The sequence below is a fragment of the Scleropages formosus genome, chromosome 10 (assembly GCF_900964775.1).
Source record: "Scleropages formosus chromosome 10, fSclFor1.1, whole genome shotgun sequence".
NCBI lineage: Eukaryota > Metazoa > Chordata > Actinopteri > Osteoglossiformes > Osteoglossidae > Scleropages > Scleropages formosus.
The window spans coordinates 3,189,398-3,242,560 of record NC_041815.1 but is presented as its reverse complement, the minus strand read 5'-3'; the positions used below and the strand labels follow the sequence as shown (position 1 = coordinate 3,242,560).

The 53,163-nt window shown below is 44.6% G+C and overlaps 2 protein-coding genes across 6 annotated transcripts; one reads left to right on the top strand and one right to left on the bottom strand.

The window, feature by feature from the left end:
- Positions 1–2,743: 2,743 nt before the first annotated feature.
- wrnip1 (WRN helicase interacting protein 1) lies at positions 2,744–16,350 on the bottom strand. Of its 3 annotated transcripts, none has more exons than XM_018765184.2 (7): positions 15,749–16,350; positions 12,185–12,379; positions 10,606–10,859; positions 5,534–5,757; positions 4,873–5,028; positions 4,203–4,282; positions 2,744–3,334 (listed from the first exon to the last, which is right to left on the bottom strand). In XM_018765184.2, exons 1-7 carry the CDS (start codon positions 16,322–16,324, stop codon positions 3,041–3,043), a joined length of 1,779 nt encoding a protein of 592 aa, XP_018620700.2. In that variant the 5' UTR covers positions 16,325–16,350; the 3' UTR covers positions 2,744–3,040. The 3 variants fall into 3 exon arrangements, with proteins under 3 accessions (XP_018620700.2, XP_018620703.2, XP_018620704.2); XM_018765188.2 differs by having other exon boundaries at positions 3,258–3,334; positions 4,898–5,028; XM_018765187.2 differs by lacking the exon at positions 4,203–4,282.
- Positions 16,351–27,501: 11,151 nt separating this feature from the next.
- Positions 27,502–37,459, top strand: mylk4a (myosin light chain kinase family, member 4a). Of its 3 annotated transcripts, none has more exons than XM_018765146.2 (14): positions 27,502–28,227; positions 30,941–31,031; positions 31,482–31,959; positions 32,383–32,654; positions 33,048–33,153; positions 33,945–34,038; positions 34,205–34,314; positions 34,416–34,557; positions 34,795–34,865; positions 35,241–35,369; positions 35,974–36,126; positions 36,401–36,479; positions 36,826–36,883; positions 37,122–37,459. In XM_018765146.2, exons 1-13 carry the CDS (start codon positions 27,706–27,708, stop codon positions 36,877–36,879), a joined length of 2,301 nt encoding a protein of 766 aa, XP_018620662.2. In that variant the 5' UTR covers positions 27,502–27,705; the 3' UTR covers positions 36,880–36,883; positions 37,122–37,459. The 3 variants fall into 3 exon arrangements, 2 of the variants coding, with proteins under 2 accessions (XP_018620662.2, XP_018620661.2); XM_018765145.2 differs by having other exon boundaries at positions 37,108–37,459; XR_001966680.2 differs by lacking the exons at positions 34,795–34,865; positions 36,401–36,479; positions 36,826–36,883; positions 37,122–37,459 and having other exon boundaries at positions 35,974–36,051.
- The last annotated feature ends 15,704 nt before the right edge of the window (positions 37,460–53,163 follow it).

Sequence of the window (53,163 nt, the reverse complement as noted above, 5' to 3'; positions counted from 1 at the left end):
GGGACGTGTGTGTGTGTGTGTGTGTGTGTTTCATTAACAGTGCTAGTGTAGTGGAAGGCAATAATGAATGATTCACTTAATCATACATGGTTACATCAGGGGAGAAAAACATGACTTTGAAATTGAACAAACTGGTCTAAGAGAGAACAGTGTGATTATTATGGGATATATACATTGTATGCCAGTGCAGTTATTCCTGTCCTGCATGTATGTACAGTAGTACTGCTACTTTCACACTCTTACCCTTCTGCAATTGTTCCAGCAGCAGGTCACTCCTCCTGAAATTCTGGCAATATGCCCCAGTGTTTGTGAATATGGGGAAATGTGTCCAGGTTGGCCTATCCCTGCCCTTGTCTATGGACACACTGTGCTCACTGACTCTGGACTCTGCATATGTATGGGGCGCAAGAGCACTGCACTTCACTTTTGCCTTTTGTTCTCTTTCCCCGGTGGGTCAGATTAATGTCTCTGTGCTTATTCACCATGTCTGATGTGGCCTCTCACTGTCCCAAGACAGGCTGTTGTTGGGTCAGTCTACCCAGCCCCAGGACCGTATGTCCCTTGGTCTTCCAGGGCTTTGCAGCGAGAAGCATTGGCCTCATTGCTCTTCGTGCGACCCCACAAGTTCACGACCTTCTTTTCATTTTCATCAGTGAGGGACACTTTGGCCCAATTCACCGCTGTATGCCTTGTTAGGCGCTTTTCTATGCACTCTGAAGACATTTGTTCGGGATTTGACTTGTGTCTTTGTGCTATTTTTCAATCTTCCGATCGACGAGCAGACCCCACACTTGGCTGCTGTACACGGCCCTTGGTTCCGTGACTCACGGGATTATTTCAGATTCCATTGGCTTTTTCATCACATAATAGGCACTGGTCACTTTCTCTTTCAGTTCATATTGGGTTAATATAAGGGACAGCACATATTCATATTTCTGTTGGGGTTCAATATGGACTGTATTCTCACTTGAACTAGAAGAAAAAAAAAATCTTTTGATAGGACAATTTAAAGGATTTTTCAAAAACATTAACATTTAATCTGGTCTGAATCATGACTAAAAATAGGATGGCAAAGGGCAGCAATGTTTCCAAAAATTATGGGGAATTTTAAAAATGTTCACTTTTTGTAGCTTATTTGAAAGTACAGCCTGACTTAATACCCTGGCGACCTGAGCCTTGCATACTGACTTTTCCGAAGTCCTTACAGCGGAAGGGGAGGTCCGTTTCTTCAATCACTTGTACGCATGACAAGTAAATGCCCCCAGCTCATGCAAACTTTCTAACCCCCTTTTAAGATATCACGTGTCAGAAATTAATACTCAACTTTAATAATACTTTTCAATTTTGCATATCCTCTCCTTCAGAACTATCACCCCGCTGCCTGTAAGAAATTCTGAATGATACCATAACAACATTTTAACTATTAATTTCCCTCAGAGATCTTGACTCTGTTGACAGTTATTGTTCGAGACAGTGGCAACTTGTAAGGAGATAGAGCTTTCAAATGTCCTTGTTCCTGCGTAGTCCGCAAAGAGGCCAACTGCTGTTATCTAACAGGCAAATTTTCCATCTAAAATCATTTCAATAATCCAGCTGTATCATCATACAAAATGCCTGTTGAGGACAGAATTGATGAAGAATGTAGTTCTAGCACTGTGATACCATCTAACTTTTGTACCAAAGTACTTCATATCATGCCTTGCTTGCCGTCACATGTGTTCAAACATCTGACATTTATCTAACAAGAGTAGAACTTTTTAGACATCTCCAAAAATTGACAAAATTTTCTAAAAATTTCCTTGGAGATTTTCCACATTCAAAATTCCTGGGAGTTCTGCAACCCCAATTAAAAGTAAAAACAAACAAATTAAATGTAGACTGGTGAGTTTTAAATTAAGTGGCATTATACCAGTAGCCATTGCATTATTTTTCTGTCTTTACAATTGGTACCTTCATTTATTCAGATAATATTCAGCAGGAACATAAACATCATACAGTTGTAAAAGAGGTTAATCAGTGCCAGAATAACTAGCCAGTTCAAGGATTTAAGTAGGGATCACAGGGATTCAAATTCTGTCCAAGACCAGCCTGCACTGGGGTATTCACAGTAAACAGTCATGACGGTACCCAGGGTCAGGACTGCCCACCTACCACAAGAGCACACAGGCCCATATTCACAGTCCTACAGCTGTGACAAATGAGGACTCCTTGTTTTGCACGCGCACACACACACACACACTTTCTGAACCGCTTGTCCCAAACGGGGTCAGGGGGAGCCGGAGCCTACCCGGCAACACAGGGCATAAGGCTGGAGGGGGAGGGGACACACCCAGGATGGGACGCCAGTCTGCCGCAAGGCACCCCAAGCGGGACTCGAACCCCAGACCCACTGGAGAGCAGGACCCGGTCCAACCCACTGCGCCACCGCGCCCCCCAACTATTTAAAATAAAAAAAAAAACCGTAAATGTCATACTCATAGGTGGCTGTAAGAATTGCCAGTGACTGTATGATGTTTACACGCAGTACAATTCCTGTAGTAAGCTGTGAGCAGTAACAAAACAAAACAAAAAAAAAAAAAAAAAAAAGAAAAAACAATCTGGTAGGATTTTGGAACTTGACAGTTTTTGTTTTGTGTCACTTCCTGTATGTTTTTGCATTCAGTAAGTAACTCCTTGTGCATTTTACAATGAAATGTTTAACCTTTTTCATCTTTAATGTAAATAATTGAGCACAGCTATAGAAACAAATTAAAATGTGCATAAATGAAAGGAAAAGAACACATTTATTATTAATACTATTAAAGTGCACAGGTATTTCTTTTTACAGAGCTTTTCTGGTCCTTCTTTCCATTATTATCCATGATTCCGTTCAGTCAGAACCACACAGAAAAAGAAACTCCATTCTCCTACACACCGAAAAACATATGGACTCAATTTACAGGCAGTTAGAGGCAGCAAGAGCCCCATCTGACTGGAACTGCATTCGTGACGAGTTCAGGTTTACTCATGTTCTCTTTAGAAGTGCTCAACAAGATAAACATCAGGGCCCTGATTTGGAGGCAGAGGGTTTCCAGGTAAAAAAGTTCATCCCCTTCAGCTCCTCTGGCAGGTAGTCCTGTTGCACGGGCTCACGGAATGCTGGATTGTACTTATAGCCCTTGGCGTATCCCAACTCCTTCATCAGCCTAGTGGGGGCGTTGCGGAGGTGCAGGGGCACTGGCGGCAGGGGTCCCTGATGGTTCCTCAGGCAGCTCTTCACATTGTTATAGGCCATGTACACCTCCACTGACTTGGGTGCTCGGGCCAGGTACACCACACACTGCGCCAGGATCACCTAGAAACACCGAGAAGGACACGTGACTTCAGTCGACTGATTCAGCAGATCTGCTACATTAGGAACACATTCTAAATGCTTTCCTTCCCAAGCATTATTCCAGCAATGATCATAGCGTGTATGCTCACAAACACTGACAAATAAAGTAAAGAAATGGTACACTACAGTGACAGGTTCATACAAAATGTAGTGTTAATAAATTGTTATTACTGATTTAGTTTCAGGGGGGCGTGGTGGCGCAACGGGTTGGACCGGGTCCTGCTCTCTGGTGGGTCTGGGGTTCAAGTCCCGCTTGGGGGGGCCTTGCGACGGACTGGCGTCCCGTCCTGGGTGTGTCCCCTCCCCCTCACGCCCCGTGTTGCCGGGTTAGGCTCCGGCTCCCCGCGACCCCATACGGGAGAAGCGGTTCAGATAATGTGTGATTTAGTTTCATTACTTCAACATGTTAAAGAAAATCACATAGCTAATTATGACAGAGATGATACACTATTTTAAAGAAATTCAGAAAATGTGTGTGTGTGTGTGTGTGTGTGTGTGTGTGTATTTTGAGAGGTGTGTGTGTGAAACTTGGACAAAATCTATTTGTACATATAAGAATAAGGCCTACAATGAGAAAATAAGAATTCACTCATTTGTGAGAGTAACAAACATGTCCTTTAGAATTTATATTTAAGAAGAAAAACAATAAAAATATGGTAAGCGTGTTAACATGTCCAATTTGCAGCATCATAGGGGAAAGTCAGCAGCAGGTAGGTAATGCTTCACTGGTTATATTGGGAGGTACAGCAGCCGCTCCTTGTGTGTGTGTGTGTGTGTGTGTGTGTGTGCGCGTGCGTGCGTGCACGGAGGGGGGATCAGCACCCCTTACCTCACACTCTGGCATGCCAATAAAGTGGCATGCCTGGAATGCCGAAACCGCCTGGGGGAGGGCACTTGGGTCAGCCAGGCCTGCCGAGACACACACACACACACACACACACACACACACACACACACACACACACACACACATTTGGTGCTTCTGCCTGGTATTACAGGTGCAAACTGGGCACTTATTACAAGTGTTCTGACAACTGAGGGTCTTTGGCTCATGGCATCCCAGGTCTGACACATGACTAAGTCTTGTGCAGAAATATATTTGTCTGAAATAAATCAAATTTAAATAAAGTTCAAAATCAGACATTTCTGCTCAAAGTGCTCTGCATTAACTATTCATGACAATTTGTACGTATCAGTAATGACTGACAGTTTACAGTGAACAACAGGCAGCTTCAGTCCTCCAGAAATAAAGAAGCTTGAAAGTCTCCAGTATCAGAGAACCCCGGGACTGATGCACCGGGGGATCCACAGGCCAGTGCCCTTATGGGCAAATTCTACACACTACAATGATAATAATGACAATGATAACGGCAAAAAATGTGTACAACAGACAGGGGGAAAACCAGGACAGTTCCTTGTGAAAACACTCTAGACTTCACTGGCAATGAGAGCACTGCTCCTATGACAAGGAGCAGTGGCCCCTGCAGGATGTCACTCACCCACGTCCTCGCTGGCGAACCTCACCAGCCTCCTGGCCACATACAAGGGGTCCTCCCCTCCCTCCAGCATGCGGCCCAGCCAGTACAGGGCAGCGTTTTCGTGGGAGCCCCTCATAGACTTGTGCAGAGCCGAAATGCAGTTGTAGTGTTCTTCACCTAGTTGAGGAGCACACAGTGGAGTGAAGGTGGACCTATGTGCATGGACACATGGACTCTTCCGAAGGTGAGCAGTGCAAAATCCTGTCACTCTTGCAGGGAGGCTACATCACTATGTTACATTTATTTATCTACATAAAACTTCTATGCAAAGTGACTTACAGTGTCAGGTTTGTATAGAGTCACAACGATTTCCCCATTAATAGCGCACAGTAAATTTTTCTTGAGGAAAACGCAGTACATTCCTTGATCATGGGTACTACAGCATGAACTGAGATTCAAACCCAAGTCTTTCAACTGCAACAAGATGGCTCTAACCACTAGGCCAGCTGCTGCCGCTTCCCTTTATATTTGTTACCAAAGGTAACATAGAACTTGTTAGGCTGTTATTTAATAAGGTGTGGGAGCTTCTACCATTTACTGCTTAATTCCAACGTTGTGTTTGCTGCCATCTGACAGCTCTCTGACTGTGGCTCAGCCTTCCCGTCGTAGGGGAATAACATACCTGCTTTGTCATAGAGTATGTGGGACCTTTGCAGCCCCTCTTTGACGTGCTCCTCCTGCACCAGGATATCCTTGGTCTTGCCATCCGCTCCTGGCCTTGCCAGCTTGGTAGCGCTGATCCTGGCCTGAATGGCCAGCTGGAGCCCATTGAGGCCTGCACGGGCGTCTCCATCACACAGGTGGGCGATGGTATCCAAGGCCTTCTGTTCAATGTACACCTTAGGTCTAAAGCACACCAGAGATCTCACGTTGAAACAATAAACCAGAAACTGCTTAGGAGACCATGCATTTCACAAGAGACCAGAAGCTTGGAAAGCACTAAGCAGCACAAAAACTGGGGCATTAACTATTTAAAAAACATGCTAAGAAAATCCCAAGTGAAAAACTCAAACTTACTGTAGATTGACTGTGTCCCATCCCAGGTAGCTCATAACATTAACTGTGTGCTACATCATAAGTACAGTCAGGTTCATCATTTTGGCTCTGTACACCACCACAATGGATTTAAAATGAAACAATCAAAATCTGCTTACAGTGTAGACTTTTAGCTTACGGTACTGACATCCAAATTGGGAAAACGATGTAGGAATTACAACACTTGTTATTAGTGGTTTCACTTTTTTAGAGACCCAAAGTAATTGGACAATTGGCTACTCAGCTGTTCCATGGCCACACGCATGCTATTCCCTCATTATTTTATGTACAGGCAAGCAGAAAGAAGGTCTAGAATTGATTTCGAGTGTGCAATCTGCATTTGGAATTTGTCGCCGTTAACTTCCAATATGAAGTCCAAAGAGCTGCTGCCACCATAATTAGGCTAAAGAATCAAAACAAACTAAACAGAGAGATGGCAAAAACATTGTGTGTGTGTGTGTGTGTCAAATCAACTATTTGCTACATTCCTAAAAGGAAAGTGCACACTAGTGAGCTCAGGAACACCAAAAGGCCCGGAAGACCACGGGTAACAACTGTGGTGGATGACAGAAGGAATCTTTCCCTGGTGGAGGAAAAACCCCCTTGCAACAGCAGGCCAGATCAAGAAAACCCTCGAGCAGGCAGGTGTATCTGTGTCAAAGTCAACAATCAAGAGAAGACTTCACCGGAGTAAATACATAGGGTTTACCACAAGATGAAAACCATTGGTAACCCTCAGAAACAGGAAGACAAGATTACAGCTGGCCAAAAAAACATCTTAAAAAGGCTGTACAGCTCTGGAACAACATCCTGTGGACAGATGAGACAAAGATCAACTTGTACCAGAATGATGGGAACAGAAGACTGTCCATCACCTGACCTGAATCCAATTCAGCATGCATTTTACCTCCTGAAGGCAAAGCTGAAGGCGAAAATCCCCAAGAACAAGCAGGAAGCAAAGACAGCTGCAGCGAACGCCTGGGAGAGCATCACCAGGGAAGAAACCCAGCTGTCTAGGGGTTCCAGAGTTCAGACAGTCATTGACTGCAAACAATTTGCAACCAACTATTAAAAATGACTACTTAATTTATAATTCTGTTTTTCTAATTTCTTTAGAGTCCCTAAAATTGGGGGCTATAAATAAAAATGGTTGTAAGTCCTACACGATTCATAGAATATTTGACAAAACCCTTAAATTAAAGCTGAAAGTCTACACTTAAAGCACATCTTGATTGTTCCATTTCAAATCCACTGTGGTGACGTACAGAAGGAAAATAATGAATATTGTGTCACTGTCCAAATACTTATGGACCTCATTGTATACCCCAACACTGAAGCTGCCAGAAGTGAAGTACAGTGTGGAGGTTTGTCTCCTTTAGTTTCACTACTTCCTTACCCATGACTGAATTTCGATGGGCTCATGACCAAACCAAGACATTTTTGAGCTACTTCTTTTAGAGCCATTTACACATTCTTTTCAGAACAAACAGTGACAACTTGATGTTAAAACATTAAAGGAGTTGTAAAGAGGTAGTGCTGTGAACGCCTTGAGCAGATAAATCACAGAACAGCCCTGCTCATCAGCAACATAAACATCATTTTAGTTAATCTAATTTATTTATAGAGCAATGGCAGTAAGATTTATATCAGACTGCAGGCCAGAGATGGGCTAGCTGGGCCTCTACCAGAGGTAGATTAGCAGTGCTTCTCCTGCGTATTCAATATCCAGACGTACTAGGAAGTCATGAGCAGGTGGAAGACAAAATCAGTAACAAACGAAGTGCTGTGCATTTTCAGATAAGGATACTAAAATTTTTGTACGCGTATGTTACAGTTCCTCGGGTTAATATCTCCAAGCTGAGCAAGTTTCCATCTTTTATTTATACGGTCATACCTTCACATCATTACTCTTGGTCTTACTGAAAAGGACTGGCAGCCTCATTAATGACGAACCATTTAAAAAAGATACTGGAAAAACGCTGCTTACAGTACATATCTTGTGCATAGCTAAAATGTTGGGATGGCACCGCTACAGCAACTATTTGGAAAACAAGACAAAGGACAACTGCCAACTTCAGCGAAGGCAACTGACAAAAACTCTTGACGAAACATACCCGCTACGAAATAACAGGAAAAATAACTCTAGGTGCATGAATACCATAAGTTGCTTTGGAGAAAAGCATCAGCTAAATGAATAAATGTAAAACAAACAAGAGACAATGGCTGAACCAGTGTTACAGAATTAGATGCAGTTCTTAAATCACTGCAAAAAACACTACATTATGGGTACTGGGTAACTGCAAAGTCATCAGTGCGGTATCGGGATGAACGTGGGAAATTAATATGGCCTGAAATGAATGAGTTACTGTTACTCACCAGTAAAAAGAGAGTAAGAGTAATTGTAAACAAACCATAAAAGTATAAAACAGAGCCCTGTATGAAGCCAGCAGCTATTTTCACTTAAACCCACGTGACTGTAATCCAAGGTGAGTCTAAATTATACCCCTATCATAATTTGGTTTCAGCAGCTGTAATCATCTCAAATGACTTTTTATAGGAAAAAACAGGATTAATGGATTGGATGGAGTAATGACCTGTTGCCATGTGTTCAGAATGTGTTTGTATTTCTTATTTGGAAATATACTGTCAGGCACCAATCCGTGACCACCGGGTTGTAGGTTTTGGTCGTATACAGGCACTGGTACTTAAGCTGTGATTATGAACTGAATATGGCTGGAAAATACTTGTTCTTCTAAAACCACTGACTTGTAAAGCACAGTATAGCTCAGTCCAGGCAGGTGTTCTGCTGACAATAAATCCCGCCGCACCGACACAAAGAAAAACTATTTTGTAAATCTTGTAAATGTGAAATTAACAGAGTCACATCACATCTTAAGTTACTTAAGGCCCATTTAGGCTTTGGTGACAGAGGTCAGTATGGCGGGGGGGGGGGGGGGAACAAAGTAAAAATGTGATGGAAAGCCTGCAGGGCAAACACCTAAGGCCATAAATGACGCCCTTTTCGGCACTGACAGAGCACCCACATGTGCATCAGTAAACAGCCACATGAATTCATCTGGCAGAAAGGTGGTGGGGAAACCTAAAGCAAAGCGGGACAGTGGGAAAGTGTGAAAGTGGGGAGCACGTGCACAGTGGGTTTAGCCGGGTCCCGCACTCTCATGGGGCTGGGGTTCAAGTTCTGCTTGGGGTGCCTTGCGATAGACTGGCATCCTGTCTTGAGTCTGTCCCCTCCCCCTCCAGCCTTGCGCCCAGTGTTTAGCCCACCGCGACCCCGCTTAGGACAAGCGGTTTCAGACCCTGCATGCGCATGTGTGTGTGCGCGCATATCTATCAGTCTCTATTAAGCTATTCATTGAAATAACCCCAACATTCAAAACACATACAAGTGAAACTGAATTTCCTTACAATAACACCAAAATGTAACGAATGAAAAAGTGAATATTTTCATATTTATATTGTCACAGAAGTTAAAAAAATAAATCAATATATGATAACGAATGAGCAGTTTCATCAATTTAGTAATTTACATTTTGTGAGTATTCTCACTACAATGGGTAACACCCAATACTCAGTTTATTATGAAAGGAGAGAAAAATAAATCTTGGAGAAATGTACTATTCATGTAATAAATTGGTGAATACAGACACACATTCAGTTTAAACTGAACCAGAGATAATTACTGCCAATAGTCCATAGTGATTTTACCAAAAGACCCTTAAATGTAGCTACTTTACAAATTAAGTTTTGTCACATGCATTTGAGTATTTTGCTAGATTTCCACTACGACATTCCTTGAATGGGTAAAAAATGATTTTTACGTATATCTATATTGGCAAAGGGGGGCATGGTGGATCTGGGGTTCGAGTCCCGCTTGGGGTGCCTTGCGACACACTGGCGTCCCGTCCTAGGTGTGCCCCTTCCTCCTCCAGCCTTGTGCCCTGTGTTGCCGGGTTAGGCTTCAGCTTGAACAACAGTATGTACGAACAAACATCATGTAAAAGCCTGAGCAAAAGAAAGGACTGCTGTCTTTGGGTGCGCTGTACAGTGTCCATACACCTGTACACGTATGTATAAAATTTATACAACCACCATAATCGTCATCAAACTCAATGGAAGTTTCCATGTGACTGATGTTATGTGTTTCCCATTTTCAATAGCATCTTCTGCTTGGGCCAAGTCATTCCACACTCAAGTACTATGAAACACTAAGGGAACATTTCTCTCACTGCTATTCCACATCTACATCCTACATGTTAATACTATGCTAGCCTCACCACCTCAGGATCGCTCATTCATCAGTAATTCTTTTTATACTGTCATGCACAGGCTATAAAGCTGTTAAACCCTGCCAGGACTTCCATACTCTCCTGAACAGGTAACCCCCTCTTGGTACTCATGGATCAGACAGGAAACAGCTAGAAAAAAAGACCTGTAAAGGAAGGCATGTTTACTACTGAGCTCAGGTGAATGTGTCCATCAACCGCAGGAATCCCACCATCCCATCCAATCCCATCAGAAGCTTGGATTTAACCAATCACAGGCCAGGACTTCCTGGCAGCGGGTACTTCCAGGCGACACATAGCTCTGTGAAATTCATCAGGCCCGCTTATAATAGCATGCACTCCCCGACCCACTTACTCAGACTCAACAGTTCGAGCCGTGGACCCTGCATCGTAGTTCTGCCTATCTGTCTCTTGCACTCCCAGCACGCTCAGTCCCAGGGCGGCCACGGCCCGCCTCAGCACCGCGCCCATCGCCTCCACGGAAAGTCGCTCCAACACCAGGACTCGGCAGCGGCTCAGCAGCGCCGCATTCACCTGGAACGAAGGGTTCTCTGTGGTGGCGCCGATCAAAGTGACTGTGCCGCACTCCACGTGAGGGAGGAAAGTATCCTGCAGAGCAACAGAGGATGAAAGACAAAGAGAAGAAGAAGCTCCTGAGCATCACCAGCATGCTCAAACACACAGGGTATGTCTCCTGCACATACAGTGCTTCATACAGGGAGGTGCGGTGTCTACTATCTTACAGACACAGCAGTACTGCCTGCCGGGTTTAAAATAGCCACACATTCCAGCACCTTGTGCTTAAGAGCATATCACACTAACAACAATTAGTGCCAAGAGTTAATAAGATTTTCACATTTCAAACATATTCAATCCTTTACAATAAAAACACAAGGGGGGTACTGCAAACAGCCAACTTAAATTAAACCATATAAAAAAAAAAATAGCACAAATCAATCTGCAAATGTGTATCAGTGAGGGAACAGCATTGCTCTGAATTCTGGATGCATCCCTTTTATATATATATATATATATATATATATATATATATTTCTGCAACAGACAACCCAAATACGGTCTTCTTTCATTAACCTTGGGATTATGCTTGACACAGCTGTCCATATTTGGACTTCCTGTCCAAAATTGGTTGACCCATTACCATTGTTTATGAAGCAAACATAGATTATCGCTTCATTGTTTAACTGATTTCATTCGTGTTCATTATCACAGGTTTTATACTTCTAAGAATGCACGATCTGTAGACCGTTTATCTGAAACAATACCGCTTGTGTGTGTGCGTGCGCGCGCATGTGTGTGTGTGTGTGTGTGTGTGTGTGTGTGTGTGTGTGAGAATTCTTCAATGTGGCATTTGGTATTCTTTGCTCTTTATGACAGTCTCTCCATTTCAATCCCTCTGCCTGGCCAGATTGGACCTCGCACACTGCCATTTACATTTATTCATTTAACAGACCCTTTCTCCAAAGCGACGCACATCTCATAGAAAATACAATTTGTGCATTACCGTCAACGTACAAAATGCAAATAAAACGTAAAATTCAGCGAAACTGCTGATCATTCATTGTATGTTCCGATGTCTAGTATGGAGGATGTCACTAAGCTTTATAAAGAGAATTTGTAAATGGTGACGTTTATCCAGAGCACAACCTGGGTAAAACGCCATGCTCAATACCTCCAGGATAACGTTCAGGCTGTAATTTTCAAGTCAGCCTTGACACAAACCTTTAGTTTGGTATGCTGACAGATCAGTACAATCAACATAATTAGACATGTAAGATAGAGGTCAATTAACCAAACCATCTGCAGAAATAATAAATATTATATACACACGGCCTCTGAACAACAGTCGTGATTAAAACAGGAACGACTCGGCTGTTGTAAGTTTTACTGTGCAAAAACAGTCACAGCACAGGCACCTGTTGAGACTTGTTAAAGCGATGGATCTCGTCAATGAAGAGGATGGTCTTCCTCTTGCAAAGCCGCAGCTCATTCTGGGCCTGTTTGATAACCTCTCGCACTTCGCTGGTGGAAGTACTGGTGGCAGAGAGCGTGACAAAGCGCGTGGTGCCATTCTTCTTACTGTTCCTGGCAATAATGTGGGCTAGGGTTGTCTGGAGAAAGAGGCACAAACAGAACAGCAAATCAGCCCAATGCACCAGTTCCCTGTAAAATACTGTGGTAAACGTGAGAACAACACACAAGAGACAGTTAAAGCACCCATAGCATCATTAGCTATTGCAACAAACGATGACCTGCCTGTAACACACAATAGTTTTGATCAATAACATCTGACGATACCAAACTGCTTTTGGTACACAAATGAGTACTGCAGTCACAAGCACGTGCTCTACTGATGGTTCCTTGTATTCAGACTCGGGGGGGGTTAGGACAAGCAGCGTGAGTTGTCCGGCATGCACGCTTGTTAGAAAACTGGCACAGTCACTGAGGAAGCCTGAGGAAAGGCCAGTGCATCAGCTATTTGCCATATACCGCTCAGCTACAACATTAAAACCACTGACAGGTGAAGTGAATAACATTGATTATCATTACAACAGCACCTGTCAAGAGATGGAATATATTGGACAGCAAGTGAACAGTCAGTTCTTGAATTTAATGTGTTAGAAGCAGGAAAAATGGGCAAGCATAAGGGTCTGAGCGACTTTGACAGGGCCAAATTGCGATGGCTAGACAACTGGGTCAGAGCATCTCCAAAATGGCAGGTCTTGTGGGGTGTTCCCGGTATACAGCGGTTAGTACCTACCAAAAGTGGTCCAAGGAAGGACAACTGGTGACAGGGTCATGACCACCCAAGGCTCATTAATGCGCATGGGGAACGAAGGATAGCTCGCCTGCTTCGAACACACAGAAGAGCTACTGTAGTACAAATTGTCGAAAACCTTAACCCTGTCCACGATAGAAGGGTGCCAGAACACACAGTGCACCACAGCTTGCTGCGTATGAGGCTGCATAGCGGCAGACCGGTCAGAGTGCCCATGCTAACCCCTGTTCGCTGCCAAGAATGCCTACAATGGGCACGTGAGGGTCAGAACTGGGCTATGGAGCAATGGAAGAAGGTGGCTTGGTCTAATTAATCATGTTTTCTTTTAGATCATATGGAGAGCCAGGTGCGTGTGTGTCGTTTACCTGGGGAAGAGATGGCAACAGGATGCACTATGGGAAGAAGGCAAGCAGGCGGAACCAGCGTGATGCTCTGGGCAACGTTCTACTGGGAAACCTTGGGTCTTGGCATTCATGGGGTTGTTTCTTTGACACGTACCGCCTACCTAAAGATTGTTGCAGACCACGTACACCCCTTCACAGCAATGGTGTTCCCCGATGGCAGTGGCCTTGCCACACTGCAAAAATTGTTCAGGGATGGTTTGAGGAACATGACAAAGAGTTCAAGGTGTGCCAATTCCCCAGATCTCAATCCGATCAAGCATCTGTGTGATAGGCTGGAAAAACAAGTCCGATCCATGAAGGCCCCACTTCACAACTTAGAGGACTTGAGGGATCTGCTGCTAACGTCTTGGTGCCAGATACCACAGGACACCTTCAGAGGTCTTGTGGAGTCCAAGCCTTGACAGTTCAGAGCTGTTTTGGTGGCAGCAGGGGGACCTACACAATATTAGGCAGGTGGTTTTAATGTTGTGGCTGAATGGTGTATATCTTCCAGAGAAAAAGCATAAAAAATTGAATTTGACACAGGAGAAATTAGGCCCCTGCCCCAAAAGGACAGCATACTGCATTCTGTGTGCAACCCCAGCTCCCCTGACACATAGCTAGCACATGGCAAGAGATGAGAGCATAACTATGGGTCATATTTCTCTGAGATGTTTAATCTCTTTGGCTCCTGCAGCCAATGCAGCGACCGGAGACAAGCAGAGCTTGTCCATGTATGCTTTTTACTCAGGGAGTCACCGGTGAAGGAGAAAAGGGCAACGAGTCCATGCGGCAAAGTGGACACAGAAACGGATAAACAAGAATCCCCCCTGTGATGGACTAACTAAGGTTTGTTTGTACTGTGCCCAACGACACAGTCTTTTCTTTAAAAATCACATTTTAACTTTTTACCCAAAAATAATGACCATCCCTATAGGGTTCATGTAATCACGCAGAACTATATATTTGCAGACACACAGAGAACAGGGAACGAACAGCCCGTAGCAATGAGCCCTGAACCCCATAATCCCGAAGTACCTCCCACAGAATGCCACGAGGGACACGGTCAAATGCCTTCTCCAGGTCCACAAAATACATATGGGGATAAGCAGAGGAAGATGGATGGATGGATGGACGGACGGACAGACGGACATTAGAGAATAAAATCTCATTACTGCACTATGTGTCTGAGGGGCCAAACCACGCATGAACATTGCCAACATTGAAATGCTTCTTACCATTTCTCACTTTGTTTACTTTTTATCCTCATCCCATATTCCACTATGAATAATATACAACTGCAATATTTGTTCAAACAGTACTTTGAAGGTTGCCTGTGAAAGGAAGAAGCAGGCAACAGAGATGCCAGTGAGGAAAACACTGATTCCTATTTGCCAGCCCTGAATCAGACCCTGTATCGGGGGACCGGGAGCCTTTGCTAACAGAGGGGCTGCCAGCACCTCCAACACCAGCGTAGTGGTTACAGTTACTGCCATTGGACCCAAATACCGTAAATTGCTTCAGTAAAACATTACCCAGCATGGTGGCACATCGAGTAGCACTGCTGTCTCATGATGCCTGGGTGGTGTGAGAGAATGTGGGTTCGAGCCCCACTCGGTCTGCGTGGAGTTTCCATGTTCTCTCCGTGACTGTGTGGGTCCCCTCTGGGTGCTCTGGTTTCCTCCCACAGTCCAAAGACATGCTGTACAGGTTCACCCAGATTGTGAGAGTGACACAGAGTGTGTGTGCTCCACTGGTGTATGGGTGAGAGTGACCCTTTGTAAGTAGTGTAACTAGTAGTGTAAGTTACCTTGGTGAATAAGGTGAGGGCTGGTAAAACTAGTTGGAGAAAGGTGTGTTAATTGAAGTAAAGTAAGTAGTAAATGGATCCAAAATAAAGTGCTCATGTCAAGTGTCATGCTGGTGGAGAGAGAAACTGAGGCGAAGATGCTCCCTCGGTATCACTTTCTGAAAACATGTTCATGTTCAAGTGGTATGGGGGGGAAAAAAAAAATAAGAATACATACAGATTATTGTGGGAAGGCCAGCTAGCAGCTACGCGACGGTGGATCGACACAATAAATTATGACACGGCCATGCCCCTGCTGCTGCTCAACATGGACACCCCACTCCAGTCTTAGCTCCTTTTCAGGACAACTCCTAGAGTCGCCATTAGACCACAGTGTTTCTCATGTGACATGTGTGTAATGACCAATTCCATATGTTGATTAAGAGCGATTCATACATGTAGCAGCAACAGAGAACGCCAAAAAAAAAAAAAAAGAGTAACGGTCACGCCAGTGGAGCGGCGCGCGCACCTTGCCGCAGCCAGGCGGCCCCCACAGGATGAGCGATGGTACGTCGTGCGCGTGCAGTAGCGTGCGGAGAAGGCTCTGCTCGCCCAGCACGCGGCTCTGGCCGAAGTACTCATCCAGCGAGCTCGGCCGCAGGACCTCCGCTAGCGGCTTGCCGCAGTCCAGCAGAGCGCGGAGAGACTTCGTGGGCGGCCCGGCCTGGTCGGACGCTCCGGTCACCCCGGGATCCGGCTCCTCCGGCGGGGTCCGCTTCGCGGGGAAGTGTGGTGGCGCGCGCTCCTGCTCGGACAGCTTGGTGCGGTGAAACATGGTGAACACAGGCGCCGGACAAGTCCCGCTCTCCGAGGCACGGCCACTTGAACTTTCGCCCGAAACTCGGGCTTTCTTGCAGGGCGGTTTGCTCTCAGTTCTGGTGTCGTCCTGAGGCTGAGTAGCCGGCGCTCCGCTCCTTCGGCCACCGCCGAGCAGGCACACGTCCAGGTGAGCGTTGATGTCCGAAACACCAAAATCGCCCGAGCAAACGGGACACTGAACGGTTACGGTACGAGAAGCCGAAACGCTTCCCGCCTTAAGCGCCATTGTTACAGCGCACTCTTCTCCGGACCCGATCCGAGGTCACGAGTAAAACACGTGCTGCAGTCCTCCACTAAAAACGTCACTAGTTAATTTATTTCAGGATTTCTGGAAGAAAAGCTGTTAATGAACAACAATGACGTTTAAAATAGAAATAATGTACAGCAGCCAGAGTTTCGATAAGTGCAGTGCATTCTGGGACTTGTATTTTCAACAGTGCTTCGGATCTCACAGGAAATTAGGATAAATTATGATTTTAATACAGAACGAATGTTATAAATGCATGATAAGAAATATAATGTGTTTAGAGTGTTGTTTTGTAGTTAGTGGGACAACGCTGGGACTCTTGCTAATGACTTGTCAGGGTATTCTTGCTGTATCAAATGAAGTACTTTGCTGAAGATTTCTACAACAGGAGTGGGATTCGAACCAAATACCTTCACCTTGCAAAGCAATGGTCCTTGATTAACGTCCCCTGCAAAATATCAGATATCCAATATGTGATGAATTCCCACAGTCAAATGTTTGCTCGTTTGTTTGTCAACAGGGAAGGCAAGCAGACTGCCCCTGAGAAACAAGCACATGGCACCTCTGTAAGGAGAGCTGACCGGCGGGGCAGAGATAGCCCACAGAACCCCATCTCGGCCAAGGACCCCACGCTGAAAGCTGCGCAGAACCGATCCGGCACTCAGCAGCAGGCCAGGCTCTCCTTCTGCTGCTGCTGGGAAAGAGTGGAGACCATGAGGTGCTTCTGGGAGATGAAGCACATTGAGATGGAGGGAGATTGCCAGCAGGTACCACTAGGCCCACCTTCATTCCACATCCTGCTATGTGTTGACGTGTCTGAATATAACTGGCAGGCTATTAGATTAGTGTCCTTTTTCTTTTTAGAAGCCCTTGAGCTGAATCAGACTGCTTTGCTGTGACAGCGCCTATAGCTACACACCACATATGGGTCACGTTGCCTTTTCTGTGGTTATTTGGCGACCGCTAGTGGAAACATACTAGTGCTGCTTCTTTCTTTCGTTCACAGTGAAGAGTGAATCCTTCCTGCCTCCACTAGAAGGAGATGTTGGTCGTGTGAGAAAGCGTAACTTTCAGTTTGAGTTGTGCCCACCTGTTGCTCTGCTCTTAGCTTTAATCCCCTCTACATTATGTAGTAGCCAGAACCCTTTACACAAGGACAGTTACATAAGTGTGGCCATCTCACTCATCACGTGGATTGGCGCTTCATATGAGGGTGGTCACTGACGGTTCGCGCCATGGTGGGTTTAAGTTTCAGAAAGAAATGTTAACAACGAGCACAGTCATGGAGATGGACAGCTATCTTGGCAGGCTGTGCAGTGTAACACATAATGTGCTGTAACCACAATAACTCTGAAGCTTTTGGAGAAAAAATCTCAAATGCGGTACTGTATTCATCGTACAACGTGGACACCACAAAGTTTTAAATATGGTTTATTATTTGAGAAGCTCCCAAATGTCCATGTCATTCCTGATAGGAACATGTTCAGGGATTCCGGGGAAATGTTTCTGAAATGTATTTATTTAGAAGAGGTATGCATTTATATTTGCTCATTTGCCTTGCCGGACAGGCGCTTTTATCTGTTTTATGACACAGAAAGGTTTGCCCATTGGCACCATTCTTACACTCATGGAAAAAACGCAACATGCTTCAAAGGGGAACATGGCCTTGTGCTGTAAAATAATAGTTTATGTTCCACATACTGTACTTATTTGACAACGCAAGCAGCGTTTTGTGCGCAGCATGTCCCGTCTGAGCAGCCCGGTGTCATGGTCGGCTTCCACCGCCAGGTTTTCTTTGGCAGCTTGTCCTGCTAGAGCACAGCTGTCCAGCACTGGTCCCACACATGCTTTGCGTTGCAGCCAGTGTTTTTCCAACTTTGAAGTGACGCAGCAACCCCCCCATTGGAGCGCCATGCCTCAGGAGCCTGGGGTCACACACTGCTGGGAACTTAATGCTCTGTAACGCAGCTCTCCCTCTTCATCTTCCTCCCTTTGTCTCGCACTGTTCGTCTCCTGCCGGGGTGCCTGACAAATGGAAAATCGGGTGGGGGTGGTAGTGCGCTCGTTGTGATGAAGCGTGATGGAGGGGAATAATAGCTCAGTTCTTGTAGTTTTGGTGCTAAAATATGAATTAACATTTGTCCTTCACAAATGTTTCTAGAGACCTAGGTGTCTGGCTCGTGTGTGTGGATGGGATGACAAATCAGAAGTAGCTCACAAAAGAGTTTATATCACTTTTTTAATCATTCAGGGTATCCAGACATGTGAAATTTCAGGTTAAAAGTGTTACACGACTTTATGAAGTTTAAAGGGACTGTAATTACGTCGGAGGTGAAAGAGAAGTTTGCAGTTTGCATTCACCCGAGCACCTTCTATGAGCTCTAGAAACAACTGTAGACGCGTTTGAGGACGGCGACTCGGGGACACAAGTCCAACGGGGAATGGGCGCGAACAAAGCACAAAGCAGCGGTGAGCTACTCCCATGGTGGTAGTGTGTGACAGCTCTGTTCCCAGTACTGGCACGCCTCACGCCTTGCTCATCAGCCTGCTGCTGGGAAGAGTCCCTGTGCTCCTGCTGAAAGGACAAGTGAATACCAACATTGTGGAACATCTGCACTGTCGGCGGTGGGCAAGGTGACACGTCCGCGGTCGTACTCCTTCCTTAGGTGACAAATGATGAACGTGCTCCATATGAGAGTGACCGGCAGGGCTGTCTCCTTTTTGTGGTGGCTGTCGCGTTGGTGGCGTGTGCACTCACACCTGTCCCCTTTCTGTCTCGTGCGCCGTGTGTATCTCTCCCTTCAGCACAGCTCCGGTGGACAGGGAGGTGTGCAGTGCCACTGCGCTGAGCCCCTAGTGGGACGTGCACACTTGCTGCTGCCGTCGCCTTCGACGCCCACATGGCCTTGCGTGACACACTGGACATGGTGGCCCAGCTAGATGCGAGCATGGCCAGTCTTTCCAAGGCCAGGGACACCTGGATCATAAGCTCCTTTTGCCTCATTGCCTCCTATCTGTGGAGCAGGTTCTTGGGTTTATTTGCGTCGAGATGGCAAAGTGGGCAAGCCGCGGGCCCTAGCCTACAGGTACTGCCTTTTACTCCATTTAAATGTCGTCTTCTTCATGATTTCTGCATGTCTGGGTGAGCGTCAGATACGCCTCGCCTCGTAGGGCTTGTGCAGAGAAGTAATGTGCAGAGCCACTTTACTGTATGCTGAGCAGGTTACATGGCAAACGTGAAACAGTACTTGGATCTCTGAAAGATTAGCCTCCAGAGTCAAGAACGCAAGTGTTTCTCTTCCCTTTGAATCTTTCGTGGCTTGCAGTCAGGCATTTCGCATTCGTCTATTCATTTGTTCATTTGTTCGTTCGTTCAGCTGGTGCTTCTTTCTAAAACAACAACATGTTAAGAGTGCACCACTGTTTGTTCACTTGGCGATAGCCATCGCTTTCCTTTATTAGTCCAGGAAATGGCTACAGAAATGCACTTTTCACTTGAAAGTCATTGAAAAGGCATTGCTCTCAGTTGCTCTTATTGCAATTTTACAACGCATTTCTCTGGGTGTGGAATTACACCTGTATGTATAGTTTTGGTCATTCAAGCTCACTTTTTGTTTTGTTAATAAAACCAGTAACAGTCTGTTCAGTGTTCAGGAGACAAAAAGTTGCAAGGTCATTGAAGCTCACCACGAGAAAATATCACAAACAGGTTTTTTATACACTTATTACTCAAAAAAGTAAACATTTCCATTTTTAAGATGAAAAATTAATATTAAACAGTAACACAAACACGTAGTGATTTCGATTGCTGAAGTGTGGCATTGAATCTTATTTAATATTCATAATCACAACTTATCCAAACCATATTTTTGACCAGTGCAGCTGTTTATCAAGCTGTCTTTGCCACGAAAGAAGAAGCTCGGTGTCTCCGAAAATCCTTGCGGTTTGTAAGTAGCGTAATATTAAATGCACACTATGCATTTCTGTTGAATGTTGAAAAAGTAAACGCTCCGCTGATTGAGACCAACATGAATATTTGACAGAAAGAAGGGATGACGTGCAGTTTGAGTTAAAGGCACATGAAAGGCGGGGGGTGGCCAGTGCCTTGAGCTCAGCATGTGCACAATGGGCTCTGGTGTTTGCTGTACAAGCAGGAGCTCATCCATGATGCCTTCACCCTCCACCCCACCTCCCTGCACCTTATGACTGTGGTATGAGCTTCACACCACCACGACCCTTACTTGGGCACCCGCTTATTGATGATGGATCTGTGGGTGGGTGGACAGATAGGGTGGCACAATATAATATTCAGTGTTTACATTTGTTCATTCAGCTGAAACTTTTCTCCAAAGCAACTGATGATGTTAAGGTACTTTAGTTATTTACCCATGTACACAGCTGGGTAAGTCCACTGGAGCAATTTAAGGTGAGTAACTTGCTCAAGGGCACTACAGCCGGAGGTGGTGATCGAATTGCGACCTTTGGATCCAAGGACAGAAGCTGTAAGCACTACGTTGCCAGCTGTCCCCTGTGCTGACATAATATGTTAGTCATATAGTGTAGAAATACGTGATTGTTGTGTCTGTTATTGCCGTGTACAGTCCTGTCACCTGGCTGCACAGTTTCAAACTGACTCCTAACAATGTCATTTGGAACTCTTGTGTTTTGTGTTTTTGCACACGTTCTATATAAGTCCGTTGCGTGGAAAGGCGGCGGCAGCGCTGTTGATACTGCGATACCATTTCATCACATGCAGTCGTCAATTTTTTACACAAGTGTCATGTATGAGCTGTCAGCAGCCTGCATTGTTCACCTTATTTAGGATGAAAGGGGAGAAGCAGTAGAAACCACTCAACAAGTTAATGATACATGGAGAAGTTCGAGCTCATGGAGAAAAAAGTTTCACAGTTATTTTATTGCAGAGGAAGAACAGTTGGTGTACCGACTGTATCTGCTATACCCACTGTACCTGCTGTACCTGCTATACTCACTGTACCAACTGTACCCACTGTACCTGCTATACCATCTATACTGACTGTACCTGCTGTACCCACTGTACCGCCTGTACCGACAGCCCCTGCTATACCACTGTAATGACTGTACCTGCTGTACCGACTGTACCCACTGTACTAAGTGTACCAACTATACCTGCTATACCCACTTGCTGTACCTGCCATACCACCTATACCCGCTGTACCGACTGTACCCACCGTAACCGCTGTACCGACTACCCATTGTACTCGCTGTACATACTGTACCGACTGTACCTGTTATATCCGCTGTACCGTTGGTACCTGCTATAACCACTGTGCTTGGTGTACTGACTACCTGCTATACCTACTGTACTCACTGTATTGACTGTACCCGCTGTACCGACTGTGCCAGCTGTACCTCCTATACCCGCTGTACAGATTGTACCTCCTTTATCTGCTGTACCGTTGGTACTCGCTATACCCCCTGTACTTGCTGCACTGACTATACTCGCTACACCTACTGTACCAGCTGTACTGACTGCACTGACTGTAGCTACTCTACCCACTGTACCTGTTATATCTGCTGTACTATTGGTACCTGCTATAACCACTGTGCCTGCTGTACTGACTGTATCTGCCATACCCAGTGTACTCACTGTATCGACTACCTGCTGTACTGACTATACCTGCTATACTCTACCAGGCTATAGGCCTGTTCAAAACACATCTTCCCTTCCTAATAGAGTCCTCACGTACAGTATACCATTCTACTGTAATTCCTTTTTGTTGGATTTATGTGAACTAACGTTGTGCTTTTATTAACTTGAACCTCTCTAACAAAGAGCCATTATTTGTACGTAAAACGGGCAGTTCCTGAACATACATGTGTGATGTGTGGAATGATGAAAGTATACCTAAAGCAAAAGTGTAAAACCTTCATTCGACATTGTCACTTTGGTGGCATGTGTAGTATTGCCCTAAATCTCATGAGCATGAGTGGACGGGGATACACACACACACACACACACACACACACATTTTCAGAACCGCTTGTCCCATACGGGGTCACGGGGAACCGGAGCCTACCCGGTAACACAGGGCGTAAGGCCGGAGGGGGAGGGGACACACCCAGGACGGGACGCCAGTCCGTCGCAAGGCACCCCAAGCGGGACTCGAACCCCAGACCCACCGGACAGCAGGACCGTGGTCCAACCCACTGCGCCACCGCACCTGGACGGGGATACTTCCTCCAGTATTCCCCTCGTTTTTAACATAAGAATGCCCACAAATACATTCTGCCACATGCCATAAATGTAGCAGAGTTGCTCTATTCTCACCATACATACATACTGTGAAGTGTTGGGGATCGAGAGCTCAAGGTTACTTTAGTGAGAGCACTATGTCAATTAATAGTCAGAGATGACAGTGCTCTGCACACAGCGTGTTTTTTGGTGCAGTGCCTCTAAAAGCCCGAGTGACGTGTGTCGAGTGCTGCTTTGGACGCACTGGCCTGGAGGTTGATGTGCTGCGTTTGGAGCTTATGAGCTCTTCTACAGGTGCTCTTTGGACTGAAAGAGGAAACCCCTAGACACACAACCTGCTGACAAGTGTTTATCCTCTGCTGGGGGTCCTCTCTGCCACCGTCAGCATGATCTATCTCCTCTGTGGGGGTGACGTGTATGTGTGTTTCAGTGGGGACTCAGGACTCATAGCTACTTAGGCATGCGCGCACGCACACACATTCTTTTGTCAAGCTCTCTCAGTGGTGATCTTGTATTTTTTCATCTTACTTACTTATCGCCATGTCTCTATGCTACACTGTCATGCTTTTTGTCAGGAATCTTTCTCATGAAGCGTGTAATCCGAAGAGCTTGTGGGAGTGTGAACCAAGTTTACAGCTAAGTTATGAGACCCCTCCTGCCAATGCAGTTGCACATAGTCACACATTTCTTGCTGAATCTACTAAACTCATGCATGTGGACTTTGTGTCAGTAACACCTCTGGACGCGTGTATTTCTGTAAAGTAGTTCACATTGAGAAAAGAAATGTTTTGAGCATTCATAGATATCTTAATCAACAGCAGAAGCACGTAAATAGACGCAACTAGCTGCCAGCATCCGCAGTGCAGGGCTCCTGTTTCACGATGGTATTCAGCGTCATGGAAACTGATTCTTCATGCCTGAAATCCAAAGCCAGCAATCGGCAGCCTGGGCGCTTGCCAAAAATGTTGAAAATGCAGTGTAATACGTAGAGGGACTTTGGATGGGAGAAGGGCAGAGAAAGGGTGCCTGGAGTAGTGCTACAAGTGCTCTGAATAAGCGATTCGGAAAGGCTCCTGTCACTGCTGTTAGTGGCGTGGCAGTGCTGGGGCATTCTATTCGGCACGGCTGTGTGGAGGCTGACACCGCCACCGACGCCCACTTCCTTACTCTATTAGCACACTTTCCTCAGCTGCTGTGCTTCTACAAATGTGGCCTAACATACAGGATAAAGCTAAGGTAATGTCTGTATTGTGGAGGGGGGGTAAACTGAATTACAATGCCTTTTTACATCATGTGTGCGCCCCCTTGTGGTGAATGTCGGTGTACTAACCGCGAAACCTGTCCAAGTCCCGCAACTTGTGTAACGTACAACAGTTGACGTGTGCACATGTCCTTTCTGTGTGCTGTATTTCATACTTATTGAGAATGAAAACATATGAAGTGGTTGTACATAAAATAAGCACTGTTGCCAATATAACCAATTTGCTGTAACCGGCGGCAACAGCTGCCATTACATTTAACACATGCACTTGTAAACTGGTGGTAAACTCAGTGCTCCTGCTTTGTACCCTGATCAACACCGTACGCTTAAATGAAGGGTGACCTTCAGATGTCCCCGTGTCCTGACAGAGGTGCCATCAGGATGAACACAGGCACTAGTGAACGTTGTGTCATGTTTCATATCTTGGCACCTGTTTCTGAGGCCTGCTGTAGTTGGCCTTTGGTGGTGTTTTAGGGCATTGCTAACGGCAGCAGCAGCGCAGGGCACCGCTGAAGGAGTCTGGGACGCCGTGTTCCCGTTACCAGAGTCCCCAGTGCCAAGTCTGCTCATGCCACAGAGGTCAACCTCTTGCGCTCCGTGCCCCCGGCTCTGGGTTCACCTGCTTCCTTTCGGTTGCTCACAGTTCAGTGAAGCTTCATTTACAGATGCACCAGCATATTTACTTATACTCATTCAGCTGATGCTTTTTCCCAGAGACATTTACAGTGCTAAGCTACACTACCTACAGTTATTGACTCCTTCATACGGGTGGGGGAAATTTTACCGGAGCGATTCAGGGTAAGTACCTTGCTCAAAGGTACTACAGCTGGAGCTGGGATTTGAACCTGTGAAATTCTAGCAATGTACAGCAATGTCTTTGGCACCAAGGACAGCAGCTCTAACCCTAACCGTATCAGCTGACCCCCCCACGCCTGTAACATTGCTTGTGTGTGTGAGTTGTGTACACAGAATACCAAGATCTCAGTTTACATTGGGATTATTGCAGCTCAACACACAGTTAAAGCAGCAGTACAAGTTGCAGACTTTAATGTAGTTAATTTACTTGTTTAAAGTTATTATGCGTAATGAAAAGAGCCAGTCGCCTCAGTCATCCTACTTGTTGATATACTGTACTTTGGGAGAATGTGCCTTGTCCGTGTGCCTGTTGCAGCCTTTACAGACCAAGCTCCTCTGGGACTCCTCACTGTGAGACGTTCACCCACCGAGTATAAGATTGTATGTACTGTGCCTTTCCTCCCGCTTCATCCCGCTCTTGTCTTTTTACATAGAGTTCTTTTGCGGGATCTCGGTGTGTCTGCTTTCACATGCGTGTTAAAGTCAAGGCTTGCAGTTGCACGCCCCCTTCTATGAAAAGACCTATTTGCGCCGAGTTCCTGGCCTTTAGTGACCGTGGGCAGCCTGCTGTCGGGAAGCTGCCGTGGACAGGTGTGGCACCAGCTGTCCTCGTGCGCTCCATCTTGCTGGGCAGTACTGTATGTGGTCCTTTGCTTCAAATGGGGTTCCATTCCAACGATCTCATCTCAAGCAGCAGATCCCCTTATGCTGCACTTCTATCAATCATAAGGATATATGTGTGTGTATACTGTACATATCTAGTATATAGTGTATGTATAAATAATTAACATACAGGGATGTGATGTTTTATAAAAGGGCTTTCTTATATTTTCACTGTCACAGTAGTAATTTTAATGCAATGTAGCATTATAAGTATTTTTTCTACACAGCATTTTAGTTTCACTTTCATTTCAAATCTATCGTATTCCAGCTTTTCAGCACCACCAGATCATAAAAAGTTTTGTTAACAAAACATGATTGCTGCTAGACACCCTGACACTGACCACGAGCTAGACAATAACTAATATGTTTTGTGTTGTGTTGTACAGCAAAGGTAGTGGTGCTTGTTAGACTTGAAAACCGAATGTCAGCACTCGAAATTGATGTAAGGCTCATGTGACTTCTGTCGTGTGTTTCCATATGTTGCTGAAGAAGCACCTGCACAGCACTGTTTGTCCTTCAACTTTAACATTAATTATTCAGTCTTTACGAGGCTCCAAGTGGTGTACTGGACAGAGCTGTCACTCTGATCTCCTCCTGCTCTAGTAGCCTAGCCTTGATCAGGGTACCTAGTTCAAGTTGAAGTTTAGTTTATTGTCATAGGTACAAGTACCATGTACAAGTATCATGAAATTCTTCCTGAAATTCTACTCTGTTCCAGTAAAAATTTTCCAGCTATATGAATGTGTAAATCAAAGTGCAAGGTGGAAGCTGTTTTTAACTTGTTCAGTGTTGTATCTCATTCTTCTGATCTACATCTCCTCATTTCTGCCTAACCAGGGCCCACATACTCTTCTCTCCATATTAGGCAGCAGAAGGAAGAGAAGTTCACTGAAACAGAGCAGAATGCTTTCCTTCTTTCACGATGTCTTTTCACCTTTATTTTCTTCTTATTTATAATGCAACTTTAAAAATGTGAATCCCATAGCCACATAAACATTGTATATTCAAAGGTTTATATGTGTGTGTTTTTCAACCCAGAATTATTATAAATACTGATGGATCAAGCTGAGTGTATTTTCTTTTGGTTTATAATGTATGAGATTACGGCTCAAATTACCGTTGATAAGTTAAAAATGATATGGGCCAGTCATAGCTGCGCACAGGATGGTTGTGGGGCCGCTGCCATGGGGGTGGGAAGAGCGACACCAAATAAATCATGCCTGTCGGTCTCTCCTGTTTCGTCCAAGTGGCCGGCTGAGCCCTGTTGCACGTGGCTGTTAGCGGACGCCGCTGCGAGTGCTTCACTGGGCAGCGAGCCGCTGTGGAAGTCAATGCGCTCATGCCCTCTTGCTCATTGACATTTGTACGTTGTGTATTTATAGCTGGCGGCTGACGTGTCATTGTGTGTCATTCGTACAGCGCTAGCCTCATCATGCTGGCAAGAATAATTCTTGCACAAAGCCATTGATGAAGGTGGGACTCACATACTTTTCACACTCTTCCCACTCTGGCTGTGCTCTCAGAATCCCTCCAGGTGTTATCGTTTGATATGTTGACTTACCACAAAGACGTATCTGTAAGAGATCATTGTAAAATGCATGGTGACCCCCTGCCTATGCATCTGTTTGTTCTTCCAGTGGGGAAAACTGACATACCCAGAATGCAAAAATGGAAGGGAGGGAAACATTCTCACATTGAAGAGATGTTGATAAAGCTTTGAACAGAATTGTTCTGTGTTGCACCACCATGATGGTCTCCGGAGAAACAACATTTAGTTCCATTGTATACAAGCTATATAGAGGAATAAAAACAACTTGAACTTGAACTTGATAAAGGACATTTCCCAAGAAACGTTTTCTTTTCTTTGAAAAACCTTATGCCCTTATTGGAAACTGTAAGCCCAGAAGGATCCTGCACCTTGCCGGTGCCTGGGCACCATGGCTTACAGCCTGAAGCTTCTCGAATGTCAACGTGTTATTGCAGAGCTGAATTGCCACCGGAGTCAGATGTCCTAGGCGCCCGTGTGCTGACGTACACCAGCCGTTTGCATTTAGGGATGGGACACGCTCTCTTCCTCTATCCCAATGTGGTGAGCAGAGGAGCAGCTGCTCTTAATGAAGCACGGCACATGTAGGATGGAGCGTCGTGGACACTGTTGAGCACTGGATGAGGCTTACTTTGTCCTTTCTTCTGTCAGTGATTGTTTTTCTTTAATACCTCAGTGCAGGCTGATTTCTCAGCGCATTAAAGGATATCCTAAGCAAGAATTCAGTTCACGCTTAGAGGAAAAACACGGATTTTCCATTGAGCACTGTTGAGTTTGGACGATTTTCTTCCACTGAAACAATGAGCTCAAAAGCGGTGAACTCTCTGGTGAAGGTCTTTGACCCGAAGTCCATGCCCTTTGTAGGCAAACCTGGAAAGTTGCCCACAGAGCCTGAGGCCCAGCCCGTCAGCTTCGGCTTCATTCAGACTAGGATCGAGTCCCTAAGCGACAAGATGGACAAGCTCATTCACATCCAAGAGAAAGTTCTCCACAAGCTGGACAGCCTGTCTCAGGACATCGACACCATTGAAAAGGATATGGAGATGCTGAAAGTGGACAAAGAAGAGATCCATCTTCAGCCCCCCAAACAGCAAGAGGCCAGGAGCACAAGTGAGTTAAAGGAGATGTGCCAGGAGGTAACCAAAATCATGTCAGCCGTCAGCCAAAGGTCTGAGCAGCAAGTGACGAAGCTGGATGGCATGGAGAGGCTGGTGATCGGCATCCAGCAAGTCATTGCCTTCATTGGAGAGTCAGTAAAGAGTTCCAGAGTCATGGAGCTGCTGTTGAAAGGCCCTGCAGTTCAGAAGGCAGGAAAAGCCAAGGTGAGAGGCAGGGAGCATAAGGGCAAATGAGCGCTGCTTCCAGGGAAGATGGGGAGTCACTGTCTGCTTCCTGCTGTTTGCTCAGCCTTATTTGTTGTACATATCAACTTTTTTCCTCTTTTTTGCTCGGTGTTAAAACCCTTCGAAGAGAAATTGTGTGCACAGATAGACAGCACTGTGTATCTTACAGAACTGTAAGCACAAGGAGGTCTGAATAGTGTTTTCTCACAGTCACACATAAGGTATATGTCATTGTTGGATGTTTTCACTGCGCTGCACTTCAGGCCTCAAACTACTACAGTGTTAGTCTTCTCATTGTTCTGTACACATTCCTCTGTGTGGGTGGAGAACAACAACATGTAGGACACATCAGTACTTCTGCGGTTCATCTTTCATATTCTCTGCTGGCCGTGTGGCTGGTACTGCAATGATGAAGCAAGCAGGTCAGATGGAACTGAAACCCAGGCTAGAAATGCGTGAATGTCAGCTGTAAGACTCATATCAGTTGAACTGCATGCTTCATAAAGAAGAGACCAAGGCCACATTTGGTACATAGCTCATCTTCACCTTGAGGTACAAAGTGGAGCAGAATCTGACAGGACTGTAAAGACCTCCTGATCTGCTGTGATGTCCTGTGGACACGGTGATCCGTGTGGACACACACACCCACACACACACAGAGAGCTTTGGTACTGCCTTGTGTGTGTGCCATCTAGGTCATGTCATGCTGGTGGGCTGATGGGCCAGGGAATGTTATGGTGTGTTCTGGGAGAGTTGTGGCCATGCGCTGGGCCTCCCCCCGGCCCCTTGGGTCACCCGTCCACATCTCAGGTGCATGGAGCACCTCCTCTCTTGGGCAGCACCTTGGAGAGATGTCCAGAAACCATTACAACGGCACATTTTTTGAGCCACATGCGTCAGCCTGTACACATGGAGCACACATGAATTTTTATCCTGATTGTAAATTCTATTCATAACTTTCATTATTGCTGTGTCCATGGGAACAGTGTAACAAACAGTAAGACCCTGAAATGGTACACGCTCTTATTTCACTGAAAATATTTCGATCCACATGCTAGTGATGGAACAGATACAAAGAAATATCTGTTCTCCTCTTATTAGTCTATATTTTTCCCCCAATAATTTCTGTATTTTGATGCACTTGTTATGTATATGTTGAAAGGGATCAGCGGTACAGTGTACGGTGTCGTGCTTGTCGTGAGGGGAGAGAGGGTCTTTGTGAGACGTTGATGGGAACCAGAACTGAAGAAGCAAACTTAGCTGTTTTTCCGTCAGAAGCTCTTAGATAGTTTTGCTGCAATTTCAGAGGTTCCGTTGCGGTGCAGCCATACGCAGAAGATTGCTCTGAAGGTTGTGTGCAATGGGTCTGCACGTCCCCTCAGCACATGTCCTCAGTGCACACTGGAGGTCCCGCCGCTGGGATCACAGAGAAAACGGCAGTGGACATGAGTGATCCTTAAATAGGGGAGTGTCGAGGATAGCCACAGGATGTGGGAGATTTTTCCACTGCCACTCGCTGTCTTGTTCCGCTAGTGAAGAAAGGTCGGTGGGGGGGGAAGGCTTCTTAAACATTTACACTCGTTATTCGATAGTTTGTCTGTCTTTAGTTATGCAATGTATGTCCCTGCCGCTACAAACACAGAACAGGAACAGGAGCCCCAATTATTTTACATTACAGTTAACTGATAGCTTGCTGGATCAGTGCTAACAGTGCTAGCTTTATTTATTTATAGGCCTATTGTAATGATGACGTATCATGGTGGAGACTAAGGGGTTGCTCCTCCCCCTTGGTCCTCGCTCCCACGCGCGCAGGCTGATATACTTGGCCGTGTACACATTTTGTGCCTCGCACGTTTTGGAGTTTACTTTAATGTTGTTTATTTTATCGTAAAGACAGCTGTGTGAAATATGTCGTCCATAGTTGCCTACAAGATATTAAAAAGAAGAGCTTCCTTTTGTCCGTGTCCGTCTGGATTTATATAATTATACGCCTTTCTGGAATCCACGTGAGGATCTGGGCTAACTCATTAGCCGGATCGTTACACTATGCACACTTTATTTTTTACATTTATTATAATCTTACTATAGACTTACATTTATTATAGATGTGCCATAACTGTCCTTTTTATAAAAATTGTGCTTTGATAATGATAGAGTCCTTTTCAGGATAAATGGATGAATACGTATTTTTTCAGGCTCGTTGCAGCATGTACAACTGTAGCGTTAGACCCGCGTGCGCTTCCCTATTCTGTGGATCATAACCACAGTCATGTCTCAGGTAAATGCTTGTTGCAGCTCCTTCAGAAAGTTATCAGCTTTGTTACAATTTTGAGGATTAAAATAAGGTTATCATTCTTACTAAGGGACAGCTGCTAGCGTAGTGGTTAGAACTGCTGCCTTTGGACCTGTAGGTTCAATTCCTACCTCTGGCTGCAGTACCCTTGAGCAAAGTATCGTAGTATCCTAGTATCCTAAGTTGCTCGAGTAAAGCATTACCCAGCTCTATAAATACATGAATGACTCTAAGTAGCATAACATTGTAAGTCACTGGACAAAAGTGGCAGCTAAGTGAGTAAATGTAATTAGTACTTTTCACACCATACTGTTGAGGAGTTCAGAGTCTTCTGTGTTTCAGACGGCACTGAGAGGCTGTACAGCTGCTGATGCCTCTCGCTCTCTCGTTCTTCCTCAGCTTAGAGACCGCAGAGGCAGGGATGGGACAGTCCGTCCAAACCTCAGGGGCCTCCGACTCCAGAGGAAGAAAAAGCCTCCAGACACACCAGGTATGCAGCGGGGGTCACCAGTATGCTGCAGATGCACAGAGATCCTCTTTCTGCACAACGTCTACCTTGAACTGATAGTCCAACGGCTGTTTACATACATACATGCAGTATAGTACATATGTGGTACATGCATAGTACATATGTACGTGGGAGGGCATACACACACAACAGTTAGTGATAAAAGCATACACACGGTAAGAGAACACACAACTGGCTGAAGGGACACGTCTTTAAGAGACCTAGCTAAGGCTCCTTTAGGAGACTTTAAAGCTCAGCTCGTAGAGCTGTATTGCATACTTTTAATCTCGTCTATTAGTTCTTTCAAGATCTTCAGTATTGACACATTTAAACACTGATACCTGGAGATCCTGATTTTGTTTTACTTTAAATCCACAATAAGTGACCGTAAAGACAGAAGCTGTTACAATGCTATAATAATCTGACCATCAGAAATAGCTGCCCTGAGGAAGGAGGTTCACAGGATCAACCAGCTGAATGCAGAGAGGCTCGGCCACCTGCAGCCTGTCCAGGTACAGCCCCGGGACGAACTCCTTCAGGAAGCAGATAAAGTTCTGGACTCTATCCTAAACGCCCCCCGAAGCCCTGGTGCAGAGCAGGAGAAAATCGGCTTTAACAAGGAGGAGAATGAGACTTTGAAGGGGGAAGAGGAGCTGGTGAAGCTGGATGTCCTCATCCAGTCTGGGGAAGACAGTGCAAAGACTGAGGATAAGGCTGAGCTTGTTCAGGTCCAGGAAGCACAGCTAGAGGGTCAGGTGGAGGAGAAGGAGGAGAAGGAGGAGGAGGAGGAACAGGCCAACCGGAGCACAGCCGAGGCACAGGCGCTGTCAGACAGTGACCAAAGGCCAGCTGAGTGTGCCCGTCCCCCAGGCAAGGCTCCCATGCAGGTGGTGTCCCTCATTCTTGACAGGTAATTTTTCAAGCACACATACACAGGAAGGGTGTGAAAATCCAGTATAAAAGGCTAATTTCATTACATGCCTCCCAGAATTGTACAAGTAAAAAGCGCATTTAAACTACGAAAATTCTCTTTTCCACTGGTAGCTAGGTAGGTAGATGGATAGATAGATAGAAATTGTACTTTATTTTTGTTCAGGGAAGGGAGATGGCAGCCTCAAGTTTGGTTTTATGTGCTTTTGTACAAAGCCAAGAAAAACTGAAGAAACATAAAATGACAGAAATAAGTCCTTCAACTTGCTCAGTGTTATAACAGCCTTTTTTCTCTAGAAAGACAATATTTTAGTGTGTTTTTTCTTTCAAAAATTCTATATGCAGTGCTAAAGGCCACAGTGCACAGGCTCTGGTTTACTGCAGTGCAACCTGTATGTTTCAGCTGTGAAGAAAGGGCACAGAGCAGTGTGGAGGTGGTGTCAGCAGCTGGCCAGCTCTCTGACATCACCTCCTGCAGCAAGCGACACGTGACAGAAGATCTGGAGAAGAAGGAGCACAAGAAGAGCCGGGTGGAGGATGGACTGGAAGAGGACCACAACTCAGAGGTCCAAGTGCCATCAGAGACAGAGCAGATGGAGGGAAAAGAAGAGGAAGAGCCAGTGGAGGACAATGTTGGAACGGATGTTGATGATGATTTACTGGAGTTTTTCATTGGTAAGGACAGGAGAGCAACCACAGGAGAGAGTCGCTTAGCAGTTAGAGCCATTGCCTTGTGTTCTGAAGGTCCCAGGTTCGAATCCCATTCCTGCCACAATACTCTTGATTAAGGTACTTAACCTGATCTGTGCCTGTAAGATTACCATGTTGTACCAATGAATAAATCATTGTGAATTGTTTGCCTACCAGTGTAACAAACCTTTGACTAAGGCAAAACTTAACAAATAATAAAAATGTGCAAGCAGTGTTCAGTAGGGCTTCTCTTGTAATGTGTCACTGAAATTAGATTTGGGGAATGAGTGTTGCATCACTTGCTTTGCACAATATCTAATAAAGGGGTCTGACCTCTCAGGTCTATATATTTCTCACAGCATTGTTTTGTCTTGTCAGACTGCAACCCCCCTCCACCAGCCCCATTTAACCATCGTCTCGTGTCAGCCAAGCCTAACCAAATCTCCAGCTTCTACACCATCAACTATCAGGAGATCCTTGGAGGGTGAGTGGGGCCCTGTCGCTGGAGCAGAATGTGTGTATCTGTATGTGAGAGATGGAGAGACAGACAGTACAGGCAGGCACCTCCTGCTCTCAAAAGAAACAGAACAGCCCAGCCCTCCTCATGGTTTCATAACTTTAGAGTCACTCCATTTATGTATTTGGCTTGCCTTGGCTCGGGTGAAACCAAACTCCTGCTCCTCGCCAGTTGGGAGGTAATCTCAAGGTGTTAATCCATGTCTTCAAAGAGACACCCCCTACCCCTGAAAAACTACACCGATGTAGGTTAGTGTGCAACTGACTCCTACGCATGTTGACAGTTTTGCTTCGGCAGGGTTTAACGTGCATTTTAATCCACTCCTTTTTTAGAACTATGTTGGATAGGCTCACATTAAAAGTGATACAAACACACAATCTGAAACCAGTTGTTCAGAGCAGGGTCATAGCAAACCAGAGCCCAACCCAGGGCACAAGGCTAGGGTGGGAGGGGACACACCCAGGACGGGATGCCAGTCCATCGCAAGGCACCCCAAGCAGGACTCGAACCCCCAGACCTACCACACAGCGGGCCCTGGCTAAACCTACTGCGCCACCACACCCCCCACAATTTTAAAAAAAAAAAAAAAAAAAAGCTAGTGTCCGTTATTATAATTAGCACTGCTTTTCAGTTTCTGAAGTTTCATTGATTTCTCCATGGACCTTTATGGAGTTAAAATGCTACAGCTTCTCCAGATATTTTAGTTCATGGTGCACATGAAGCCTCTGCGAACTGTTCTTATTTTTGTTTTTGCGTAGGGGTCGTTTTGGCCAAGTACACAAATGCATTGAGAATTCATCAGGGCTCACCTTTGCTGCAAAGATCATCAAAGCAAAACATCCAAAAGAGAAGGTGAGAAATTTTAGAGAAAAAGGGAAGAAAGTTAAAAACACAAGGACATTAAGTATTATGTGATCTTTGCTTGACAGGTGAATTTACATGACGTTTTTGACCACCTGAGTCAATGAATAGACAGTTCTGTGTTGAAGATGGACCTTGTTATCTTGCACATCTTCAGGAGCTTGTGAAGAATGAAATTCAGGTTATGAATCAGCTGGACCACGCCAACCTCATCCAGTTGTATGCAGCCTATGAATCCAGGAATGACACGATCCTTGTCTTGGAGTAGTAAGTTTTGTGCTGCTGCTTCTTCCTTTTTTTTTTTTTTTTAAAACACACTTATGCCCCAGACAGGTGACCCTTTCTCTTTCTGTCTTTCTGTCCTCTAGTGTGGACGGCGGAGAGCTGTTTGACAGGATCATAGACGAGAACTACAAACTCACCGAACTGGATTCTGTCATGTTCATCCGGCAGATCTGTGAGGGTATACAGCACATGCACAAAATGTACATCCTGCACCTTGATCTAAAGGTAAGGGGCCAAGAGGAAATGCTTACAAGGCATTTCATACAAACAATCTATCACTTTCAATTCTCTATATGTTTGTTTTTTAGTCACTATATATGAATTAGCTAATAATTTTGCATTCATATTTTTTGAAGGGACACAGCATATGTGATCAGGCTATTTAATCATAACTTTAAGTCCATCACTGTTTCATTTTATTTGCGTTGTCAGTCGCAGATTGTCTTTACTTTGGTTTTTCAGCCTGAGAACATTATGTGTGTGAGCAGAGTCACAAACAAAATCAAGATCATCGACTTTGGCCTGGCACGAAAGTATGTTTCAAGTCATGGGCTGGTAGTTAGAGTGCTGATGCTAGTGGTCATAATTTTTTTTTTTGGTCACTTTAGCCATATGTTATCCTTGACCATATGTTATCGTTTTCATCATTTCATATTGCTTAATCAATTTCGAAGTTTGGGTCAATAGTCCCATGTTGCTCTTAACTGCAGCATATCATGTTATTTTATACAACCATCATATTACTGTTACCTTACTACCTCAAAACGATCTGCCTTGGAAAACGGTGTCAACAGAATAAATGGTGGTAACAATATTGACAGTAAACAGGAACTGTTTTCAGTATAGATGTGTAGCTATGTCTTTCAGGAGTGAACATGCAGTGCATGTGTTGCTCTTCTCTGTCTCAGGTACCAGCCCAGGGAGAAACTGAAGGTGAATTTTGGCACGCCGGAGTTCTTGGCTCCAGAGGTGATTAACTATGACTATGTGTCCTTCTCAACGGACATGTGGAGTCTCGGGGTCATCACGTACATGCTGTGAGTCCCCCTCTCCAGCACAAGCACATGCGCGTGCAAATACAGACCTCACTTAAAGTTTTCATCATTGTTCACACATTGCATATATCAGAAGACATAACAGTCCTGCATGTATGTCAGCCCTGTGATGTGGCAAAAATAAGTATTTGTCCACTTGGAACGGCTCTCATCAACTGTGTGACCCCTCAGGTACTTACTTTGTCACCAACTGAAACACTGTACACACATTGACTCCAGTCAAGTCATGAAAGGATCTCTGAAGAGAGCTAATTGTGCCAAGCTTTATTTCGGTGTGATTTAACTGTTTGCTTTAACTTGTATTCAGTTGTGAAGAGGTATTCGTCTTCTGACCTTATACTCTGTTGACCAGGGGTTAAGGTTCCTGAATAAATCCATTTTGATCCAGTGACTTATGCTAAAGAAAACACATTTTTATAGCCACCGTACGAAGGGCAACATTGTTTGCAGTTTGATTCCAGTCACAGAAATATGATTGCTTGATATTACTTTAGCTACTAGATCATAGCCTGTGAGTCCAGTGAGGTCTGCTTATTGACAACGTGCCATGTTGTGTTGCCATCATTGTGGCTCTGCTCCTCCACAGACTCAGTAGTCTGTCTCCGTTCCTTGGTGACGATGACAGTGAGACGCTCAACAACATCCTAGCCTGCCAGTGGAGTTTCGAGGAGGATGAGTTCACTGATATCTCAGACGCAGCCAAGGATTTCATCTCCAAACTCATGGTGTTCAATAAAAGGTATATCATGCGGGGAGTAACATACATGCAGTATGTGTACAGTATCCTTCTGCAGAAGCATGTTTTTTTCTTTCTTAATTGAACATGATTTTTAAATGTGAAGCATGATTCTTAATGTAAAAAAAACTGTCAGTGTTTCATCTGGTCCTTGAATATGTTATTTAGGGTAACCCACAAAGCTACATGTCCATGATGACCAGGGGTCTCAGTTTTCACTGCTAAATTGTGCTCTAGTGACCAGGTGACCAGTGTGTGATGTTTTGCACTGTTTCAGTTGGAGGATAAGTGCCTTGGAGGCACTGAAACACCCCTGGCTCTCAGATCCTTCCCTACACCACCACCTTCATGAAAAGGTACTGTACCTTATTCTTGTTTGTGTATGAAAAAGAGGATGTGGTATAAAAGCAGCACACAATCTATAGCAAAACAGAGCTGGGCATAAAGGAGATCTAGTACTGATACTGACAGTCTGTAGCAGATGTCCTAACAGCAGGGACTCTTTGCACTTCCAGAATATTCTTGAAAAAACCTTCCTTTAAAGTGTAGTAATAATAAAATATTGATGCCTTGTTAAATTACTGTGAAACACTTTTAAAGTATATATTTTCTCCTGAAGCTGAACTCCTGCTTTGCCTTTGTTAATTTTATAACACACACATTTGTGGTGTAGCTCAGATGAGGTTTCTGCTTTCTCTGCAGAAGAACAGGTGTCGTTCCCGCCGCTCGTCCTGTGTCCCTCCCTGTGAGATGTAGGAAAGTAAGTTGAACAGCCCATATCTCATAAAGGGGCTGATACACATACAGGTCCACAGAAACGGGGCTCGTCAAATATAGTGGCCCTCCCCAGCTCGGAAAGAGGCTGACATTTGCCATCACAATTTCTCATGAGGGTACTTTTATTCTCATCAGGGTTAGCTGTGAAGTGCAGTGTGCCGAAAGGAAAAGTGAAGATAACCCTGCTCTTGTGGTTTTTTTCTCTTGGTTCCTTCCCCGAGCTCCGACATCACATTTGCCTGCAGACGTCTGTCTCTGATGTCCCCCGCAGCCCCTGCTTCTGGACCAACACTGCTGAGCAGAGCCAGGCCAGGCATGAGCAGGAGTGCTTGGATTGTGAAGCTGCACAATGGTAGAGCTTCGCTGGTTCATTTCTGCAAACAACTGCTGTACTTGCACAGCACTGGGCTTTGACATCCTGCTTTTCTCTTCCCATCCATATGTGCATTGCTTGAGCCTGAAAAAATGTGTAACATTTTATTTTATGCTTGTTTCTATATTACAGTGTAAACAGTAGCTTATTTGATGTGGAATACAACGTGCATGATAAAAATTAAAGAAACCCTGAAAAAAACTGATTTAATTATTTGATTAAAACGATAAAATTTCACTTTTTTTGTGTGAATATGCATGAGTCACTGATATACAAAATAATATTTTTTAAGTAATTTTTCAGCAATTCTTGTAGAATATAATGCACATATACAGTAGTATTAACTGTATATTTTATATTATATACTTTTATTTATACTGGAAATGTACTTGGCGCATTTGAATTGGTCATGACCTGCATTTTCATTATGCTTTTACTGTAGTATATTTTGTTTTTAATTGTTTTATGCTTCTCCTAGTGCATCAGTACCAGTGCATCCGTTGACGTTCCTTTCAACTGAGCACTTTAATGAGTTTTTCACAACCAGTGCAGGCTTACCAGTGATCCAGAAGTGTTGCAGTGCTCTGATCTTTGCTTAATTTTAAAAGCATGGTACAATATTTTGCTGCAGTTTATTTCCAGGGACACTCATCCTGTTTACCATAACAGTAATACAATGGCAATATAGTTTAATATGTGATCAGATGAAACAAGAAAATACATTTGGTTACAAAACAGTCTTATTTCAACAGAGAATCAGACATGTTTGTAAAGTGTCCTTGTGTTGTTTTGAGTTGCCTGCATCAATGCAATATGCCTACATAAGCTTGTAATTTATGCACTTTGTCATTTATTGCTTTCAAAGGGCAATAATTATCAGTTGCTGACAGCAGCACTCAAGGGTCATGTTTTATTTGAAATATTTTCTTGCATACCAAAGCCCTACTTTTAGTTAATTTTGTACTTGTGCTTCAAATTGTATGTTCTTTATAAATCTGTTTAGTTTTCCCACACAATTCCTTGTGCTGATTATTGCTTTGAAGTGGTGGTCTTATTTATTTACTTATTTGGTTGTTTGTATCAAGTGTTCTTTGTGCTGCTGTTCTTTTGATGGTTGCCATTCAAAATTTCATTGTATTGTATACAATGACAAAGTATCTTATGAAAATAGCAGAAATCTGAAAAATATGTTGATATACAAAATAAATGATCCAGTGTTCACTTTAATTATCCATTGCCTTGTCTAGTTTTCTTGGTTATTTGCATGCAACTGCCCTTTCTTTTTCTGTAGTTTCTACAGTTGATTTCTTGGATTTTATATATCTTACAGTTACTGCTGGATTGCAGACATTTATATGCTCTTAAAACCTGTAATATTTCTCTACAGTATTTTGAATGTTCATTCAATGCCCTTAAAGTGTATGGATTTTAACATGCATTGTGCAGACTTTGGTTGATACCTATATTTGATGAGAGACACTAACAGGACTGGGCTAGCGGTACATGTCTCAAAAAAAGAACATTTGGTTTAGAGAATCCTTCTTTGAGTTCTTGTGCATTAATCTTGCTTGGGTAACTGTTCCTTATTTCACTGTCTGACACATGTATGACTCAGGTAATCTTGGGTCATAGCTGAATGTTTAAATGAATCAATTGGGTTCAAATTATCAAAAAAAAAAAAAAAAGATTAAAATAGCCGAGCAAGTCTGTAAGGCAACTCTATGTTGCCTTTTGTTCTTTTGTTCTGAACAATACTGAATGAAAAATTCTGATCTGCAGTAGTAAACCCTTTCAAAAGACTTTAAACATGACTTTTTTTTTTTTTTTACCATTTTGTACTATGTTTGAATGGGGGTGCGGGGGTGCGGTGGTGCAGTGGGTTGGACCACAGTCCTACTCTCCGGTGGGTCTGGGGTTTGAGTCCCGCTTGGGGTGCCTTGCGACGGACTGGCTTCCCGTCCTGGGTGTGTCCCCTCCGGCCTTACACCCTGTGTTACCGGGTAGGCTCTGGTTCCCCGCGACCCCGTATGGGACAAGTGGTTCTGAAAATGTGTGTGTGTGTGTGTGTGTGTGTGTGTGTGTATACTATGTTTGCTCATTTAGGTGCCCCCCCCCCAAAAAAAAAAAGCATCTTACAACATTTGTTTACCCATTGATACAGCTGGATGATTTTTACTGGCACAATCTTAGGTTAAGTATCTTGCTTAAGGGTACTACAGCTGCAGGTGAGACACAAACCTACAACCTCTGGGTCTAAAGGCAGCAGCTCTACCCACTCTTCTCCCAGCTGTACTCAGTTGTTGAGGTCCACCAGAGGGCAGCAGTGTAAGAACATATGTTAAATGTTCATCCATTACGTTCTTAAAAACGATCAAACTTGTTTTGTCTTATTGACTGATTTTCTACACTAATTTCTCCCCACAGACTGCATTATTTTGCTGTTTTTATATCATATTTAAGAAAGCAGTTCACTGCAAGTTTTAATATGACTTCTTGGTTTGCGATGTTAGCCTGCCCAGAGTGTACAGTTCAGATGTATCGTATTCAGAGCAGATTTGATAACGCATTTCACAGGAAAATGGACTGTGGGCATGTAGACAGTGACTCACAGGTGTGTAAAACAGCATTATACAGTATCTATTGTGACACCAGTAAAGTCACCCTTCAAAAGTGCTGATGATATGGTTTGCATTAGTATACATACTGCATGGATCACATTGAACTCTGCTGAACTGTGCACCTCTCACACTTCTTGTGACAGGGCGATGCACCCTGTTTCACCCCCAGTTCAACTCTCACCCTCCGTTCACAACTGAGAGGCTGTATGCAGGAGGTCGTGACCTCAGGGGGGCAGGATGAAATTGGCAACGTGAACCAATTTAGCCGTGTTCCCAGACATTGCCTGGGGGCCTGGGTCCAAGTGTGTGAAGTCCCCCACAACTTTCTCTGTTCAAAGCCTTCAGAAATGCACCGTTTGGAGATTTATTTCAGCGGTTTGTTTATTTTAAACGCTCTAATGCCTCACACAGACGTGTGCCAGGCCGAGGTTCAGTCTTGCAGTTCTGCTTAAAGCTCCCTGCAGACAAGTGGCTGGATGACCTGGTGCCGATCGTTGTGATTTGTGAGCAGCTGGGCTGTTGCATTTCGTCGATGAAACCACACCGTGAGAAACATATGGCTGAACTTCAACAGAGGGCTCCTTCAACATGACAGTTCAGCGTTGCACATGCCTGAGCTTTAAAGTCGCCCTCGACTGCCTGCAAAATGGCTCTATACATGGAAATTCAACAAAATCAGCACTTTGTCATGTAGCTACAGTGCTGTGCCGAAATCTTTTCATCCTTACCAAAATTCTGTTTTTGCTGCTTTCGGACAATATGAAGCCTCTTTCTCATGTTTCATTCAAACAGCACTAGAATTGACAAAACACCATTTTGTCAGTTCTTGAAGTATATGAATGGAGCTTGAGAGAGAAAAGAAAAACGACAGATTTTACACAGTTTCCTCATCAAGATTCAAGATTCAAGATTTTATTTGTCACGTACACAGTTATACACACATGCAGCCTGTAGTGAAATGTAAATCTAGTCAACTCTGTAGACTGTGGAAACAAGACAATATATTTAAAAGAGAAATATATTTAAAAAAAGACAAGCAAATATAATCAAAGTTAAAAAGGAAATGTACAGAGAACTGAATTAAAGCTAAAGTCATTAGCTAAGGGGGGTGCGGTGGCACAGTGGGTTGGACCGGGTCCTGCTCTCCAGTGGGTCTGGGGTTTGAGTCCCGCTTGGGGTGCCTTGCGACGGACTGGTGTCCTGTCCTGGGTGTGTCCCCTCCCCCTCTGTCCTTATGCCCTGTGTTGCCGGGTAGGCTCCAGTTCCCTGCAACCCTGTATGGAACAAGCGGTTCAGAAAGCGTGTGTGTGTGTGTGTGTCAGTCAGTCAGTCATTAGCTAAATGAAGAAATGTAAATGAATGTAATATAAATGTGTAATACACACACAGTCTGAAACTGCTTGTCCCATGCAGGACTGTGGTAAACTGGAGTGTAACCTGGCAACACAGAACACAAGGCTGGAGGGGGAAGGGGCACACCCAGGATGGGATGCCAGGCTGTTGCAAGGCACCCCAAGTGGGGCTTGAACCTCAGGTCCACCAGAGAGAAAGACCCAGTGAAACCTGCTGTGCCACTGCAACCCCCCAAAATGTGTAATAATAGGTGTAAAAAAAAATAAATAAATAACCCCAAACTTTAGCCTAATTAAGAGCATCATAAGAGTTAACTACTGAAATGCAGCCAGGCCTGATTTGGCTCAGTCCTGCTTTTCAGTATAATTCGTAATGTAATTCATTGCAAGAAGCAGTTACCAGCAAAATCAAGTCAAGCCAATTTATTATAAAACCAAGACATCCAAGGAGAAGTTGCTGAAGCCTATCAGTCTGAACAGTGATGCAGAGCCTTTTTTTTTTAAACTCTGCGGTGGGAGAATGGTAAAGCAGGGACCACTGCTCACTAAAGAGAGAATGAAAGCTTGCCGTCCGTTTTCCAGGAAAACACCTGAATGTCTCTTAAGTCTTCTGTTCCATGGTATGTCCTGTGGACTGATAAGTAAAAAGTAAAATTTTTATTTGCTGTGCTTGTGTTACATCTGGCAAATCCAGATATGATATTTTAAAGCAAGAACCTTCAACCAACAGTCACATGTGGTGGTGGTGGTGGTGTTATGGTGTGAGGATGTTTTGCCGCCACGTGAAATGGGCATTTTGCCACCACTGAAGGAACCATTAATTCCTCTTTGTATCAGCAAATTGTATAGGATAATGGTTGTAAGAATGTTCCAGCAAGGCAGCCCCCTCTCCCCTTCTCCGCACTGCATCCGTCTGTGTGCTGTTTGTGCAACAATGTACTGTTATACCTGAGCCACTCTGAAAAATCAGTTCCAGCAGTACTAAAGGTAACATCCTGCTGTACTAGACTTTTAGTTTATAAAATTAATCTCTCTGAAAATCTGGGTATGGAATTGAGTGCCTCTCTTAATTCCACTTGCCATTACCCCTTTAGACTGGTAAACTGGTTTTAGATACCCATGTATTTTTCTTACTCCCAATTTAAATGACCTTCTAGAAACCAAATTCTCACTGCTTATTGAGAACATTAAGGAGGACCTGTCTTTGTGGACCTCTTTTCTTTTTTTGATATATGGTAGAATTAATATTATCCAAATTAATCTTTTAAAATCTACCCTGTCACTTGTCAAACAAATGAAAAAATTAAATACCTTGATTTTTCTGGAAAAATAAAGGACCCAGAACTAGGCTAACCAAACTTTATCAACCAAAAAAATGGGTGGGGCTTCTGTACCAAATATGAGATTTTATCATTGGGCTACACAAAATAAACAGGTGACCAGAGGGTTCCAGGCCAGACCAGATTTGTTGTGGGTGGGAATGGAGCCTGCTTTATGCCATCCGATACTGCTAAGATTGTTGAATTTCATTCAATAATTTTGTAAGATCCCATCTTTATCCAAAACTTTTGTTGGATTCAACACTTTTTTTGTTTGGGAAGATGTTAGAAGACAGATGGAAATCCTGAACAGTTTTTTCATTGTGGAATCCTATTGCTCTCGTGGGGGGTATGGTGGCGCAGCAGGTTTGACCTGTGCCTGCTCTGTGGTGGGTCTGGGGTTTGAGTCCTACTTGGAGTGCCTTGTAAGAGCCTGGTATCCCATCCTTGGTATGTCCCCTCCTCTCCAGCCTTGCACTCTGTGTTGCCAGGTTAGGCTCTGGCTCACCATGGCCCCTGCTCGGGGGAAGCAGTTTCAGTCAGTGTGTGTACCCCAATGGCTGTTTTAAAATTTTTAACCCTTAACATCAGGGGGCTGAAAAATAAAGTTAAAAGAACTGCTTTGTTTAACTAGTTTGAGTCCTATGCCTTCAACCTGTGTTTTTTTCAGGAAGTCCACCTCCGAGACCAGCAGGACGAGACTCTCTTCTCTCAAGAATGGAGGAAGGGTGAGTCCTACTCGAGCGTACGTGGCGTCCACTCTACAGGCATGAGAATACTTTTTGAGGACTGCACCTTTGAAAAGGTAAGGCCTTTTATTGTTCATGCTGACCGGGTTTTGGGGGTGGACGTCACATGGAGAAGTCTGCACATACGCGTTCTGTGCATTTACGCTCCGGTGGAGGTCAAGTACTGCGTTGCTCTGATTGATGAGCTGGTCCCTCATTGTGTGACCAATAGACATCTAATAATAGGAGGAGACTTCAACATCTTTCATGAGGGCAAGGACGATGTTAGTATTAAACATTTTAAAAGTTTTATCAGCAGTTTTAACTGATGATTTTAGAAAATGCAACCCCACCGATCGGGGCATTACCTGGCACAACAGCTGCAGCGACTGTAGTCATTTAGATTACATTTCAGCATCATCCTCTGTTACTTTTAAGAAGGTTTTCTTGACTGCCCAGTGACCTATGGACTATATGATGGTCGAGGCCACGGTTTCCATCGTGGCCCTGACCCATGGCCAATATTGAAGTCCTCCAAGAAAAGGAGTATAGAGACCTTTTTACGAGAATTTTTTGTTGTGGCAGGATTCCATGGACCCTCAGTGGCTGATTGGTGGGAGGCGGTAAAGGCAAAGGCCAAGACCCTCACCATCAACTATTGTATCTGATGTGCCGCTTTGCGACGTCAGGATATCAGCTCACTCCAGGAGGAATTCCAGAGGATTTATTTTTGCCACAATAATGGAGGGACCATTGATTATGATAGGGCTGTGGCAATAAAGGCTACTTTGAGGCGGCTGCATGAGCGGCAGTGGATAAGTGTAGTCGGATGGTAACAAAGAGAGGGAAGGTAGTCAGAACTGAGGGGATTGTACTACCAGAAGGCAACATAGCAGATGTTGAGGACAGCTACAAGTACCTTGGAATCCCACAGGTGCCTGGGAATCATGAAGAGGCCGCAAGGAAAGCAGCAACCGCCAAATACCTGCAGAGAGTAAGGCAAGTCCTGAGAAGTCAGCTGAATGGGAAGAACAAGGTCCGGGCTATCAACACCTACGCCCTGCCGGTCATCAGATACCCCGCTGGCATAATAAGCTGGCCAAAAGAGGAGATAGAAGCCACTGACATCAAGACAAGGAAGCTCCTGACAATGCATGGAGGGTTTCACCCCAATTCCAGCACCCTGAGGCTGTACGCTAAGCGGAAAGAAGGAGGCCGAGGACTAGTGAGCGTCAGAGCCACTATCCAGGATGAAACAACAAAGATCCTTCACTACATCAGGAAGATGGCCCCGACTGATGAGATGCTTAGTGAATACCTCAGGCAGCAGAAACCCGAGAAGGAGGGCGAGAAAGAACAGGAACCCTCATGGAAGGACAAACCCCTGCACGGTATGTACCACCGGCAGATTGAAGAAGTGGCTGATATCGAAAAATCATACCAGTGGCTGGACAAAGCTGGACTGAAAGACAGCACTAATCATAGCAGCACAGGAACAAGCTCTAAGTACAAGATCAATAGAGGCCGGGGTCTACCACACCAGGCAGGACCCCAGGTGCAGGCTGTGCAAAGATGCCCCTGAGACAGTCCAGCACATAACAGCAGGGTGTAAGATGCTAGCGGGCAAGGCATACATGGAACGCCATAACCAAGTGGCTGGCATAGTGTACAGGAACATCTGTGCCGAGTATGGGCTGGAAGTCCCAGGATCAAAGTGGGATACACCCCCAAGGGTGGTCGACAATGACCAAGCTAAGATCCTGTGGGACTTCCAGATCCAGACTGACAAACTGGTAATGGCTAACCAACCGGACATAGTAGTGGTGGACAAACAGAGGAAGAAAGCAGTAGTGATAGATGTCGCCATCCCAAGCAATGGCAACATCAGAAAGAAAGAACATGAGAAGCTTGAGAAATACTAAGGACTGAGAGAGGAGCTAGAAAAGATGTGGAAGGTGAAGGCAACAGTGGTCCCCGTGGTAATCGGAACACCTGGGGCTGTGACCCCTAAGCTGGGAGAGTGGCTCCAGCAGATCCCGGGAACAACATTCGAGATTTCTGTCCAGAAGAGCGCGGTCCTAGGAACAGCTAAGATACTGCGCAGAACCCTCAAGCTCCCAGGCCTCTGGTAGAGGACCCGAGCTTGAAGGAGTAAGACTGCCCGCAAAAAGGGGGCGAGTGGGGAATTTTTTATATATATATATATATATATATATATATATATATATATATATAGCAGAAGGCTATAGCTTATATATATATATATAAGAGGGGCGTACAGCGGGCTTGGCCGGGTCCTGTTCTCTGGCAGGTCTGGGGTTCGAGTCCCGCTTGGGGTGCCTTGTGGTGGACTGGCGTCCCGCCCTGGGTGTGTCCCCTCCCTCTCCAGCCTTGTGCCCTGTGTTGCCGGGCTAGGCTACAGTTCGCGCAACCCCTGCTTGGGACAAGCGGTTTCAGTCAATGTCAATGTGAGTGTGTGTGTGTGTGTGTATATATATATATATATATATATATATATATATATTACTGTAGTAACAGTACTGATAATAGGGATTAAGGGAAAACAGTCTCAGGTGAAGGGATTACACCAAGGTCTGCAGTGGCACCAGGAGGACCTCAATGAGCATATTTAGCCCTCTTTGTTTCACCCCAACATGTTTTGTCTCAACTTAATAAAGGAAAAAAATGTAGTGAGCTGCTGCAGATCCTTCTGCTGATTTCAGAAGCTTAATTAAAAGCAACTGAGAAAGGAGCCTGCGATGCAGTTTGCTCACCTGAACAAATAAACGGCTGCTGGGGCAGGCAGGCTTTGTGGGAAACAGGGTGAAAGGCTTTCGTACCGAGGTCAGAGAAAGGGCTGAGGGAACGGGAGAACAGCGGCTCTTCTGTTGGTCTGCTTTGCAGTCACCTGGAGGTCAGCTGGGGAGCTCAAAGGTTTGCTTGGGCCCCACGCTGGCTCCCTATAACCCTGTCAGCATCATTATCTTGTTATCCATTCTTACAGCTTGGGCTGGTTATTTCTGTCAATCCTCCCATGAGCACAAATTAAAGTAGGAGCGAGAGCAGTTAGCCTTGTCTCACGAAAGATGTTGGAAGGTGAATTGTGTCATACAGTAAATTGTCAATTTAACAGACAAACTGAGAGAAGGTAGGGTCTGATATTCCCAAATGTTTCAAGTTTCAAGTTTTTATTGTCACATACACAACCATACTTGGTACGACATGCAGTGAAATGCTTTTTCGACAGTCTGCGGTACAAATAAATAAGGCGATACAAACAAGCAGAAACTAGGAACACACTCCAGGAATACAAGGAATATACAATGATGAAAACAGGAAAGAATAAATAATAAAGTAAATAATAAAATAAAGTAGGATACTAATATGTGTAGTCCAATATTAAAGGTTAGATAAAAGTGCAATGTGGGGGGGGGATCTGAGCAATATTTGGCTAAATTAGTGCTCCTTGTGTATGCAGTCCAGTCTTCACTCCTGATTAAGAGCCCGAATGGCCTATGGGAAGATGCTCCTCCTCATTCCAGCTGTGTTGGCCTTCAGGGAGCGAAAGTGCTCCCCTGACCGCAGCAGGGAGAAAAGTCCATTGTTCGGGTGGCTGAGGTCTTTCACTATCTTCCTTGCCTTGGTTCAGCATTGCTTGCTGTTAATAGACTGCAGGTCAGGGAGTTCATTGCAGATGATGCGCTCAGCTGATCGTTCCACCCTCTGGAGAGCCTGCCTGTCCTGCTTGGTGCTGTTCCCAAACCAGGCCGTGATGCTTCCCGTCAGGATGCTCTCGATGGTACAGATGTAAAAATTCCTCAGCACCCTAGAGGGCAGTTTGAAGTCTCTTAAGCGTCTAAGGTGGTAAAGATGCTGTCGGGACTTCTTTGTCAGGGTGTTGATGTGATGCAACCGTAAGAGATCCTTTGTGTGTGAACACCAAGGAAACGGAAACTGTCCACTCTCTCCACTGGTGCCCCATGTTTCTTCAATCCAATCATCTTTAAAAACAGAAGTCCGTTAAATGAGAAATGATATATAACAGATATTGCCAATTAGAATGTTTCAATCAGTTCTAATAGTAGAGCATATATCGTATTCGTAAAAGAGCTCAATTTAATTTGTGATAAAACAATGTATGGACTAGATGTGCATTATGTTCACTGCATGACTGATGAAGAACCTAGTGTACTTTCCAACATTGTATTCAAATTCCAGTGAGGAAGGACTCAAGTATCAACATATCTACCAGAGAATCTATGCTGAAGTACAGAGATAGAAACCATCAAATTTTGTCTGTTAAATCCAAAATCCATTAAATCGAGGTTTGTTAAACTGAGAAGTTGCTCCGACTACTAATGCAAGATTATGTCTGCCTGATCACTCATAATATTACGGTAACTTGGTTTAACACAAATAGAATAACATTTCCTTAAGTGAAATAAGTAAAATGTGCTGTTTGATTCAGTAGACTAAGATAGATAGATAGATAGTAAAGCACACAAAGGTATGAATGCTGAAACAAACCCCTCATTATCACCACCAATAAATAAAGAAGTACATGAATAATTGGTGCTCCTGTGAAATCAGAGGAATGCAGGTTAATGTATATAGTTTTTCTCAACGCAATAAATCTTATGGATATATTTTACAATCTGAGTCAGAGCTGTTTACAGGCAGAAGGCCAGAGCTCTAGAAAGTAACTTGGTGAAACCCTGTTATTTAGCGTGCAATTCCTGTTCAATATATGTCGTACAGGCCACAACAAAAATTAGATCCTTACCTGTCACAAGGTTTAGACACTTTTTATTTCCAGCACTTTCCACCTACACTCTTTTTAGACTGATGTGTTTTTGCAGTATGTTCCCCCAACTAGACTAACAAATTACTCATCTTCATTGTTATGCAGCATTTATGCGATGCTACAATAACTGTAGTAATTTGAAAAACGGCCAGGAAATAGCTATTTATCACCTGCAAGGACCTCATTAGAGGCATAGACTCCTACCCATGGTGCATTCAGCAGGCTTCTCACAGGAGAGGATCCCCGTGGAGAGTCACACAGCAGCAGCAGAAGGATGCTAGAAAACACAACTGTGGGTGGATTATAGGATGAAACTGTCAACTCCTGTGGTTTTCCATGAGGCAAGATTACCACCAAAGTGAGTGCCATCCTCGGTGGCCCGATGCAACATGGGAAGGATTACACTTTAATTGGACATGAAGTGGAGCACGAGGCGCTAACTTTACTTTGATTCGTGGAATAAACATTGTTAACGGTGGTCAAGTTGCCATCCCCAAAGGACATACTTTCATGGAGAAATCCACCTCTGTTATACTCTCAGAATGTGATAAAATCCTTTAGGCCAAACAATTTCTTTCATGAAAGCTACAATTGTGGTGCCACAAAAAGCTTCTCAAGAATTTGCAGACTTGTATAAATAATTTAGCTGAACAAAGAGAGATGTGTGACAGCAAGGGTGAGGGTAAGGTCACCTAAATCCACAGCAGAACACATACTGGGCAGATGTGATCTCACTAATGGCTTTCATTACTTTGAACATGCAGTCATTTCGGCAAACAGGTGAAGCTGATTTGTGCCAGGCTCCGAGGCCCGGGGGCCGAGCTCTAAATGAACTTTTGTGTGACAGGCTCAGCCCGCTCTCTGGTTCGGGGCCCAGTTTGAAATGGTGAGAAATTTAATTTAAGATGTGAAAAAATAACCCCCGCCGTTCAACTTGTGCGTCTCGAGGCCATCTGAGCGCGTACAATCAAAACCAGATGGGCTTATCAGGTCTAAAGGCAACAAATAGAGCCGAGATCCTTATCAAACAAAGACCACCAGGGAAAGCTTCTGGCTTCCCTTTCTTGACCATGAATTTAGTTTCAAAGGCAGGAAGAGGTGGCAGATCCTGGGTGACAGGAGTTGCCCATGGCCTGAGAGGAGGTCATTGGTCTGCAGAGGTGTGGAGGATGCTGCCATGGTGCCAAGGCAGCTGTGGGCTCCATGTGGGATGGTGGGCGTCACTGTGAAATTGGGCCGTCATCGGTGACCTTAGGCACTGGGTGGCGCTCTGCATGCTTTCATCTCTGCTGTCAGATGATAGCCCTGCCACCCACATACAAGGACGTCATCTCCAAGGGAGGTACACCCCTTCCACAGGCTCCCAATGCTCTTCCTTCAGAACATGTCCTTTGTAATGCCCGTTTCCTGTGTGTGTACAGAATGTGGCTCCTTTTTAAGACGCTTCGCACTTTCGGCCTTTTGCCTGCTCTCAGGAGGTCTGAGTGGCGGGAGGCCTGCTCTCAGGACCTGCTGCAGGTGGTTCTTATTTTCAGGACAAATACTCAGTGTTTATACATGGCTAATAGGGCTACTAGTATCATTACACTGAATCCTGGGAATGGACTGTGTGAACGATCCCTTCTTTCATGTTACTGACTTTTACCACAAAGGAGGCCAGTCCTGTTATTTCTTATTGCCTGTGTCCATTTGTTCAGTGCTAGGTGGAATTATAAACATATTACCATTTTGCTTACATAGAGGAGAGCTTGTAGTAGATTTCTGAAAGGAGGGATGCGGATTCTGTTAAATGCTGAGCCAAGTTCTGTTTCACCCGTATTGAGTGGTTCTGTTGCTGTTAACTTCTAAACATCAATTGCTCAGCAGTCTAATATACTTTCCAACTTTTTTTGGACACCCGTCTCAATAGATCTCCTATGTGACTGATAAACATTTGTTATGTTATCTGCTTAATAAAAATTTAAAAACACCCTGTATGCAGCTGCTGTTGTATAGTGTCTTATATGGTGCTATGTGGCCCATTGACTGTGCTCAAGAAACATGTATCTGCATCCAAATCTCTTCTTCTGGTGACGTAATGCACTTTCGTACTGTTCTTGTAGATGTACGTCACAGTGGAGAAAAGCATGTGCTAAGTGAATAAATGTAAAAGCAAACGTGGAAACATGAGGGGAAACCCAAGAGGGCGGGTCCCTGATGCAGCATTACGGTACCTGCTCATTACTCATTTCTAGTGGAGCTGCCACAACAACCTCCTGCTATGGCTACACAGGGGGCCATATTATTCCATAATAAAGAGTTCGGTATGGAACAGAAGACTTGCCGGTGCAACTTTAATCGCTGAGCACCCTGGGAATCAAGGATCAAACGGCTGCTACAAGATGAGAAGATGCTGAGCGCGCTTGTTGGCACCCGCAATAACAGGCACACTGGCAGCTCTGCTGGACGGTCACAGCGAGGTACGTTGTGCCAGCACGCCATCTTTCATCTCTATCACCCTGCTGTTCATACTTCTGAGATGTTGCAAGGCCTCCATCTGTGCTATGGTTGCAATCCCCATTCTGCTCTCCTTTGGGTCACTCAATATTAATACAAACACTGTGAATCTGGTTCCATGCCATCTCTTGCTGTCCTTTAAATGATTAATCAGTTATGCTTGTTTGAGTTTGAACTGAGCTGTACAGAAAGATACAAAGGGAAATGAGCAGGATATATGTTACAAAAAGGAATGTAAAATGCAAATACCAAAAGTTATTTTCATGGTCTTACTGAAGAATGGAAAAAAAAAAAAACATTGCCAGTATTTTTCATCTTGAATGATGAGTGATGATATTAAACTGCTGCTGTTTTTGCTTTTTCATAAAACATTTTAGTCAAAAAATGCAGCATACAGAAATTAAAATGTTTATTTTTTAATTTATGACAAGGGGAATTGTTGTGATAGGTTTGAATTCAAAGCTTCTTAGAATGTTTTATCCATTTCTACACTTGGGTAACAGCTTCTGAAGAAATTCTGGGGAGCTACCTCGTTCAAAGGGTTTTGGACCCAGACCATTTTAACGATAAGGCAACAGTTCTAACCGTCATGCTGTTGTTCTATTGGTTTTACACTGTATCTCTATAAAGGTATGTAACTCTGTAATAAATCTCAGTTAGAGCATGCATCCAGAGCAGTATCGTCTCAAAGAGATGATGAACACTTTAAGGTAATGGGTTTGGACCTGAAGCCTAGTGTTCCCCCAGTGTCACATTTGAGCACATGCTCCCAAAATTTGTTTAGAAATACATCTGATCTTGTCTTCTCCTGCATGCTAAGCAGGAGGTCTCTAGTGCTTCAATGAGATTCTGCAGTAACACCAAACAAACACTTTATTTCTAGACCAGAATTACTGTTCTGAATAATACTGCAATCGTTTTGTTTTATATCTCTCAGGCTCCACTCATACATTACTGGAAGTTACAAAACAATCTGACGACATTTAAAATGAAAAAGTAGCAAAAACAGAGGAAATTGGAAATCAGAACACTCCGCATCCACATGCACTCTTATGCACATGTATTGTGGCACACACAGCCGAAGAGACAGACAACACACACACTCCAGATGATTGCTGACACTGGAGAGCACAGTGACCGGGAGGTCGCTATGTTTTCTGATCGGTGATCAAACGGCAGTAGTGGCACCATGCTGCTTTCTTGGGAAACTGGAATCCCCAGGGGAAGGTTTTTGGGGCAAGTTCTAAAGAGCTGCACATTGAGGTGGATGCTGGGCCACACGCAAAACCCATTCTCCAGCCCTGTGTTTGAAGATCTCACAGCCTCCTCTTGACTTCCCTGCCTCACTCATTTTCATCGTTTAACAGGGCATTAGTTGCCAACACTTCTGCTACTTGCTCTTCCCTGTGTCACACACAAACACACTGAGACACACAGTTCCTATTCAGCAGCGTGCTTCTGAACAAATGTGTGTCTGTGAAATATGACAAACTTCTTGGGACCCACAAAGGCCGATGCAGGCCCAACAGGTTCAAGGTTCACTTTATGGCATTCCACACTTCTACAAATACGCAAAGGAGAATGAATGAATGATTCCACACACAATACATAGTACCATTGTCTCACAACGGCTGGTTAGTTCAAGAAAACATTGGTTCCCTGCTCACTCTGTATGGACTCTATATGTTCTTTCCGTGTTTTCATGGGTCTTCTCTGGTTTTCTCCCACAATCCAAAGACATGTTTCCAGTGAACTGGTGACTGACAAGGGGGGGTGTGGTGGCGCAGCAGGTTTAGCTGCTACCCGCTGTGTGGTGGGACTGAGGTTTGAGCCCTACATGGGATGCCTTGCAACGGACTGATGTCATGTCATGTCATGTCCTGTCCTGTCCTGGGTGTGTCCCCTCCCCCTTTGGCCTTGCGCCCCCCGGTTGCCGGGTAAGGCTCCGGCTTGCTGCGACCCTGCTTAGGACAAGCAGATGTTGATAACAGATGGTGAAGAGTTGCCTGTTGTGTATACGCATGTGCATATGAGAGAGAATCACTGGTGTATTGAGGAGTGACTGACTGCACATAGTGTATCTGGCACCTGGAGTGGGAAGATGCTGCAAAATACATATACATAGCATTTATTGAAGTGTCTACTAAAGGAATAAATGTAAATTTTTCTCACACACAAAGGCATCATTATTAGTTGTACCTCATTTCATGGGCTGAGTGTAACCTGAATGAGACCAGGACACCTTCAGGAAGGCTTTGTGTGTTGAACTCAATGACAAATGAACTGTGGGAGGAAACCACAGCACCCTGTGGAAACACACACACACACACACACACACACACACACACACACATACACACATTTTCAGAACCGCTTGTCCCATACGGGGTCGCGGGGAACCGGAGCCTACCCGGTAACACAGGGCGCAAGGCCAGAGGGGGAGGAGACACACCCAGGACGGGACGCCAGTCCGTCACAAGGCACCCCAAGCAGGACTCAAACCCCAGACCCACCAGAGAGCAGGACTGTGGTTCAACCCACTGCGCCACCGCACCCCATGGAAACATTCAAGT

Coding starts and splice junctions, on each gene's coding strand:
- wrnip1 (XM_018765184.2), bottom strand. CDS start 16,324: ATGGCGCTTAAGGCGGGAAGCGTTTCGGCTTCTCGTACCGTAACCGTT. Junction 5,029..5,533: donor CATACTCTATGACAAAGCAG/GTATGTTATTCC, acceptor CTCCTCAACTAG/GTGAAGAACACTACAACTGC. Junction 4,283..4,872: donor GTTCGCCAGCGAGGACGTGG/GTGAGTGACATC, acceptor GTGTCTCGGCAG/GCCTGGCTGACCCAAGTGCC.
- mylk4a (XM_018765146.2), top strand. CDS start 27,706: ATGAGCTCAAAAGCGGTGAACTCTCTGGTGAAGGTCTTTGACCCGAAG. Junction 33,154..33,944: donor TATCAGGAGATCCTTGGAGG/GTGAGTGGGGCC, acceptor GTTTTTGCGTAG/GGGTCGTTTTGGCCAAGTAC. Junction 34,039..34,204: donor CAAAACATCCAAAAGAGAAG/GTGAGAAATTTT, acceptor GCACATCTTCAG/GAGCTTGTGAAGAATGAAAT.